Here is a 71,151-nt window from a genome sequence, read left to right on the forward strand (position 1 = left end):
GCTCTGTGTTCACAGGGATGGCCGGGCAGCACCTCAGGGGGAAGAAGGAAGAGCTCCAGCTCATCTGTGAGGGTGAGTGAGGGCAGCGGGCTGTCAGCGGGGGCTGGCGGGGGAGCTGCAAGCCCTGCCCCGGCTGCCGAGGGCTCTGCTCCCTGTGCGGACGAGGGGCGGTGTGGGCAGAGCACACAGAGACGTCAGGGCCACCTGGGGGATTCGTGGCCAGCAGCTTCGGGCTGATCCTGTTGGTCCCTGCTCCCTGCTGGCCATGGCTAGAGCCGGCTGGCACGGCCCTGGAACGGGGGTCTCCTCGGGTCCCCTCAGATCCGGGAACTGACCATGGCTCTGTTCCTCTCTCTTTCAGCCCTTGAAGGCATGGCAGATGACATCAGCGTCGCCGTCGGAAGCCTGGCAATTCAAACACTGTACGTCCTCCAGGCAGTAGAGAGAGCTCGATATTCCATCTTCGACAGCCTGCGTGATCAGCTCCACAGGGCATGGAGGACGCGGCCTCGTCTGTCAGGGCTCGGCTGGCTGCACTGCTGGAGCTCTGCAGAGAGCTGATCCCAGAAGCTCTGTCTGCTGGGGCCACCTGAGCCAGAAGCAATGTTTGATTTGTTCAACATTGTTCTTTCCTTATTTTCCTTTTTCCTTAGCATATAAATGTAGGATATGTTGTAATAGACAGACTCCCAAATCTTTCATTTGCTGCCCAGGGTCTGCAGAGCACAGGGGTAGAGGGGAAAACGGGTCCTTGTGCTCAGCAAGCGGCCCAGGCCAGCAGTGGGGAAGGGAAAAGTAGCCCCTTGGCCTTTGCTGGTTCTGCTGAAGCCTTTGTGCTGGCGACAGAGTAGCTGTGCAGGGCCGGAGCTGCGGGGATCCCTGTCAGACCGGTGCCTGGAGATGGCCACAAGCCCTCTCCCAGCCAGGAAGCGCCATCTGTGTCCTCCTGCCCGTGTGTTGCTGGCTGCACACCCGGGCAATGTGTAGATGCAATGATTTCTGTTGCACGTCCTGACCAGTATAAAGTAACGCCTTTGATTCTCTAACCCTGAATTTGCTGTTGGAGATGTTTCATTTTCACACAGTTTCAGTGACAAAGGGACCCCCCCGACTGAAGATGGGATCCTCAAAGCTCACCCCCCCTCCCAGATGGGAGGAGAAAACAGCCTTGGCCCTTTGCTGGAGGGGGGCACCCAGTAATCAGTGGAGGCTCCAAAATCAGCCCCCAGTCCCCTCCCCACTTCTAAAGACATAGAACACGTTTTCCCCCAGCCCTCCTGTATCCCCTCTCATTCCAAAATGCTCCCACACCCCCAAGATGCCCTGAAGCTCCCCCAGCCACTATAGTCCCTGCAAAGCCCCCCGAGAAATTGCCCCGGACCCCCTGATACGCCTTCCCACTTCCAAACACATAGAGCCAGTCATGACACAGCTCTCCAAAACCCTCCAACCTCCCCTTTCCCCAAATTCCCCCAGCACTTCCAGATCCTCCAGGCCCCTTGGCCCTGTAGCCTCTTGAAAATCCCACCAGCCCACCCTAGGATGCCCCGAGCCCCCCCTGCACCTCCAGACACGTAGAGCCAGTCATCCAGCAGTGCAGCTGCATGGCTGAGGGGGCTGCAGGGGCTGTTTTGGGGGTGCAGCTGCTGCCAGCCTCCCCTGCAAAGGCTGAAGCTCCGCAGGTCTTTGGTCAGGATGCCCTGGCCAGCTCCCACCTGAAGACCACCAGCGTGTCCCCTCAGGCCATGGCCGTGTGTGAGTGAAATTGCAGGGGGGCAGGGGGGAGAATAAGGGTTTGTTTGAGGTCAGGGAATGTGATATGGGGCTTGGGGGGGCTTTGGGGAAGTTATGGGCAGCTGGGGTGGGGTCTGGGGGAGTTACAGGCAGCTGCGGGGTTGAAACAGGGATTGGGAGGTCTCTGGGGCGTTTCCAGGGGCTGACAGGAGGGTTTGGGGGAGCTCTGGCGATGTTCCAGAAGTCTGGGGGACGTGACATGGGAGTTTGGGCTTTAAATCTGCCCTGGGTGAAGAACTTAATATTTATAATCCTGTTAGAAATGAACAGGCTTTTTGACACAATTAAATGGGGACAAAGTCTTCAAAGCAAAAAGAAACTTTGTTGCTATTTGGCACCAAAGGAGTACACAGAAGCTTGATGAGTTCAAGAGAGAAAAAGAGTTAATTTTATTTCTGACTTTGCAATATATAGAATTCTAAAAGTGGCAGTAGATTGGAGGATGAAATTGCCACTTCTGTAACCACACTGGTCAAACTAACAGTCTATTAATTTTCTCCTCCCACAAAGAAGAATGTAAAACAATCATTATTTGCATGAACAGTGCATGAGAACTTTAGTAGAAATATGTAAACATTATCAGAAGGCTAAGAAAGTTTTATGAGAACTTTAAAACTTTCAAAAGAACTATAAAAGAAAACTTAACACTTTTAAAAATGAGGGCAACAACTGTTCATTCATACCGATTCAGCCGAGCCGAATTTGCATGTCCCTCCCGAGAGCAGAACACACACACCTTCCAACAAAGTGGAAAATTTTCGGGCATTTCCCGGCTGGGGCAGTCCCTGTCCCCTTTCCCATTGGCTCGGTACTGGGGCACTTCCATTCTCTCCTGACCACCTGCTTTTCTGTCTACTCCCCCATCATCTGAATTCCTTTTTAGTCAGGGCTTCAACCCCGCCCCTCTCCAGCAACACCCAACAAACCAACCAGAACATATCCAAACCACAAACAACAACACATAGAACCAACAGCTTTCATTCTTTAGCTTAATAATCTTTTGGCTTCAGCAAAATGTCACCTCGTCTCTCACAACCCTATAAAGTCTTTGTTCTTCTTCCCTAAGTTCAGGAGTTTAGCATGGCCTTGGCTGAGGAGCAGTCCATGTCAATCAGTAAAGCTCACTAAAAATATCAATTGATTTAGCTAGTTGAAATGATCGTGGATCGTGTGTTTTATAGAGGGCACGTAATGAGGGGGACATGATGGGCAGATCGGGAAGTCCCGAGTACCTTCCAAGTAGCTCAGCCAAGGGGGAAAGGGAATGAAAGAAAATGCAGCCGGGAAAGAAGAAAAGAAGGCTACTTGATCCAAGTGATTGGGAGACTGCGTTGGACACACGCCTGATGCACGCTCTCCCTTTATGCCAATCAAGGGACTTTTACAGGACTCCTCTGTCTCCTTTCTGCACACCACCCTCTAGCCACGTAAATTTGACACTCTGAGAGCTGTCAGACCTTCACCAGAAGCTGTCAGACATTCACCAGGAGCTGTCAGACCTTCAAAGGAGCTCTCCGACCTTCAGCAGGAGCTGTCAGACCTTCACTAGGAGCTGTCACACCTTCACCTGGAGCTGTCACAGCTTCAGCAGGAGCTGTCAGACCTTCACCAAGACCTGTCCCACCTCCAGCAGGAGCTGTCACACCTTCACCAGGAGATGTCAGACCTTCACCAGAAGCTATCACACCTTCACCAGGAGCTCTCTGACCTTCAGGAGGAGCTATCAGACCTAAACAAGACCTGTCAGACCGACAGCAGGAGCTGTCAGAACTTCGGCAGGAGCTGTCTCAACTTCACTAGGAGTTGTCCCACCTTCACCAGGAGCTGTCACACCTTCAGCAGGAGCTGTCAGATTATCAGAAGGAGCTGTCAGACCTCCAGCAGGAGCTGTCACACCTTCAGCAGGAGCTGTCAAACATTCACCTGGAGATGTCACACTTTCACCAGGAGCTGTCACACCTTCAGCAGGAGCTGTGGAACATTCACCAGGAGGTGTCAGACCTTCAGCAGGAGCTGTCAGACCTTCACCAGGAGTTTTCACATGTTCACCAGGAGCCGTCAGAACTTCACCAGGAGCTGTCACACCTTCACCAGAAGCTGCCAGACCTTCAGAACGAGCTGTCACACTTTCAGCAGGACCTGTCACACCTTAACCAGGAGCTGTCACACCTTCACTAGGAGCTGTCACAAATTCAGCAGGAGCTGTCAGACCTTCAGTAGGAGCTGTCAGACCTTCAGCAGGAGTTGTCAGACCTTTGGCAGGAATGGTCAGAATTTAGGAGGAGCTGTCAGACCTTCACCAGGAGCTGTCACACCTTCACCAGAAGCTGCCAGACCTTCAAGAGGAGCTTTCAGTCTTTCACCAGGAGCTGTCACACCTTCAGAAAGAGCTGTCAGACCTTCAGCAGGAGCTGCCAGACCTTCAGTAGGAGCTGTCAGACCTTCACCAGGAGCTGTCAGACCACCAGGATGAGCCGTCACACCTTCAGAAGGAGCTGTCACAGCTTCAGCAAGAGCTGTCAGACCTCCAGCAGGAGCTGTCAGATTTTTACCAGAAGCTGTCCGACCTTCACTAGGAGGTTTCATAACTTCACCAGGAGCTGTCAGACCTTCACTAGGAGCTGTCACACCTTCACCAGGAAGTGTCACACCTTCAGCAGAAGCTGTCAGACCTTCACTAGGAGCTGTCAGACCTTTGGCAGGAGCTGAAAGACCTTAACCAGGCTCATACTGGGAGTGACTGGTCTCATACCGGGTGTAGCCACTCCCGAACTCAAGACTCCATGATGTCCCCCTAAGGCCCGCCACGGCTGATCTTTGGAGCCCTGCCAGCTCCAAATATCCCCCGCAAAAAACCCCAAACCCAGGCACCCCCCAGGATATTTGGGCCGAGCTCCCCCTCCCCGGACACCTGCGGGATGGGGGCGATGCTCCCGGGGTGCTGCGAGCTCAGGCAGCGCCAGGGCCACGCGATTCCTTCTCTCCTCTCCTCCGGCTGCTCCCTGCTGCCGCTGCGCCTCTTCCTCCCTCCCTCCTCCTCCTGCCCCGCTCCGGGATCCTGAACCATGAGGGGAAAGGAGCGAGGAAAGGGCGGAACCGTGAGGGGAAAGGGGGCGAGGAAAGAGCGGAACCGTGAGGGGAAAGGAGTGGGGCCAAGGGGACGCGCTGTCCTAAAAAAGCCCGGTTTGGTTTAAAATCACCCAAAAGGGCATCAAATGCAACCTACATCCACATGGTTCGGCCTGACATCAGCCAAATGGGATTAAAAGTATCCAAAGGGCTCTAAAATCCAAACAATGGGGTCTAAAATTGCCTCAAATGTTTTAAAAGACACATGAAATGGCTTAAAATCACCCTTAAATCCCTCAAATGAAGTTAAAATACACCCTGAAAGTACCTGCTTTGGCCTAAAATCACCTTAATGGCTTGGTTTGACCTAAAATTGCCCAAAGAAGCAAAAAAAAACTACTTAAATGGACCATAAATCACAAAAAAGGGACCTAAAATCATGCACACAAGATTAAGATTCACCCATATGGACCTAAAATCACCCAAAGGGATCTGAAATCCCCCCTAAACCCCACCAGATTCGGCCTCAAATCAGCCACAGGGGCTGAAAATCCACCTGAAAAGGCTCGGGATCCCCGCAAGGGATCTGAAGCCCACCCTAAACCTGCCCAGTGTGGCCCAAAATCCCCCAAAGGGGCCGAGCCCGAGATCAGCTCCGGGGTCGCTCCGGGACCTCCGCGTCCGCTCCGGGCAGTTTTGGCCGCGGCCCCGGACGGGCCTGGGCGGGACCGGGAGGGACCAGGGAGGGCTCCGGAGGGGTTTGGGCATCTGGGGCTTTTTTGGGCTTTGGGGAATTGTGTTGGGAGTTTACAGGGAATTGTTGGGGTTTTTGGGGAGAATTATTGGGTTTGGAGGCAGTTGGGGGATTTTGGGGAGTTTGGATTTTGAGGGGTTTTATTGGTGCTTTGAGGGGGAAGTTGTTTTCCTGGGGGTATTTGGGGCTAATTGAAATTTTTTCTGTTTTCTTTTGACTTTTGGAGGGTTTTACTGGGATTTTGTGGGGATTTTGTGGGATCCTCTGGAATTATTTCTGTGTTCTCTTGGAATGTTTAGGGGATTTGGAGGCATTTTATTGGAATTGTGGGGGCATTTAGTGGGATTCTTTGGGGATTTGGGTTTTTTAGGAATTTTAGCGGGGATTTTGCGTGGGTTTTGTGGGTTTTTTTGGGTGTTGCCAAGATTTCTTTGGGTCTCCTGAGGATTCTGTGGGGCTTGTTGTGGTTTTGGAGACATTTTTGGGGGGGGATTTGTGGGGTTTAATTGGGATTTTGTGGGCTTTTATTGGGATTCGAGGGTGTTCTAATGGGAATTTGTGAAATTTAATTGTGATTTCATGGGGTTTATTGAGACTTTCAGGGGTTTAAAGGAGACTTTGGTGCCTCTCAGCCCTTCCTTACACCCTGGGACAACTCCAAAGCCCCCCAAAATTCCACTAAAACACCCCAGAAATCCCCCCAGAATCCCAATAAAACCCTCCAAAACCCCAAAGAATCCAACAAAATCACAGTGAAACCCACTGTGAAAATTAAAAAAAAACTCCCAAAAATTTCAGTAAACCCCCCCAAAAAAACCCCACAAAACCCTAAAAAAATAATCGAAATCCTCAATTCCACAAAACCCTGCAAAGTCCCATAACCCCACAAAGCCAGTAATTCTCTCTAAAATCCAGTAATTCCCCCTAAGCTACCAACAAAATCCCCCAACGCCCAAAAATGCTGCCAAAATCCCCCCAAAATCCTTCCAGAGCCCCCAGACTCACCGGGGGCCGTCCTGGATCAGGGGGCACCAGCCAGTGGAACAGGAGCCACTTCAGGGGGCCCGCAGAGCTTTCTGGGGATCGGGCACCATGGGAGACCCCCCAAAAATGGGGGAGGGGAACCCCTGTGGTATCACCTCCCCTTAAACCCCCTTCCCCGGTTCAGGAATAGCCAAATTCAAGAAAATGTAAACCAGGCTTGACTTTCCAGATATTATTTTTGGCCGGGTTTAGCTGCACCCTCCAGGCTCAGGATCACCGGTGTATTTGCAGGTTTTGCTCTGCATCATCAGCCTGCCCAGACTCTGCTCGGTGTTTCACAAATGGAGAAGACAATGGATATTGTGCCAAGCTTCCTTGCAAACAGCAACACCTGCATCAGCATGACAGAAAAGAAGGAAAAAAAAAAAAAAGAAAATATTCACCGGTTAGAACAGAGCCAGTGTCCCACCATCTTCCCCTCCACTGTTATTATAGAGGCAAACCTGGGCCTAAAGCTTCCACCTCTCAGTTCCTGATGCTGTTTGACTTCAGCCTTGACTCCCCCTGATCCACCTGACTGCCGTCCAAGTGGGGCTGGGGATCCTCAGCCTGGAAAGAGGAGACACTGGGGAGGCCTCAGTGCAGCTCTGCAGGACTGGAAGGGTCCCACAGGAAAGACGGGGACAGTGTTCAGCCGGGCCCGTGGCAACAGGACAAGGGGGGATGGCTTTCAGCTGCAGGAGGCTGATTGAAGTTGGATCTGAGGGAGCTGCTCTTTTACACGGAGGCTGCTGAGGCACTGGCCCAGGCTGTGGATGCCCCATCCTTGGCAACAGGGCTGTGAGCAGCATGGGCTGGGGAAGATTGCTCAGCTCGGAACAAGATGCTCTTTAGATCCACTGTGATGTCACAGATGTGATGTTCCAGCAGGAACTTCCAGCGTCCAGCAAAGAGCACAACACAACCACTGGCCCTTGTGTCAGCCCACCCTGTGCCAGCCCTCGTGCCAGCTCACCCTTCACCATGTTCCCTGTCACTCTCCTCGTCACCTGCGCCCTGATACTCCCATCAGTCCTGAAAGCTCTCTGTTGCCTGGATTTTGTCATCCGTCCCTGCAGGATGCTCACATTTGTCCTGAGGAAGGTACAGTGCCATTCCATGGAGGTGGACACCCCCCAGCTGCCCGGCTGGGCTGGAGTTCTGTGGGGATGGGGTGGGACAGGGACCCCACTCTGAGGTGTTGCTACCTCTGCAGGCTGTCACCGAGAGAGAGGACGAGATGGAGGTGGACATGCAGGCTGATAGAGAGGAGGACATGGAAGTGGATGGAGAAGAGAGTGGAGACAATGCGATGGAGGTGGACATGGAGATTGATACAGAGGAGGAGATGGAAGTGGATGGAGAAGAGAGTGGAGAGGAAGAGATGGAGGTGGACATGCAGATGGATACAGAGGAGGAGATGGAAGTGGATGGAGAAGAGACTGGAGAGGAAGAGATGGAGGTGGACATGGAGATTGATACAGAGGAGGAGATGGAAGTGGATGGAGAAGAGACTGGAGAGGAAGAGATGGAGGTGGACATGCAGATGGATAGAGAGGAGGAGATGGAAGTGGATGGAGAAGAGACTGGTGAAGAAGAGATGGAGGTAGATGTGGAAGAGGAGATGGACGTGGAAATGGAAGAGTACCTTGAGGACATGGACATTGATGAGAAAGATGAGGAAGAGGCCATGATCTTGGGATGAAGAGCAATACCAGCAGCAGGACAGGCATGTGGTCCCCACAGGCAGAGCGGGTCCCCTGCTGCCAGGCTGGGACTGGGCTGGGTGGTCCCTGCTCAGGGATGTGGGACCCGGTGCATTGGGTTCTGGTGGCCATCCCCAGCCTGTGCTGCGCTTGCTGGGCCAGCCTGGGGGCACATGGAAGAGCCCTCTCTGCCTGATTGGAGTGACCGTGCCTCTTGCTTTTCCTCAAGGACCGATGGAGATCCCGGACAGAGATGCCACCCTTTTGTACATACCTTGTAGAGTTTGTTGTTGTCTTTAGGCTATAGGTTTTAGGGCTTCTTTTTGTCTTCTGTAAATACGTTTCATAGACTTTTGTTAGATATGTTCTTAGGTATATACGTTCCATAGATAGTTGTTGTTACAAATATTCTTACAATGTAAATGTGTTCTGTGTTTTCTTTGCTGTTTTTCTGAAAATAAACAAGCTTTATTTTTCACACCCCAGTTCTCTTTCCATTTGCTTCAGGCACAGGTAGCATTTGCAAAGTTGTGGTTTCCGCTTGCTCCAGGTTCTCAGGGCTGGAGGTCAGTGGGGGCGTTGGCACAGCCACAACCTTTTGTTTGGGGGCAATATTGGGAAGGGGGTGGGAGAGGGGGCACAGGGGGAGGTGGGACCCACTGAGGCTCCCCCAGGTCACCCCAGGACCCCCAGGCCCCGTCCCAGCCCCCCCAGTTCCCTCCACAGCCCCGGCTGAGGGGGGCTCAGCCCAGGAGCCGTCGTCGTTCGGGGCTCCCCCGAGGGCAGCCGCAAACGGGAGAGCTCCCGGCTCGGAGAGGCCCCAGCAGAGGAGGGGATCTTGTCCCTCCTCGAGGGCCCTGAAGGGTCTTCAGGCCCCTCTGAAGAGGAGTTTTTCTCTTTTTAGGGATGTTTGGGGGGACCTCACCCCTCCAAGGGTGTTTTTTCCTCCCCATTTTCAGGTGTTTGTGGGGCCACAGCCCCACAAGCCCCTTTTCAGGGGTGATCATGACAGCTTTAAGTGACATTTTTCTGGGGGACTCACTCCAAGCCACTGTAGGGGATGTTTTGCCCCCCAGGGTGGATTTTTGGGGTTTAAGGGCCCCCGCTCTGGTCGGGTCCCACTCTAACTCCCCTGAAGAGGCCAACACCACTCCTGCTGATTCCGGCAGCGGAGCCCTAGGAGGGTTGTGAGAGTTGAAATTTTTAAATTTCATTTTTATTCTATTTTATTTAAATTAAGATTTATTGATTTTTAGTTTTATTATAACTCGTTGAGAGGACAGCAAGGACATTCAAGGGCAGGAACATTTTTTCCTGGCTGGTGACTGGAATTTCAGACCCTGGCAGTGTGTGCAGAACCACACAGACTGGGATCAAACATGGGCTGGGATCACCTGGACTGAGATCCTATGGACTGGGACCATATGGAATGGGACCATAGGGATCAGGACGGTACACACTGGGATAAACTGGGTTGAGATTATATGGACTGGGACCACATGGACTGGGATTGCACAGACTGGGATCCCATGGACTGGGAAAAAGCATTGGCTACCATTGGCTACCATCCACATAGAAAGGTGGCCACCTCAAGTTGTCTTGATCCTTTTTGGGTGTCCCATCCCCCTCTTTCCCCCGCCTTCCCCATCGTTCCCCCAATCCCCGCTCCCCTCCCCCGTGTTTGGTTTTGGGGGTTCCAGGCCCCTCCTGCTCCGTGGGGGGGTCCCGATCCCTCTTTGGTTTAATTTGGGGCCCCCAACCCCTTCTCACCGCGACCCCCGCGGCCGGGGGGGCTCTCAGCACCACCAGTGCCACCAGTCCGGCCCCAGCTGCCCCCGCACGCCCCATCCCCATCCCCAGGGTCACCTCCCCCCTCCCCAAATTCCGCTCCCGGGGAGCGCTGGGCGCTGCGGGTCCGCCTGGCGACTGAGGAGTCATCGAGAACAAGCGCTCTGATTGGCTAGAAATGGCCCCGCGCAGTCTCTGATTGGCTAGCGCATTGAGAAGCGCTGTGATCTGCCTGGCAACCGATGAGCAGCGCTATCGCAGGCGCTGATTGGCTGAAAATCGCCGGCCCGGCAACTGAGTTGTCAGCAGCGCCGCGCGCTCTGATTGGCCAGGAGCTGTTTTGGGGTGGGGACGGGGGGAACTGGGGACCCCCAGGAGCCCCCCGGCTTTGGGGGTTTCCATCCCCCCTCGGCCCTCGGGGCGGCCCTGGGGCCACCCCAACACCCCCAAAGTGGGGAGGGTCCCCGGAGCCCTTTGGATCCCCCAAAAATGGGCTGGAAGCGGCAGGAGCCGCCCCACAAAGGGATTGAAGGGTCCGGTCCGGGAATGGGGGAGGCTCCGGGGATGGCTCCGATCCGGATCGGGGCGGGCTGGGATTGAGGGAGGGTCCGTTCAGCGACTGGGGAGGGGTCTGGGACTGGGTCAGGGGCTGGCATTGGGGAGGGTTTGGGAATTGGGGAGGGGTCTGGGATTGAGGGGATTGCTCCATCCCGGGATTGGGGCAGGGTCGCTCCCTGGGGGCGGGGTCCATTATTGGGTCAAGGTTTCTCCCCTTCCCGAGCCCAATCCCGTTCCTGATCCTGTTCCCGATCCCAATCTCATTCCCATTTCTGTTCCCGTTCCCGATCTCATTCCCGACCCCGATCCCACTCCCATTCCCGATCCCGATCCTGTTCTCAGTCCTGGTCCCGCCGCTGTTTCCAGTAAATGGCTCTGCTCTCAACCCCGACCCCAAACCCAGCGGGTCAAACACCCCAGATCCTGGGGTCAACTCCCCCCGACCCCAAATCCTGGGGGTTCAAACACTGGGGGGGTCAAACACCCTCAAACCCAAACTCTGGGATGTCAAGCCCCACCCCCAGCCCCGAACCCCAAATTTTAGGATCAAACCCTCCAAATCCCAGATCCTGGGGTGTCAAACACTCCCCAATTCCCAAACAATGGGGTTAAATCCCCCTGACCCCAAATCCTGGGGTTTGAAACATTTGGGGTGTCCAACACCCCCAATTCCCAAAATCTTGGCTCAAATCCCCCCAAATCCCAAATCCTGAGGTGTCAAACACCCCACACCCCCAAAGTTTGGGGTTAAAACCCCCAATCTCCAACTTCCTGGGGTTTGAAATATCTGGGGTGCCCAACCCACCTCCTCCCCAAAGTTTGGGCTCAAACACCCCAATACCCAAACTTTGGGGTCAAGGTCCCCCGATCCCAAACGTGGGGGTGTCAAATCCCCCTGATCCTCTCAACTTTGGGGTTAAATCCCCCTTAAATCCTGGGGTCAATGCCCAAATTCTGGGGTCAAAACCCCCTGACCCCAAATCCTGGAGTTTGAAACATCTGGGTTGTCCAAACGCCCTGATCCCAAAGTTTGGGGGTCAAACCACCCTGATCCTCAAATCCTGAGGTCAAAAACCCCAAATCCCAAACCCTGGTGTCAAACCCCCCCAAACCCCAAATTTTAGGATCAAACACCCCCAATTCCCAAAGCTTGGGGTCAAAATCCCCCAAACCCTTAGGCGTCAACCCCCCCCCCCCCCACCCCCTAAATTTTAAGATCAAACACCCCCAATCCCCAAAGTTTGGGGTCATGACCCCCCCAGTCCCCAATCCCCTCCCCCCAAACCCCCTCCAGCCTTGGGGGGCACAGTGGGGTTTGGGTTTATTTGGGATTTTTTTGGGGTTATTTGGGGTTTGTTTAGGTTTATTTGGGGTTTGTTTGGGGTTATTTGGGCAGCTCCAGGTGCAATGTCTGCAGAGACCCTGGGTCCAACGCTGGGGAAAAAAAGGGGATTGGGGTGGGAATTGGGGGATTCAGGATGGGGAAAGATCCTGGGTGGGAAAAGGGGATTTGGGGTTGAAAAAGAGATTTGGGGTGGGAGAAGGGGATTGGGGTGGGGAAAGGGGAATTGGGGTGGTAAAGAAGATTTGGCATGCACAAAGAAATATTTGGGGTGGAAAAGGGAGATTTTGGGATGGGAAAAGAGATTTGGGGACACACAAAGGATCTGGGGTGGAAAAAGGAGAATTTGTGGTGGGAAAATGAAATTTGGGTTGCACAAAGAAAGATTTGAGATCAAAAAAGGAGCTTTGGGATGAAAAGATATTTTGAGGTTGAAAAAAGGAAGATTTGGGACAAAAAAGGGAGGATTTGGGATAAACAAGGGAGGATTTAGGATAACAAAGGAGAACTTGAGATAAAAAAAGAAGGATTTGGGATAAAAAAAGGAGAATTAAGTACAAAAAAGGAGGATTTCGGATGAACTGAACTTACCTGGGGGAGTGGGGGCGTGCAGGGGGGTTTGGGGCAGGGTCAGGACCATTTTTGGGGCAGTTTTCTGGGATTTTGAAATATTTCGATGGGATTTGGGGGCAGGTCTATGGCATTTGGGGACAGTTTGATGGGATTTATGGTGTGTTGGGGTGGTTTTGAGGGATTTTCAGGTGTTTCTATGGGCTTTTGGGCTGGTCTGGAGGGTCTTTAGGGTGTTTCTATGGGATTTTGGGGCAGCTTGAAGGATTTGGGGCAGCTTTAGGGTATTCAGGGGCAATTTTGAGGGGTTTTGGGGTGGTTTGGTGGGATTTCAGGACATTTCTATGGGATTTTGGGGTGGTTTGGTGGGATTTTGGGTGTTTTGCGGCGGTTTTTGGGTATTTAGGGGTGGGTTTGATGCAGTTCTTTGTGATTTTTGGGTATTTCAGGCCCGTTTTTTTTTTAGTTTGGGGTTATTTTGGAGTTATTTTGGAATGTTCCCCCAGATACCTGGGAATGTTCCCCAGACACCTGGGAATGTTCCCCCAGAAACCTGGGAATGTTCCCCAGACACCTGGGAATGTTCCCCCAGAAACCTGGGAATGTTCCCCAAAAACCCAGGAATGTTCCCCGAGACACCCGGGAATGTTCCCCCAGAAACCTGGGAATGTTCCCCCCAAATCCAGAAATGCTCCCAAAAAAAAAAAAACCAATATCCTGAAATAGTCTCCCAGAAATTCAGAAATTTTCCCCAAAGAAATCCAGAAATGATGCTCCAAAAAATCCGGGAACATTCCCAACAAACTAGGAAATTCCTCCAGAAAATCGAGAATTATTCCCCCCCAAAGAATCCAAACCAAACCTCGTTCCCCATCCAGAAACATTCCCCAAAAAATCCAGAAATTCCCCCTTGAAAAAAATCCAGAAATCCCTCCCCAAAAACTAGTAACTCCCCCATCAAAACCTTAGAAATTCCCCCCTAAGAAGTCCAGTATTTCCTTCCCCCCCCTCAAATTTGGTATTTTCCCCCCAAAATCCAGAAATTCCCCTCTAAAAACCAGATATTCCCCCCAAAAATCCCGATATTTTCCCAAAACATCCAGCCCCAAGCCCCCCTCATCCTCTCTCCCCCCCGAGCCCCAAAATCCCCAAGTGCCCTAAAGCCCGGCCGGAATCCCCGGAATGCCCGGAATGCCGGGACTGCCCCAGACCTCACTGGCTGAGGAGCACGGAGAGCATCAGCTCCTGGGGCTGCTCAGGGAGCCCGGGCAGGAACAGGATGTGCTTCGGGGCTTCCCACAGCTGGGGGAAACGGGAGAAAAACCCCAAAATCAGCCCCAAAGCTGCCCCAATCAGGCCCAAAATCTGCCCAAAGTCACTCTGGATACACACCAAAAAAATCTGTCCAAAATCCCCCAAAATCCTAAAAAAAACACCCACAAAAATTGCCCAAAATCCCCAAAAAAACCAAAAAAATCACCCCAAAATCCCACAAAAGTCTTTCCCAAACCCCACAGAAACCCCACCTAAATCCAATAAAAATCTCCTCAAAATACTCACCAAAAATCCCATCAAAAATCCCACTAAAAAATTCACAACAAAATTCCACAAAAATCCCCTCAAATGCCCGCAAAACTTTCACAAAGAATCCTCAAAAATCCCACAAAATCCACCCAAAATTCCAGGTAAAGCCCCACCAAAATTCCACAAAAGTGCCCCAAAATCCCCCATAGAATCCTCCCACTAAAAATCCCCACAAGAATCGCCCCAAAGCCCACACAAATCCTTCAAAATCCCAACAAAAATCACACCCAAAATCCCCCCTAAATCCCACAGAAAAATCTCTCAAAAAGTCCCACTAAATCCCCGTGAAAATCCCACAGAATCCACACAGAAAAATCTGCACAAAAATCCCCCCAAAAATCTCCAAAGCACACAAAATCCACACATAACATCCCTCCAAATCACCCAAAATATCCCACAAAAATTTCCCCAGAAACCCCCCAAACTCCACCAAAAATCCACTCAAAAAATCTGCACCAAAATCCCACCAAACCCCTCTCAAATCCCCCAAAAATGCTCCCAAGTCCCTTCAAATCCCACCCAAAGTCTGAGAAAATCCAACCAAAAAATCCCTACAAAAACTTCCCTCAAAATCCCACCAAACCCCAACAAAATCTCACAAAATCCACCCCAAAAATCCCACAAAGATCACTCAAAAAAATTCCTGCAAAAATCCTCCAAAATCCTCCTCACAATCCCCAATAAACCCTCCCAAAAATTCCAGTGAAAACCTCCCATAAATATTCCGCCCATAAAATCCCATATGTCTGGACTCAAGGGCTCAGACGGGAATTGGTCCCTAATCCAAATCCCTTAAATCCCATTAAAATCCCATCAAATACCCAAAAAAATCTTATCAAACCTCATTAAAATCCCATAAGATTCCATTAAAATCCCTTAAGTTCTCACTAAAATCCCTTAAGTTCTCACTAAAATCCCATAAAACCTCTCTGAAATCCCACAAGTCCCCTCAGTCCCTCAGGTTTTGGGGTCACTTGTTGGGGAAGATGAAATAGGAAAACCTTATAAATATGATTGCCTGGCAAAAGATTTGGAAAATACAGACATTGAGATGAGAACTAGATTTGAAATAACAAACCTTGACTACTGAATAACTAGAAAATAATAGTATAGCCAGGCTGAAAGCAACCCCCCCTTCTGATTAAACAACGCCCTTTACCTGCAGATGGGTCCAAAGGTCAAATGGAATGCTCTGTCTCACCCCCAATGTATGGTTCATCCCACACCTGTGACCCTCCCCTGAAGTATCAGGTATCTGTGACCCCATTGGCCCAAGTCCTGCTCCAGCCCACCTTGAAGCCCCCTGATAAGGTGTGCCCGAGGGACCAGACTCTTTCTTGGACCTTCCCCTGGGACCCTCACCTGGAACCCTCGCTCTCTCCCTCTCCCTCTCTCCCTGGGCCTGCCACGAGTTGGGCCTGGCAACTCCAAGCAGGGCCTTTGACCCCTTTTAATAAACCACATCTTCCAAGACCTGACTTCAGAGAACTCTCATCCATCCAAACCGTCCTGGAGTCCCGCGCTCTCTGCAGAGATGAAGATGGTCAGAGTAACAAGAAGACAGAGTGGCAATGCTACAGATGCCCTGAGGAATTCAGTCCATGTTTGGCATCCTTTAAGGGAGATGAAAAAAATGAACTCTTGCTTTTTTCTTCACTGGCAATGGAACAAAGCTATTTAATTTTAGAACAAAGCCATCTCATGTCTTTCTTCTAAGGACAAGCAAAGGAAGGTTGGAAAGCCACAAATCCACAGGCAAAGCCATGGCTGTGTCACTGCTCATCACCAAGGAGTGGGGACAGGTGACAGGTCTGGAGTTGAATCCACCTCCACCATGCCAGATATATCCCCAGTGTGATGGCACCCTCAGGCTTGCTCCCTTGGCCAACATGATCCTAAAACTGCCAGAACAGGCAGCCAGGGGGGAGCTTTGCTCTGGTGCACCCTTGTCTTACTGCACACACATCAGTCAGTGAGGAATGACTTTGCACTTGAGTTCAGATTCCTGTTGAAACTCCTGCTTTGGACACAAACCCATGTAACTGTCTCCAGATGCAAGGGTCACAGCTGTACAGTCATGCTGCCAGATGTCTACCATGGCCAGTTACCAACCACTGATTGATTCTCTTAATTCAAGTGCCAGATCCCTCCTATTACAGCTCCTCTCCCCCTTGATGCCTTGCATCACAGCCAGCAGACTATCCTTCATCCTGAGGATCTAGGGTGCTCTTTGCCAGCTGCATCCAATCTTGCATCTATTCTTCATCTCCACTGCCACTACCAAATTACTGTGAGATAGCTCTTCATGCAGATGAAGGCTGAATGTTAATTAATAGTGTTAATATCTGCCAATGTGTTTCCTTATCATCTCCACCAAGCTCTTTTACCAAGACATAATCAGCCTGTTTTACTTCTATCCTGGCTCTGATCCTCTGTCTGCATCTCTTGTTACCAGCCAGTCCTTCTACATCAGGTAAGTCCAAAATCCCCAATAGAACAAAACCAACACTCTTTCTCAAAAAGATCATATTTCTCTCTTTGCATGAAATCAATCCAGCTATTTGCATCTAAAAGAGTGAAATGTTCTTTTTCTTCTAGAGTGACTTTTGAGCCAGTCCTGGATCTTAAACCACTATTAAAACCTATTATTTGGATTGTACTGCCCCAATGCACAAACCTCACCTTCTCCCACATTTCCCCCTGCCTGCTCTTTCATTTCTCTAGGCCATGTCCCAAAAACTTAGCTTTCTAACACAATCATATTATTCTTCTCCAACAGCAACTTCCATTTGCTGCCCCATCCCTGTATTTTCCAATCAACATCTCAGCACACAGTTTTCCAGCCTTATCCCCTCCCAGTTTTACTAGGTCTTCTCTCATTCTCCACTTCACATTGCCCCACAAAGAGAAAAGCTTCCTACCTGGTTAGAACACATTTCTACCCCAGTACTGGTTCTTCAGTGGTAGAAAACATTTCAGACCACAGCAGATTTTCTTTCAATTGAGATAGCTCAACATCAGCTTCTCAAAGCTTACCAACAACCAAGGCTCAGCTTCTCTGCTGCAAGAAACTCAGCAGACTACTTAAAGCTTCACAAACTTCTGCAAAAGACCCTCAGCTCTCTACACATCCCTCATATCCTTTCCTGGTCATTAATCACTCCTTCCACCTGAGAGGGCAGGAAATTGCAGACAGATGGGTCCCTTTCAAGGGCCTCTTGACACCCTGAGAGCTTCCCTCATCTTCCTTCAAACTGCCTTCTTCTGCTTCTCCCCATACCCTAAAATCAGTGCTCATCTCCTGTGTTTGTGCCCATCTGTATCTTCTTCAACCTTTATTTTTTTTCTTCCTTTCAAAGGTAAATTGTCTAAATCACAAAAACCTTTACTTGGCTGAATGGAGTGATCGCATAATCAATGGATCTGTAAACCCCGTGTTTCTGCTGCTCCTTATCGCCTGTTCACACCTTTAAAACAGCAGCAAACATCCACCCTACCTCCTCCCTGAGCGGGGCCACTGCAATCCCGTTATCTGACTCCTACATAAAGCACTCCAGAGCATTCCTTGAGACACCTTCTGCCTCCCAGAAGGTGTCTGGGATGGCTGAAACAGTTCTTTAAACCAGGAATCAAACACTTCTCTTTAAAGCATTTCAGTGCTTGATAGAGAAACATCGTACATCGATTGCAATTAACAGGGAGGAGACATCTCCTTGCTCCACACGAAAACGTTGTCAGCCATTAACACCTTCAGGAGGCTCTGCTTGAGTGGAAATAGTGCACCTTGGGATCTCGGCTATCAATCTGCTCAGCAGGGGAAGGGGTCAGAATGGTGAAAAAACAGCTATTTGGGCCTTCAAAACAGTTTCTCTTGCAAGTCATTCTCCCCTTGAGTTTCTGTTCTAGTTAACAAATGGTGAAGCTGCCACACTTCTGATTTTCCACAGAGCTATCCTCAGTAAAAGCTGTCATGTCAATGTTTCCAAGACATAGCCCTGGGGGCGGCGGGAGCGGGCTCGCCCGCTCCGACCCCGGGCTCGTCCTGCGGGGCAGCGGCGTCTCCCGTTCCCGAGCCTGCGCAGCCTGCTGGGCGTGCGGCGGCAGTGGGAGCCGCCGGAGCCGGGGCGCTGGCCGCTGTTCCGTCGGGCCCCGGCCCAGCAGGCGGGCAGCCCGCCCCGCTCCGCCCGGCGGGGGCGGTGCCCGCTGCGCGGCTCCGCGGCACGGCTCCGCCGCTCCTCGGGCCGTGCCGGGCTCCCTCGTGTCGGCCCGCGGTGCCGCGGCTCCGCACACCGCGTCTCTCTCTGCGCCCCATCCCTGCCCCGCGCCGGGGGCGGGGGGCGCCGCGCCGGGTCTGCGTTCCGCGCCGGCGCCTGTGTCCGCCGCGGTGCCCTCTGCCAGCGCTGCGGCGGGCGGCACCGCCGAGCTGCCGGCTGCTTCGGCCCCGCTCCCCCGCCTGCCGCGGGGGCTGAGGCTGCGGCGGGGCGCGGGGCTGTTTACCTTGAGCGCGGCTGCTGACGCGGCCGGCGGGAGGCCGGTGGGTTCCCGTGGCCGCGGACCCTCCCCGTCGGCTTTGTGGACCCTCCCCGCCTGCCAGGTGACCGTGCGTCCGAGGGACCGCGGGCGGTTTTGGCAGGAGGTCCTGGATAAGGCTGAGGAGATACGCGACTCTGCCTCCTCGCAGCGCCTGCAGGATCGCGGAGGAGGCTCCTCTGGCTCTGCTGATGCTGCGGGGAGCGTGGTGTCAAGTGATGCTGCGCTGCCCCGCAGTCTGGCGGCTGCTGCTGTCCCTGTGGAGCCCACGGGACGGGACACGGCAGGTGATGCGACCTTGCCAGGGGGTCCCCAGGCTTTCCCTGTGCTTAGGGGCGTTACTCACAGCACCCATCAGCCTTTATCGTTTAAGATGGTGAAAGAAATCCGTGACACTGTTGCCCTGCGTGGTGTCGGGTCTGCTGAAGTTATGCAGACGATCGGAATGCTCCTTGCTGAGATGCTGACACCTTCCGACATCCGTTCTGTGGCACATGCTCTTTTTGACTCTGTGCAGTTTGAGGTTTTTGAGGCCAAGTGGGCTCGTTTGGCGGCCAGCACAGTGCAAAGGAATGCTGTGCTCGGGCAGCAGGATCCCCTCGTGAGGATGACCTCATGCAACAAGCTCTGTGATGTCACAGCCCAATCTGTGACCTCACACAACCCATGCTGTGCTGTCACACAGCCCCTCTCTGACATCACAGCTGCTCTGTGCCTCCATGACACAGCCACAGAGGTGCTGCTGTCACAGATTGGGCTATGGCATCACAGAGTTTGTTGTGTGAGGTCATCAAGCAGCTAAGGCATGATAGAGGGGACAGTGTGACATCAGAGAGCAGGCTGTGACATCATGGCATGGCTGTATGACATCATAGAGCGGGCTGTGAGGTCAAAGTGTGTGCTGTGACATCACAGAGTGGCAGTATGACATCACAGGGAGGGTTTTGTGACATCAGAGAGTGGACTGTGACATCATAGAGTCGGGTATGAGGCCATAGAGCAGATTCTGCTGTCATGGAGGGTGGCTCTGTGACATCAGAGTGTGGGTTGTGACATCACCGGGTGGCTGTGTAACTTCATAGAGCAGGCTGTGACATCAAAGAACAAACAGTGAGATTGCAGGGTGACATGTCAGAGTCTTCTGTGACATCACAGAGCAGCTGTCTGACATCACAGGGTGACATCTCAGAGTTGTCTCTGTGACATCACAGGGGCTGTGTGACATCACAGGGGCTGTGTGAGGTCACTGGGGAGGTGACTCTGCCCCAGCCCCCCCTCCCAGTTCCCCCAGAGAAGTCCAACGCTGCTCGTGCACAGCGGGGTCCCCTGTCCCCCCGGGTCCCCCCGCCCCCGGCGCCGCAGCCTCCCCCAGAGGATGTTCCACGAGATCGAGCCCAGAGCCTGACACAGGGCCATGGGGGGCGGGACAGGGGACAGGGACCCCCCGGCAGCGTGCTCGTATTCCCCAGGGCCAGAGCCTGGCCCAGGGCTCCTTCACCCTGTTACCAACGAGGGCTTGAGAGCGCTGAAAAAATCCCCAGCAAGGGAGCAGCAAAAACCAGATTTAATATTGAGCAACAGCACCACAAAGTTCCTTGGCAAGAGTCACTCTGCTCCTGACTGGACACTTCAGGCACACCAAGGAAACAAAGCAACAACAAAACCAAACAGAATCCAGGCAATCAAACCAGAAATGAACCGAGAACTGTCCCTGTGTGAGTGTGAGACACAAGGAAATGAGGGCAAGGATAAAAGAAATACAGGCCCAAGAGCTTACAGAGCTCAAACTTAACAGGACTTAACTTATACCTTAAACTTAACTTCCACCTTCAACTTCACAATTTAGCAAAAGAACAGCACTTTACAGTATTTAAGCTAACTTATAACCTATGACTTTGCAATTTAACTGAGAAATAACATTTAACAATATTCAACTTGGCTTATATTTTAAACCTAACAACTTAGCAAAGAACAACTCTTAGCACAAATTAACTTAGCTTAGACCTTGTGATTTAACCCTACTGACAGGCCTGACTGGCTCAGCTCTCCAAGGCACTCAGACCCATCAGAGAGCAGCATTTCTGCCACATTTCCCGAGCACAGGCACTCCTGTGTGCACACAGACACAAAGAGTCAGTGCAAGGCACCTGTGAGAAATTCCCCTGAGGGCAGGGAAATGCTCCCTGCCGATGCTTTGGCATCTCCCCAGCAGGGGAAGGGTTGAGCCTGGAGGAGTGGGGGGATCGGCCCAGGCTCCCTCGTTGTTGGGGATCCCCGAGTGCAGCAAACGGGAGAGTTCCCGGCTCGGAGAGGCCCCACTCCGAGGGAGTCGCTGGCCCAGGAGAGCTCCAAGGGGCTCCTTTTGGAGCGCTGTCTGTAGGGCCCCAAGAGAGGGGCTTCAGTGCCAGCAATGTTTCATCCTGGCCGCACTTGGCATCCACAGCTTTCTTTGGCAGGGTGAGAACAGAGCTGTTGTGTCACTGAGGGAACAAAAACACTTCCCGGGGCTGCTCCTAAAGCAGCCAGGAGCTGGTTGGGCAGCAGCAGTGCCTGGAGCAGACAGTGTTTGTGATGAGCTCCAAGGAGCTGAGCCCAGGGGCTGTTGGCCAAGGCCGAGGCCCAGCGAGCATTTCTCAGCTGGCAGGGCGGCCGGAGAAGGTGGAGGCAGGGGAATAATTCACGCCCTCAGTGTGCTCCCAGTCGCTCCCAGTATTTCCATGTCCGTGCCCCAAGTGCTGCTCCCAGCCCTGATCCGTGGGGATGGGAATGTCCCGCTCCCTTGCCGGGGCAGGGTCACACCTGAGCCAGGTGTGCAGGGCAGGCCCTTGCCCTGACCCCCAGCACTGTCCCAGCTGCAGGATCTGCTTCCCACCGGCCTCTTCCTCCTGCGGCCCCGAGCCCAGCTTGGTGCTGAACAAAGGGGCTGGGCCGGGGCCATCCCCCGGCGGGGGCTGCACACCCCCCTGCCCCCTCCCCAAATTCCCTCTGGGGGAGCAGGAGCTGGGGCTGGAGCCCTGTGGGGAGGGACAAGGGGGTGACAATGGGATGGGGGGTGTCACACACGCTCTGGGGGGACACACACGGCCCCGGGGACCCCCCCATATCTTCTGCAGAGCCAGGACGATGAACCCCAACATGGAGCCACTGAGCTCTGGCAGTATCTTGAGGGTGGGGTCTGGTGGCAGCTTTGGGAGTCTGGGGGAGTCACAACCACCCAAAAATGCCCTCCCAGACCCACAGCCACTCCCAGACTCCTCCAACCACCCCACAGCTCCCAGCCAGGATCCCCCCCCCAACTACTCCCTGCAAGATAAATGACCCCAAGAACCACCAAAACCCGTTTCCATCTCCCCCAGGACCCACCCAAATTCTCTGCAAGCCACACAGCCCTGTCAGGGACCCAAATCTCCCTCATAGACCCTGCCAAGCGCCCTCCCAGCACCACAAATGCCCACAGGATTGACAGAAGCCCTTCCCAGTCCCCCCAGGAGCCCCTAAACGCCCACCTCCCATGGCACTGACCAGGAGAGGTTGGTGGACAGGAACATTTACAGCCAGGATCAGCTTGGGCACTTCAGCAGTGATTTGGGCACTTTGGGGGAACATCCCGGATAGGGAGACCCAGGCCAGGGACTGGGACAGACAATTAGAATTCTTGGAGAACAGGCGGGCTCAGGTGGACACCTTTTGCCGGCACACCTATGAGATTGTGGACATGTCCCCTGCCTTTGATAGCTTCAGAACACCCAAATCCTCCCAAATATTCTATTGAACCAACCCCAAATTCACCCCCAAATCCTGGTAAATGGTGCAGCTTTAGATCTCTTTGCTCAATCTCTTTATTTTCACCCCAGTTTTGGTTTTTAGACAGTGTGAGGAAAGAAATTATTGAAATGGAAAAGACCTCCAAGATCATGCAGCACTGCTTGATGCCACCAGAAGAAATAACTGGACAGAGCGGGTGAAATTTCTTTGGGGTGTAAAGTCAACAAATCGCTTTCTGCCAGTGAATTTCCAGTTTAGATCAGAGTCCTGATGGATGTTCCTGCCTCTTTGTTCATACAGGTGCCTATGGGGATCCAGGAGGACATGGAGACCACCTTCCAGGTGTCTTCTCAGCAGGGATCACTGGGAATGTGGGTCACCAGGGCTCTGACCAAAGTGGGTCCTCCCATGGGGGATGGAGTTGGAGCAGGGCACGAAGCTCTTCCCACAGCTGAGGCATTTGCAGGGCTTCCCTTACCGGTGCCTCCGTTGGTGTTGGGTCAAGGTAGAGCTCCTGGAGAAGCTCTTCCCACACTGGGGACACTCGTAGGGCCTCTCCCCAGTGTGGATGCGCTGGTGGGTGACGAGGTGGGACTTTTGTTTGAAGCCCTTCCCGCAGTTGGTGCAGCGGAAAGGCCTCTCCTCCGTGTGAATCCGCTGGTGCCTGAGGAGACTGGAGCTGGTCTGAAACCTCTTCTGACACTCGGGACACTCGTAGGGCCTCTCCCCAGTGTGTATGCCTTGGTGGGTGACGAGGGCAGAGCTGCAGCTGAAGCCTTTCCCACACTCCCCACACTCCTAGGGCCATTCCCCGGTGTGGATCATCTGACGCTGGATCAGGTGGGAGCTCTGCCTGAAGCTCTTCCCACACTCCAAGCACTTGTAGGGCTTCTCCCCATGGTGAACCTGCTCATGGCCCACCAGCTCCGAGCTCTGGCTGAAGCTCTGTCCAGCTTCCTGGCACAGGATGCCAGGGCTTTTTGGGCTCCCAGGGTCCCTTCTCTCCTCCTTCTCTGCTTTGGGCTGCAGGGGCTCCAAGGAGTCCCCCCTGCCCCTCTCCAGGCTGTTGAGGGTCCCGCCAATGACGGCGCTCCCCCCTCTCTGGGCTCCCCACTTTGGGCTCCTGGGGGACACAGGGCTCTGCTCCTCCAGGCTGCCTCTGCTGTCAGCTGCCACCGGGACCCCCCAGTGTCCCCCCAAGGGGCCTTTTCCACTCAGCTTTGCAGTTCTTCATTCTCCAAACATCCCCCCAAAAAACCCAACCCAGGGACCCCCCCAGGATATCTGGGCCGAGCTCCCCATCCCCGGTCACCCATGGGATGGGGGCTGATGGTCCCAGCGGGGCTGTGAATTCAGGAAGGGCTCAACCTCGTGGTTCCTTTTTCTTTTCCTGATCCTCCTTTGTCCCTCCTCTTCCTCTTCATCCCAGTCTTCCTCTTCCATCCCTCCTCCTCCTCCCTAAGCCCACCTCCTTCTCCTACTTCCATCCCTTCTGGCTCTCCTCCTCCATCCCTCTTCTTCCCTCCCTCCTCCTCCTCCCCCAGGAGCAGTGACACCCTCGGTGCCCCGTTCCCGCAGCCCTGACAGCCTGCGGCAGGAGCGGGGATGGAGCCGGGACAGGTCGGGATGGGCAGCGCGGGGCTCTCGGCTGCTCCCACCCGCTGGGGGCGAGGGGAACCCGGCCCGGGCAAAAGGAGAAGCAAACTGGGAAAACTGGGGGCTGCACATCCAAACTGGGCCTTGCTGGGGACCCTGCCAGGGGACTGCCAGCCCTTGGGGATCCTCTCGGGAGATCCGGGAGGGGGGAACGCAGAGAGGGCTGGGGGATCCCAGGAATAGCAGCACTGGGAGTGACTTTTTTATACTGGGATCGCACTCGGATCATACTGGGAGCAGCTGGGCCCATGCTGGGGCAGACTGCGGTCACACCGAGGGAGACTGGGATCATATTGGGATCATACTGGGATCACACTGGGACAGAGTAGGAGCCTGCAGCGGGCAATTGAGACCATGCTGGCGCAAATAGGATACACTGGGAGTGACTGGGATCATTCTGAGTTTGACTGGGAGCAACTGGGAGCAACTGGGATCATGCTATGAGCAAGTGGGAGGAACTGGGAGTCACTGGGTGCATGCTGGGGGTGACTAGAAACAACTGGGCTTTTACTGGGATCAACTGGGATCATGCTGGAGGTGACAGGGATCATATTGGCAGTGAGTGCAACTACACTGAGGCTGACTGGGAGTGGTTGTGAACAAATGGGATCATGCTGGAAGGAACTGGGAGTGACTGGGAGTATGCTGGAAGGAACACTGGGAGAGACTGGGAGAGACTGGGAGTGACTGGAACAAAAGTGAGGGTGAAAGGGAGCAACTGGAACCATGTGGGGCACAACTGGTTCATACTGGGAGTGACTGCGAGTACACTGGGCTCATCTCTGGACCATACTGGGAAGGACTGGACTAATATTGGGAGTGTCTGAGAGTGACTGGGAACACACCAGGCACATCATCCCCCATACTGGGTGTGATAGGGAGCAACTGGGAACACACTGGATGAAAGTGGGAGCAACAGGGACTATGCTGGGGGCAAATTGTATCATAATGGGGTATGACTGGCAGCAACTGGGCTCCTGCTGGGAGCAGCCCCTGGCGGCCCCGGGAGCCCCGCACCCCTTTCCCGGCCATGCCGCCCCTCCAGCCCCAGCACCCCCCATTGCCGGGGTGCCGGCACTGCCAGGGGTCCCCCCCTCTCGGGTTCCCCGCTGGGGCTTCTGGGGCTCTCCTCTCTCGGGGCTCCCGCTCAGGGCAGCCGCGGCTCTCCCGGGGCTCCCCAAAACCGGTGTCCCCCCGCCGGGGCTCTGCTGCCCTCACCGCCTACCGGGTCCCCCGGAAAACATCTCCCGGGGATCCACCGATGTCCCCCCGAGGGCCAGCTGCAGCTCGGCTTTGGAGCCCTACCAGCTCCAAACATCCCCCCAAAAAAACCCAAACCCAGGGAGCCCCGGGATATTTGGGCCGAGCTCCCCCTCCCCGGGCACCTGCGGGATGGGGGCGATGCTCCCAGGGTGCTGCGAGCTCAGGCAGCGCCAGGGCCACGCGATTCCTTCTCTCCTCTCCTCCGGCTGCTCCCTGCTGCCGCTGCGCCTCTTCCTCCCTCCCTCCTCCTCCTCCCCCGCTCCCGAAGCCCCCGCAGCCGCGGGAGGGGCGGGGATGGAGCCGGGACAGGTCGGAACGCAGAGAGGGCTGGGGGGGATGCCAGGAGTGGCAGTGCCTGGGCTGTCCTGGGATCATACTGGGAGCGGCTCCTGGGTGACCGAGTTCTACTGGGATCATACTGGGATCGTACTGGGAGTGAGGAGGAGCAGCGCGATGGCTCCAGCGCTGGAGCTGGGGGCGCTCCTGGGGCCCCGGGGGGGCAGCGAGAGGTGAGGGGGACCCCCGGCACCGGGACTCTTTGGTCGCCCATTCCGGAGCACCGAGGGGCCCCTGAACCCCCATTCCCGGGCACCACCATCCCCCCACACACCCCCATTCCTGGCCGGGATTCCACCCCGCACCCCCTTTATCCGGCACCGGCAACCCCCGCACCCCTTTCCCGGCCATGCCGCCTCTCCCGACCCCCAGAGCCCCCTTTTCTTTCACCCAGAGACCCCCTGGACCCCTATTCCTGCCTTTCCCAGCGCCCAGACCCTCCTTTCCTCAACACCGAGGACACCTGGGACCCCTATTCCCAGCCAGCCCGGGTTTTCCCACCTTTTGCAGGGAATGTGGACACCGGGGACCCTTAGAGTCCCCTTTCCTGACGATAGTGACACAATTATGCTCACCCAAAACTCCTCCTTGATCTCCCCTAAGCCCCCAGTGGGCATTCCTGGGAGTTCCCCTGTGTTCCCCCTTTCCCAGGACTTTGGGGGTCCCCCCGACCTGTCCGTGCACCCCCAGATTTCATCACAGCCCCCTGTGATGGTGGGGGTGGGGGCCGAGTGCTGGCGCCCCCCTGCCTGCAGCAGATCCAGCGGGGAGGGGAGTTTGGGGGGGTCCCGGAGCATTTGGGGTCCCCTGGGTTTTGGGGTGACCTCCGGGCCCCCCAGGATCTCCCTGAACACGCTGACGCTGCCCGTGCGTAGTGAGAAGGTTCATACCCGGCACGGGGTCCCAGCTCTGTCATCAGCATTGCCCATGAACCCCCAAACCCTCCCAAGAACCCCCAAACCCCCCTGGACACCCCGACCTCCCCGGGACCCCAAAATCATCCCTGGGCCCTCCAAAAACTCCCCAGGACCACAAAAACCCCACACAGACACCCCCCAAACCATCCCAGGACATCAAAATTCCCACAAGAGCTCCCAGCACCCCCAGATGCCCCTGAGAAGGTTCTTACATGGCAGAGGGTCCCCATCTCTGTCACCGGCAGGTACCCCAAACCAGCCTTGGGTTCCCCCTGGGATCGCCCGATCGCCCCCTTTGGGAATCCTGAAAACCCCCCTGGGAACCCCCAAAAATCCACCGGGACCGCAAAAACCCTGGATATAGATAAAACCCTCCCCAGGAATTCATCATGAAATTTATACCCAGCACGGGATCCCCATCACCATCATCGGCATCACCCGGGTACCCCCAGATCCTCTCGGGATCCTGTGCCTAATGCAAATGGAAAGAGAACTGGGGTGTGAAAAATAAAGCTTGTTTCTTTTCAGAAAAACAGCAATGAAAACACAGAACACATTTACATTGTAAGAATATTTGTAACAACAACTATCTATAGAACGTATATACCTAAGAACATATGTTATGGTTTGACGCTGGCGCGATGCCAGCACTCCCATGAAAATGCACTTTTTAAAATAATTGCTGTGAGATGTGATCAGGAACAGAGCAGAGCAGGCTCAAGCTTAATAACAAAGAAAAGAACTTTATTAAACTACTACTACTATAAAAACACAGACACTCAATCCTGGACGAAGACCTTCCAAAACACTCTTCCTCCTCCCAACTAATTCCCACCTAATTTCCAAATGGAACCACAGTGAGATACCACCCGGGATCCTGATCAAGTTGCCACCCTTCAGATATTCAAATACTCAATCTTTCAAGGGAGACAGGAGTCTCTCCTGTGCCACAGACCCCCCAGGAAACACAATTGCCACCCTTGTGTTTCCATGTCACACATGGCAACTGCCCAGAGAAAATCTGCCGTGGTGACACTCTCCTCTCCATGTCACAGTGCTCTCACCACCGTGCATGGACAGACTGCTCATAGGGCTCCTTTAAGGATGCTTTGCCATGGACCAAAAGAGACAACAGTTCAGTTTCTCATTGCGGGACTACAGTCCCCCCCATTTTCCCCTGGGGCTGAGGGTCCAAGAACAGAGGTCTTCTTCTCCTCTTCTTCTTCCTTGAAGATAGAGGGCTTCTCCACACTTTCTCCTCCAACTCTCCTCTGTTCTCTCTAATCCTCTGCTGGTAATCACTAATACAAGTCTCTTGGCTCACCAAACCACCCCCCTAAGTGCAGCTTCTGTCAGGAGAATTTGGTTCAGTCTATGGCTAACAAGAAAAGTCCAGCCACAAGCCACTCCATCATCTCCTTCCAACTCAAGAATTTCTTCTTCCATCATCTCGGATCCCAGACTGTCTCTCTTCTACTTCAAATCAAGGAGGAGTAATATTTTACAAAGCCTTCATTTCTCAGGAAAGGGTTAAAAGCTCAGACTCCCTGGACGGCTGATATCTCTGCCCAGCAGCCGATTCCCAAGGCCAAGGCTGGGTGCATTCCCCCACCCCTCCTTCTCCTCCGCGCCGGCAAAGTTACAGGTGCCGTCTGGACTCTCTGTCTCTTCCCTCTTGGCGAGGGAACGACAAAGACATCTCTGCTTCTCTCCACCCTTCTGTCCACAGGAGCTGGCTCGGTTCCAATCCTTCAGCCCCCTCGGCTCACCTCGACCAGACCACATGGCTTCCCCTCCCCCACCCAGCCCCATGGCTGGGCAGGGGAGATCTGCACTGCACCCTGACCGGAACCAAAGAGAGCGAGCTCTTGGGAGTTCCTGCTTTTAACCCCCTGTCTTCTCAGAGGCGTATCCACACCTTTAGTGGCCACTTTAGGTGCCAATATCCAAACTTGACTACTGATTGGTTTGACCCAACTTCCTGAAAGAATTCACTTCCATGTCAAACCACAACAGCATATCCAACAAAAGTCAATGAAACATATTTACAGAAGACAAAAAGAAGCCCTGAAACCTATGGCCTAAAGACAACAACAAACTCTACAACGTATGTACAAAAGGGTGGCGTCTCTGTCCGGGATCTCCATCGGTCCTTGAGGAAAAGCAAGAGGCACAGTCACTCCAATCAGGCAGAGAGGGCTCTTCCATGTGCCCCCAGGCTGGCCCAGCAAGCGCAGCACAGGCTGGGGATGGCCACCAGAACCCAATGCACCGGGTCCCACATCCCTGAGCAGGGACCACCCAGCCCAGTCCCAGCCTGGCAGCAGGGGACCCGCTCTGCCTGTGGGGACCACATGCCTGTCCTGCTGCTGGTATTGCTCTTCATCCCAAGATCATGGCCTCTTCCTCATCTTTTTCATCAATGTCCATGTCCTCAAGGTACTCTTCCATTTCCACGTCCATCTCCTCTTCCACATCTACCTCCATCTCTTCCTCTCCAGTCTCTTCTTCATCCACTTCCATATCCTCCTCCGTATCCATCTGCATGTCCACCTCCATCTCTTCCTCTCCACTCTCTTCTCCATCCACTTCCATCTTCTCCTCTGTATCCATCTCCATGTCTACTTCCATTGCATCGTCTCCACTCTCTTCTCCATCCACTTCCATCTTCTCCTCTCTATCAGCCTGCATGTCCACCTCCATCTCGTCCTCTCTCTCGGTGACAGCCTGCAGAGATAGCAACACCTCAGAGTGGGGTCCCTGTCCCACCCCATCCCCACAGAACTCCAGCCCAGCCGGGCAGCCGGGGGGTGTCCACCTCCATGGAATGGCACCGTACCTTCCTCAGGACAAATGTGAGCATCCTGCAGGGACGGATGACAAAATCCAGGCAACAGAGAGCTTTCAGGACTGATGGGAGTATCAGGGTGCAGGTGACGAGAAGGGTGACAGGGAGCATGGTGAAGGGTGAGCTGGCACGAGGGCTGGCACAGGGTGGGCTGACACAAGGGCCAGTGGTTGTGTTGTGCTCTTTGCTGGACGCTGGAAGTTCCATCTGGAACATCACATCTGTGACATCACAGTGGATCTAAAGAGCTTCTTGTTCCGAGCTGAGCAATCTTCCCCAGCCCATGCTGCTCACAGCCCTGTTGCCAAGGATGGGGCATCCACAGCCTGGGCCAGTGCCTCAGCAGCCTCCGTGTAAAAGAGCAGCTTCCTCAGATCCAACTTCAATCAGCCTCCTGCAGTTGAAAGCCATCCCCCCTTGTCCTGTTGCCACGGGCTCGGCTGAACACTGTCCCCGTCTTTCCTGTGGGACCCTTCCAGTCCTGCAGAGCTGCAGTGAGGCCTCCCCAGTGTCTCCTCTTTCCAGGCTGAGCATCCCCAGCCCCACTTGGACGGCAGTCAGGTAGATCAGGGGGAGTCAAGGCTGAAGTCAAACAGCATCAGGAACTGAGAGGTGGAAGCTTTAGGCCCAGTGTTTCCTCTATAATAACAGTGGAGGGAAGATGGTGGGACACTGGCTCTGTTCTAACCGATGAATATTTTCTTTTTTTTTTTTTCTTCTTTTCTGTCATGCTGATGCAGGTGTTGCTGTTTGCAAGGAAGCTTGGCACAATATCCATTGTCTTCTCCATTTGTGAAACACCGAGCAGAGTCTGGGCAGGCTGATGATGCAGAGCAAAACCTGCAAATACACCGGTGATCCTGAGACTGGAGGATGCAGCTTAACCCGGCCAAAAATAATTTCTGGAAAGTCAAGCCTGGTTTACATTTTCTTGAGTTTGGCTATGCCAACTTCACCAGTCATTCATAAAAAAGCAAACATAAAGCTCAAACCAAAACAGACAAAAACCCAATCAAACAAACCCACGCAAACCAATCAAACAAATAGATAAAAAAACCTAATAAAACCAAAGAGAATGAGGAGTTAGTATTAGTTGTGAGGATATCACAGCAGGCAAATGGCTGCTTCCCACAGGATCACCATGAAAAGCCACATATAACAGCTGCTCCAAGATGTAGCCAACAGGAGAACTGTAAAAGTGATACATGGCCACTTTGGGGGCAGCTCCACATTAAGGTGAAGGATGAGCACACAGTGGTACAGATCCAGCATTCCCCACCCTCCAGGCTGCTGTGTGCTCCTGATGATGCAACTGAGAGCTTGGATAGCAGCAATGACAAACCTGCCTCTGGAATCAAAGTAGCCCCTCCTTTCTCCCCTGAACAATCAGCAAATTCTTGGTTCACTGATGCCTCTGCCAAACGAGAGGGGAAGGTGTGGAGATACAGGGCAGCAGCCCCCCACATTTCCTCTGGTGAACTAGTTATTACTGGGGGAGAAAGCAGTGCTCAGGCCGGGGAGCTGATAGCAGTTTGGAGTGTTTCCCAGCGTGTGGCACAGAATACCTCTCTTGTCCGTATCTACTCTGACTCCTCTGCTGTGCACCAAATGATCCTAACAATCCAGCACATTACCCTGGCCAACCTGTTCTGCTGGACCTCCCTTACTCTAGGGCTAGTACCACTTGTGCTAACACCCCCTCTGAATAAATATGCATGGGAAGCCTCTGGTGCTCTAGGGAAAGAGCATCGGATCAATACATGCTGGATAATTCCATCATTCTAACTTTTCTGCCTCTCGGGGGCAGGATTCTGTTGTGTTTACTTTTATGGAAGAACTCAGAGGGACATGCAGACCACCTAAACCATGATAAAACTGGTGATACTTTTCTGCATCCTGCCACAACCCCATGGCCAGAAACCAGCTTAGTGGTCTGAAATAATTGTGGTAGCATGCAGAAAAAAAGTGAAAGGATCTTTTGAAGCACAAAAAGGTTTGTACGCACCCAAGCGTACAGGACTGGCACAATTTCACATTAACACAAACTCTAGAAGAATTTTGGCTTTGGTCTAAAAATACTGAATGGCTTTTTTTTTTTTTTTTTTTTTAAGTTTAAAGTATTGATTTAAATCCTGGGGAGAACTTGATGTTAATGTTGTGACACCTACCACCCAACCACCAGTTACGCTTGGCCTGAAAATTTTTGGAATTGGATCATACATAATCAGGAAAACAGGTCAACAACAAATATTCTTTAATCCAGCGTGGTCTCTCAAACAAGTAAAATTGCTGATGCAAAAAAATGTCTCAGAAATTCAGCCAGCTTGTTCACCTTTTTTGTAAACTTCTTTTCAGGGTTGGACGACCTGGTTGCGACAGCGGAACCCTTCTAAAAGACGGATGCTAAGAGACATAAACGGTGCTGTGGGAACAGGATTGGGAATTCTAAATAGCATTGATTCAGAAGTATTAATGAACACATTGGCTGCCACCACTAGATTTGACCAAATTCCAACAACCACTGCAGTCGTCCTTACTGGCCTTGGGAAGACATCAGCGCTTGCTATCAAACATATTACCAAGTTGGGAGGAAGCAAGCGTAAATGATCACAAATTGGTAATTGATGCACTCGGTGCCACACAAAAGAACGTTTCTTTAGCTCTCAGCTGTATCCAGGCTCAATTAGGGATGCAGTCGGTTGCTGCCTCGATTATAAGAGAAGGTGAAGAAGGCACTTTTCCTACTGAGATTCGGAAAATAGTTTGGGACAGTGCCGCTGATTTTGAAAAGGAATTCCAATCCCGGTGGAACCTAGTGAACTTTACCTATGACCCCATCACAAACATAGCCACAGCTTTGGTGTTAACCGTACGTGATACCTCAAGTGCATTTGGTATTCCCCATCATTGCACTAGGACTGGGACATATATGGAGCCACTGGGACTGTGCTGGGGGCAACTGGGACCACGCTGGGGGCAACTGGGGACAAGGGTGAGTGACTGGGGCCCTGCTGGGAGAGACTGGGATCATACTGGACTCATACTGGGATCTTACTGGGAGTGACTGGGACTATTCTAGGGGCAGCTGGGAGAACTGGGAAAACACTGGATGGCACTGGGAACAACGGGAACAGTGCTGGGGGCAAATTGTATCATAACGGGGAATGACTGTCAGCAACTGGGCTCCTGCTGGGAGCAGCCCCTGGCGGCCCCGGGAGCCCCGCACCCCTTTCCCGGCCATGCCGCCCCTCCAGCCCCAGCACCCCCCATTGCCGGGGTGCCGGCACTGCCAGGGGTCCCCCCCTCTCGGGGTCCCCGCTGGGGCTTCTGGGGCTCTCCTCTCTCTGGGCTCCCGCTCAGGGCAGCCGCGGCTCTCCCGGGGCTCCCCAAAACCGGTGTCCCCCCACCGGGGCTCTGCTGCCCTCACCGCCCACCGGGTCCCCCAGAAAACACCTCCCGGGGATCCACCGATGTCCCCCCGAGGGCCAGCTGTGGCTCGGCTTTGGAGCCCTACCAGCTCCAAACATCCCACCCAAAAAAAACCCCAAACCCAGGCACCCCCAGGATATTTGGGCCGAGCTCCCCCTCCCTGGGCACCTGCGGGATGGGGGCGATGCTCCCGGGGTGCTGCGAGCTCAGGCAGCGCCAGGGCCACGCGATTCCTTCTCTCCTCTCCTCCGGCTGCTCCCTGCTGCCGCTGCGCCTCTTCCTCCCTCCCTCCTCCTCCTCCCCCGCTCCAGGATCCTGAACCGTGAGGGGAAAGGGGGCGAGGAAAGGGCGGAACCGTGAGGGGAAAGGAGCGGGGCCAAGGGGACGCGCTGTCCTAAAAAAGCCCGGTTTGACCCAAAATCACCCAAAAGGGCATCAAATGCAGCCTACATCCACATGGTTCAGCCTGACATCAAACAAATGGGATTAAAAGTATCCAGAGGGCTCTAAAATCCAACCCAAGGGGCTTAAAACTGCCCCAAGTGTTTTATAGCCCTCAAGAAATGGCTTAACATCACCTGTAAATCTTTCAAATGTGACTAAAATCCACCCTGAAAGTATCTGGTCCAGCCTAAAATCATCCAAAGGTATCTAAAATCACCAAAATGTCCCTGACACCAACACAAGAAGACCTAAAATCACCCTAAAAAGGCTTGGTTCAACCTAAAATTGCCCAAAGCAGCAAAAAACCCTACTTAAATGCACCCAAAATACCCAAAAAAGGGACCTAAAATCACCCACACAGGATTAGGATTCACCCATATGGGCCCAGTTTTTCCTAAACTCACCCAAATGGGCCCCAGCCCCACCCACATGGGCCTAAAATCACCCAAAGGGGTCTGAAATCCCCCCTAAACCCCACCAGATTCGGCCTCAAATCAGCCACAGGGGCTGAAAATCCACCCAAAAAGGCTCGGGATCCCCGCAAGGGATCTGAAGCCCACCCTAAACCTGCCCGGTTCGGCCCAAAATCCTCCAAAGGGGCCGAGCCCGAGGCCGAGCCCGGGATCGGCTCCGGGGTCGCTCCGGGACCTCCGCCTCCGCTCCGGGCAGTTTTGGCCGCGGCCCCGGACGGGCCTGGGCGGGACCGGGAGGGACCAGGGAGGGCTCGGGAGGGGTTTGGGCATCTGGGGCTTTTTTGGGCTTTGGGGAATTGTGTTGGGAGTTTATGGGGAATTGTTGGGGTTTTTGGGGAGAATTATTGGGTGTGGAGGCAGTTGGGGGATTTTGGGGAGTTTGGATTTTGAGGGGTTTTCTTGGTGCTTTGAGTGAGAAGTTGTTTTCCTGGGGGTATTTGGGGGTTAATTGATTTTTTTTGTGTTTTCTTTAGAATTTTGGAAGGTTTTACTGGGATTTTGTGGGGATTTTGTGGGATCCTCTGGAATTATTTCTGGGTTTTATTGGGATTTTTAGGGGATTTGGAGGCATTTTATTGGAATTGTTGGGGCATTTAGTGGGATTCTTTGGGGAATTGGGTTTGTTAGGAATTTTAGTGGGGATTTGGGGGGGTTTTGTAGGTTTTTTTTAGGTTGTTGTCGAGATTTCTTTGGTCTCGTGAGTATTTTGTGGGGCTTGTTGTGGTTTTGGAGACATTATTGGCGGGGATTTGTGGGGTTTAATTGGGATTTTTTGAGCTTTTATTGGGATTCGAGAGTGTTCTAATGGGAATTTGTGAAATTTAATTGCGATTTCATGGGGTTTATTGGGACTTTCAGGGGTTTAAAGGAGACTTTGGTGCCTCTCAGCTCTTCCCCACACCCTGGGACAACTCCAAAGCCCCCCAAAATTCCAGTAAAACCCCCCAAAATCCCCCAAAAATCCCAATTAAAAACTCCTAAACACCAAAGAATCCCACAAAATCCCAATGGAACCCACCAAAAAAAAAAAAACAAAAACAAAAACAAAAAAAACCTGCCCAAAAATTTCAATAAACCCCCCAAAAAATAACCACCCCAAAACCCTAAAAAAATCCCTAAAATCCAAAATCCTCAAAACCCACAAAACCCCCATAACCCCACAAACCCAGTAATTCTCTCCAAAATCCAATAATTCCCCCTAATCTCCCAACAAAATTCCCCAAAGCCCATACATGCCACCAAAATCCCCCCAAAATCCCCCCAGAGCCCCCAGACTCACCGGGGGCCGTCCTGGATCAGGGGGCACCAGCCGGTGGAACAGGAGCCACCTCAGGGGGCCCGCAGAGCTTTTTGGGGAGGGGGCACCATGGGAAACCTCCCAAAAATGGGGGAGGGGAACCCCTGTGGTACCCCCTCCCCAGAAAGCCCTCTCCCCCGGTTCAGGAATAGCCAAACTCAAGAAAATGTAAAACAGGCTTGACTTTCCAGAAATTATTTTTGGCCGGGTTTAGCTGCACCCTCCAGGCTCAGGATCACCGGTGTATTTGCAGGTTTTGCTCTGCATCATCAGCCTGCCCAGACTCTGCTCAGTGTTTCACAAATGGAGAAGACAATGGATATTGTGCCAAGCTTCCTTGCAAACAGCAACACCTGCATCAGCATGACAGAAAAGAAGGGAAAAAAAAAAAAAAAAGAAAATATTCAGCGGTTAGAACAGAGCCAGTGTCCCACCATCTTCCCCTCCACTGTTATTACAGAGGCAAACCTGGGCCTAAAGCTTCCACCTCTCAGTTCCTGATGCTGTTTGACTTCAGCCTTGACTCCCCCTGATCTACCTGACTGCCGTCCAAGTGGGGCTGGGGATGCTCAGCCTGGAAAGAGGAGACACTGGGGAGGCCTCCCTGCAGCTCTGCAGGACTGGAAGGGTCCCACAGGAAAGACGGGGACAGTGTTCAGCCGAGCCCGTGGCAACAGGACAAGGGGGGATGGCTTTCAACTGCAGGAGGCTGATTGAAGTTGGATCTGAGGGAGCTGCTCTTTTACACGGAGGCTGCTGAGGCACTGGCCCAGGCTGTGGATGCCCCATCCTTGGCAACAGGGCTGTGAGCAGCATGGGCTGGGGAAGATTGCTCAGCTTGGGACAAGATGCTCTTTAGATCCACTGTGATGTCACAGGTGTGATGTTCCAGATGGAACTTCCAGCGTCCAGCAAAGAGCACAACACAACCACTGGCCCTTGTGTCAGCCCACCCTGTGCCAGCCCTCGTGCCAGCTCACCCTTCACCATGTTCCCTGTCACTCTCCTCGTCACCTGCGCCCTGATACTCCCATCAGTCCTGAAAGCTCTCTGTTGCCTGGATTTTGTCATCCGTCCCTGCAGGATGCTCACATTTGTCCTGAGGAAGGTACGGTGCCATTCCATGGAGGTGGACACCCCCCGGCTGCCTGGCTGGGCTGGAGTTCTGTGGGGATGGGGTGGGACAGGGACCCCACTCTGAGGTGTTGCTACCTCTGCAGGCTGTCACCGAGAGAGAGGACGAGATGGAGGTGGACATGCAGGCTGATACAGAGGAGGAGATGGAAGTGGATGGAGAAGAGAGTGGAGAGGAAGAGATGGAGGTGGACATGCAGATGGATACAGAGGAGGAGATGGAAGTGGATGGAGAAGAGAGTGGAGAGGAAGAGATGGAGGTGGACATGCAGATGGATACGGAGGAGGAGATGGAAGTGGATGAAGAAGAGACTGGAGAGGAAGAGATGGAGGTAGATGTGGAAGAGGAGATGGACGTGGAAATGGAAGAGTACCTTGAGGATATGGACATTGATGAGAAAGATGAGGAAGAGGCCATGATCTTGGGATGAAGACCAATACCAGCAGCAGGACAGGCATGTGGTCCCCACAGGCAGAGCGGGTCCCCTGCTGCCAGGCTGGGACTGGGCTGGGTGGTCCCTGCTCAGGGATGTGGGACCCAGTGCATTGGGTTCTGGTGGCCATCCCCAGCCTGTGCTGCGCTTGCTGGGCCAGCCTGGGGGCACATGGAAGAGCCCTCTCTGCCTGATTGGAGTGACTGTGCCTCTTGCTTTTCCTCAAGGACCGATGGAGATCCCGGACAGAGACGCCACCCTTTTGTACATACGTTGTAGAGTTTGTTGTTGTCTTTAGGCCATAGGTTTCAGGGCTTCTTTTTGTCTTCTGTAAATATGTTTCATTGACTTTTGTTGGATATGCTGTTGTGGTTTGACATGGAAGTGAATTCTTTCAGGAAGTTGGGTCAAACCAATCAGTAGTCAAGTTTGGATATTGGCACCTAAAGTGGCCACTAAAGGTGTGGATACGCCTCTGAGAAGACAGGGGGTTAAAAGCAGGAACTCCCAAGAGCTCGCTCTCTTTGGTTCCGGTCAGGGTGCAGTGCAGATCTCCCCTGCCCAGCCATGGGGCTGGGTGGGGGAGGGGAAGCCATGTGGCCTGGTCGAGGTGAGCTGAGGGGTAGAAGGACTGGAACCGAGCCAGCTCCTGTGGACAGAAGGGTGGAGAGAAGCAGAGATGCCTTTGTCGTTCCCCCCGCCAAGAGGGAAGAGACAGAGAGTCCAGACGGCACCTGTAACTTTGTCGGCGCGGAGAAGGAGGGGTGGGGGAAGGTGCCCAGCCTTGGCCTTGGGAATCGGCTGCTGGGCAGAGATATCAGCCGTCCAGGGAGTCTGAGCTTTTAACCCTTTCCTGAGAAATGAAGGCTTTGTAAAATATTAGTCCTCCTTGATTTGAAGTAGAAGAGAGACAGTCTGGGATCCGAGATGATGGAAGAAGAAATTCTTGAGTTGGAAGGAGATGATGGAGTGGCTTGTGGCTGGACTTTTCTTGTTAGCCATAGACTGAACCAAATTCTCCTGACAGAAGCTGCACTTAGGGGGGTGGTTTGGTGAGCCAAGAGATTGTATTAGTGATTACCAGCAGAGGATTAGAGAGAACAGAGGAGAGTTGGAGGAGAAAGTGTGGAGACGCCCTCTATCTTCAAGGAAGAAGAAGAGGAGAAGAAGACCTCTGTTCTTGGACCCTCAGCCCCAGGGGAAAATGGGGGGGACTGTAGTCCCGCAATGAGAAACTGAACTGTTGTCTCTTTTGGTCCATGGCAAAGCATCCTTAAAGGAGCCCTATGAGCAGTCTGTCCATGCACGGTGGTGAGAGCACTGTGACATGGAGAGGAGAGTTTCACCACGGCAGATTTTCTCTGGGCAGTTGCCATGTGTGACATGGAAACACAAGGGTGGCAATTGTGTTTCCTGGGGGGTCTGTGGCACAGGAGAGACTCCTGTCTCCCTTGAAAGACTGAGTATTTGAATATCTGAAGGGTGGCAACTTGATCAGGATCCCGGGTGGTGTCTCACTGTGGTTCCATTTGGAAATTAGGTGGGAATTAGTTGGGAGGAGGAAGAGTGTTTTGGAAGGTCTTCGTCCAGGATTGAGTGTCTGTGTTTTTATAGTAGTAGTAGTTTAATAAAGTTCTTTTCTTTGTTATTAAGCTTGAGCCTGCTCTGCTCTGTTCCTGATCACATCTCACAGCAATTATTTTAAAAAGTGCATTTTCATGGGAGTGCTGGCATCGCGCTAGCGTCAAACCATAACATATGTTCTTAGGTATATACGTTCTATAGATAGTTGTTGTTACAAATATTCTTACAATGTAAATGTGTTCTGTGTTTTCATTGCTGTTTTTCTGAAAAGAAACAAACTTTATTTTTCACACCCCAGTTCTCTTTCCATTTGCTTCAGGCACAGGTAGCATTAGCAAAGTTGTGGTTTCCGCTTGCTCCAGGTTCCCAGGGCTGGAGTTCGGTGGGGGAGCTGGCTCAGCCACAACCATGTGCTGCTACCCAAACCAGGGTAAGCTGGACCACATGGTGTCGCTTAACGAGGTTTCTAGAGCAGCACACAAAAATTAGGTTCCTCAAGAACTGTTATTCCCTTTTCCTCTCGATGCCCTCGTGCTGCAGGTTGGGCACCAAAATCTTTCTTGGTTTGAAATGACAGGTGTCTGCTAAGGAAGGCAGGAGCCTTCCTGGAAATGGAAAATGTAAACCCCCTCCCTCCAAATTATTATAATTTTGAAATTAAAAGGCTCTCAGGCAAAGATATGGGAATAGGTATAACAGTTCTTTGCTAGGAAAATTTAAAAGATAACTGCAATAATACAAACAAACAAAAAAACCCAAACTGCTGACAGAGTCAGAACACGACCTGACACCCTGTGGGTCAGGGTGTTGGGAGCAGCACCCCCAAACCCAGCTGGGAGAGCGGAGATTTGGGGGGAACAATGGGAAGGGGGTGGGAGAGGGGGCACAGGGGGAGGTGGGACCCACTGAGGCTCCCCCAGGTCACCCCAGGACCCCCAGGCCCCGTCCCAGCCTCCCCAGTTCCCTCCACAGCCCCGGCTGAGGGGGGCTCAGCCCAGGAGCCGCCGTCGTTCGGGGCTCCCCCGAGGGCAGCCGCCAACGGGAGAGCTCCCAGCTCGGAGAGGCCCCAGCAGAGGAGGGGATCTTGTCCCTCCTCGAGGGCCCTGAAGGGTCTTCAGGCCCCTCTGAAGAGGAGTTTTTCTCTTTTTAGGGATGTTTGGGGGGACCTCACCCCTCCAAGGGTGTTTTTTCCTCCCCATTTTCAGGTGTTTGTGGGGCCACAGCCCCACAAGCCCCTTTTCAGGGGTGATCATGACGGCTTAAAGTGACATTTTTCTGGGGGACTCACTCCAAGCCGCTGTAGGGGATGTTTTGCCCCCCAGGGTGGATTTTTGGGGTTTAAGGGCCCCCGCTCTGGTCGGGTCCCACTCTAACTCCCCTGAAGAGGCCAACACCACTCCTGCTGATTCTGGCAGCGGAGCCCGGGGAGGGTTGGGAGTCCTGGGAGGATTTAGGTGTACCTGAGAAGGTTTGGGGGTCCCAGGAGGGTTTGGGAGTCCCGAGAGGATCTGGGGGTACCCGGGTGATGCCGATGATGGTGATGGGGAGCCCGTGCTGGGTATAAATTTCATGATGAATTCCTGGGGGGGTTTTGTCTGTCTCCAGGGTTTTTTGGGTCCTGGTGGATTTTTGGGGGGATCCCAGGGGGGTTTTAGGGATTCCCAAAGGGGGGGATTGGGCAATCCCAGTGGGAACCCAAGGCTGGTTTGGGGTACCTGCCGGTTACAGAGATGGGGACCCCCTGCCAGGTATGAACCTTCTCAGGGGGGTCTGGGGCGTGCTGGGAGGTCTTGTGGGAATTTTGATGCCCTGGGAGGGTTTGGGGGGTGTCTGTGTGGGGATTTTGCGGTCTTGGGGAGTTTTTGGAGGGCCCAGGGATGGTTTTCGTGTCCCGGGGAGGTCGGGGTGTCCCGGGGGGTTTGGGGGTTCCCGGGAGGGTTTGGGGGTTCCTGGGCGATGCCGGTGAATGAGCTGGGACCCCGTGCCGGGTATGAACCTTCTCACTGCGCACGGGCAGCGTCAGCGTGTTCAGGGAGATCCTGGGGGGCCTGGGGGTCATCCCAAAACCCAAAGGACCCCAAATGCTCAGCTACCCCCCCAAACTCCCCTCCCCGCTGGATCTGCTGCAGGCAGGGGGGCGCCAGCACTCGGCCCCCACCCCTCACGATCACAGGGGGCTGTGGAAGAAATCTGGGGGTGCACGGACAGGTCGGGGGGACCCCCAAAATCCTGGGAAAGGGGGAAAACAGGGGAACTCCCAGGAATGCCCACTGGGGGCTTAGGGGAGATCCAGGAGGCATTTGGGCGAGCTTAATTGTGTCACTATCGTCAGGAAAGGGGACTCTAAGGGTCCCCGGTGTCCACATTCCCTGCAAAAGGTGGGAAAACCCGGGCTGGCTGGGAATAGGGGTCCCGGATGTCCTCGGTGTTGAGGAAAGGAGGGTCTGGGCGCCGGGAAAGGCAGGAATAGGGGTCCAGCGGGTCTCTGGGTGAAGGAAAAGTGTGCTCTGGGGGCTGGAGGGGCGGCATGGCCGGGAAAGGGGTGTGGGGGTTGCCGGTGCCGGATAAGGGGGTGCGGTGTGGAATCGCGGCCGGGAATGGGGGTGCGGGGAATGGCGGCGCCCGGGAATGGGGGTTCAGGGGCCCCTCGGTGCTCCGGAATGGGCGACCAAAGAGTCCCGGTGCCGGGGGTCCCCCTCACCTCTCGCTGCCCCCCCGGGGCCCCAGGAGCGCCCCCAGCCCCAGCGCTGGAGCCATCGCGCTGCTCCTCCTCACTCCCAGTACGATCCCAGTATGATCCCAGTAGAACTCGGTCACCCAGGAGCCGCTCCCAGTATGATCCCAGTACAGCCCAGGCACTGCCACTCCTGGCATCCCCCCCAGCCCTTTCTGCGTTCCGACCTGTCCCGGCTCCATCCCCGCCCCTCCCACGGCTGCGGGGGCTTCGGGAACAGGGGAGGAGGAGGAGGGAGGGAGGAAGAGGCGCAGCGGCAGCAGGGAGCAGCCGGCGGAGAGGAGAGAAGGAATCGCGTGGCCCTGGCGCTGCCTGAGCTCGCAGCACCCCGGGAGCATCGCCCCCATCCCGCAGGTGCCCGGGGAGGGGGAGCTCGGCCCAAATATCCCGGGGCTCCCTGGGTTTGGGGTTTTTGGGAGGGATGTTTGGAGCTGGTAGGGCTCCAAAGCCGAGCTGCAGCTGGCCCTCGGGGGGACATCGGTGGATCCCCGGGAGGTGTTTTCCGGGGGTCCCGTTGGGCGGTGAGGGCAGCAGAGCCCTGTCGGGGGGACACCGGTTTTGGGGAGCCCCGGGTGAGCCGCGGCTGCCCTGAGCGGGAGCCCAGAGAGAGGAGAGCCCCAGAAGCCCCAGCGGGGACCCCGAGAGGGGGGGACCCCTGGCAGTGCCGGCACCCCGGCAATGGGGGGTGCTGGGGCTGGAGGGGCGGCATGGCCGGGAAAGGGGTGCGGGGCTCCCGGGGCCGCCAGGGGCTGCTCCCAGCAGGAGCCCAGTTACTGACAGTCATTCCCCGTTATGATACAATTTGCACGAGCACAGTCCTTGTTGCTCCCACTTTCATCCAGTGTGTTCCCAGTTGCTCCCTATCACACCCAGTATGGGGGATGATGTGCCTGGTGTGTTCCCAGTCACTCTCAGACACTCCCAGTATTAGTACAGTCCTTTCAGTATGGTCCAGAGATGAGCCCAGTGTGCTCCCAGTCCCTGCCAGTATGAACCAGTTGTGCCCCACATGGTTCCAGTTGCTCCCTTTCACCCTCACTTTTGTTCCAGTCTCTCCCAGTCTCTCCCAGTGTTCCTTCCAGCATACTCCCAGTCACTCCCAGTTCCTTCCAGCATGATCCCATTTGTTCACAACCACTCCCAGTCAGCCTCAGTGTAGTTGCACTCACTGCCAATATGATCCCTGTCACCTCCAGCATGATCCCAATTGATCCCAGTATAAGCCCAGTTGTTTCCAGTCACCCCCAGCAAGCACCCAGTGACTCCCAGTTCCTCCCACTTGCTCATAGCATGATCCCAGTTGCTCACAGTTGCTCCCAGTCAAACTCAGAATGATCCCAGTCACTCCCAGTGTATCCTATTTGCGCCAGCATGGTCTCAATTGCCCGCTGCAGGCTCCTACTCTGTCCCAGTGTGATCCCAGTATGATCCCAATATGATCCCAGTCTCCCTCAGTGTGAGCGCAGTCTGCCCCAGCATGGGCCCAGCTGCTCCCAGTATGATCCCAGTATGATCCCAGTATAAAAAAGTCACTCCCAGTGCTGCCATTCCTGGGATCCCCCAGCCCTCTCTGCGTTCCCCCCTCCCGGATCTCCCGAGAGGAGCCCCAAGGGCTGGCAGTCCCCTGGCAGGGTCCCCAGCAAGGCCCAGTTTGGATGTGCAGCCCCCAGTTTTCCCAGTTTGCCTCTCCTTTTGCCTGGGCCGGGTTCCCCCCATCCCCAGCGGGTGGGAGCAGCCGAGAGCCCCGCGCTGCCCATCCCGACCTGTCCCGGCTCCATCCCCGCTCCTGCCGCGGGCTGCCAGGACTGCGGGAACGGGGCACTGAGGGTGTCGCTGCTCCTGGGGAAGGAGGAGGAGGGAGGGAAGAGGAGGCATGGGACGAAGAGGAAGAGGAGGGACAAATGAGGATCAGGGAAAGAAAAAGGAACCATGAGGTGGAGCCCTCCCTGAATTCGCAGGCCCCCTGGGACCATCACCCCCTCATCCCATGGGTGACCAGGGATAGGGAGCTCGGCCCAGATATCCTGGGGGGGTCCCTGGGTTGGGTTTTTTGGGGGGATGTTTGGAGAATGAAGAACTGCAAAGCCAAGCGGAAAAGGCCCCTTGGGGGGACACTGGGGGACACCGGTGGCAGCTGACAGCAGAGGCAGCCTGGAGGAGCAGAGCCCTGTGTCCCCCAGGAGCCCAAAGTTGGGAGCTCAGAGAGGGGGGAGCGCCGTCATTGGCGGGACCCTCAACAGCCTGGAGAGGGGCAGGGGGGACTCCTTGGAGCCCCTGCAGCCCAAAGCAGAGAAGGAGGAGAGAAGGGACCCTGGGAGCCCAAAAAGCCCTGGCATCCTGTGCCAGGAAGGCGGACAGAGCTTCAGCCAGAGCTCGGAGCTGGTGGGCCATGAGCAGGTTCACCATGGGGAGAAGCCCTACAAGTGCTTGGAGTGTGGGAAGAGCTTCAGGCAGAGCTCCCAGCTGATCCAGCACCAGATGATCCACACCAGGGAATGGCCCTAGGAGTGTGGGGAGTGTGGGAAGGGCTTCAGCTTCAGCTCCCACCTCGTCACCCACAAAGGCATGCACACTGGGGAGAGGCCCTACGAGTGTCCCGAGTGTCAGAAGAGGTTTCAGACCAGCTCCAGTCTCCTCAGGCACCAGCGGATTCACACGAGGAGAGGCCTTTCCGCTGCCCCAACTGTGGGAAGGGCTTCAAACAAAAGTCCCACCTCGTCACCCACCAGCGCATCCACACTGGGGAGAGGCCCTACGAGTGTCCCCAGTGTGGGAAGAGCTTCTCCAGGAGCTCTACCTTGACCCAACACCAACGGAGGCATCGGTAGGGGAAATCCTGCAAATGCCTCAGCTGTGGGAAGAGCTTTGTGCCCTGCTCCAACTCCATCCCTCATGGGAGGACCCACTTTGGTCAGAGCCCTGGTGACCCACATTCCCAGTGATCCCTGCTGAGAAGACACCTGGAAGGTGGTCTCCACATCCTCCTGGATCCCCATAGGCACCTGGATGAACACAGGGGCAGGAACATCCATCAGGACTCTGATCTAAACTGGAGATTCATTGGGAGGAAGTGATCTCTTGACTTCACACCCCAAAAAATCTCACCCGCTCTGTCCAGTTATTTCTTCTGGTGGCATCAAGCAGTGCTGCATGATCTTGGAGGTCTTTTCCATTTCAATAATTTCTTTCCTCACCCTGTCTAAACAACCAAAACTGGGGTGAAAATAAAGAAATTGAGCAAAGAGATCTAAAGCTGCACCATTTACCAGGATTTGGGGGTGAATTTGGGGTTGGTTCAAGAGAATATTTGGGAGGATTTGGGTGTTCTGAAGCTATCAAAGGCAGGGGACATGTCCACAATCTCATAGGTGTGCCGGCAAAAGGTGTCCACCTGAGCCCGCCTGTTCTCCAAGAATTCTAATTGTCTGTCCCAGTCCCTGGCCTGGGTCTCCCTATCCGGGATGTTCCCCCAAAGTGCCCAAATCACTGCTGAAGTGCCCGAGCTGATCCTGGCTGTAAATGTTCCTGTCCACCAACCTCTCCTGGTCAGTGCCATGGGAGGTGGGAGTTTAGGGGCTCCTGGGGGGACTGGGAAGGGCTTCTGTCAATCCTGTGGGCATTTGTGGTGCTGGGAGGGGGCTTGGCAGGGTCTATGAGGGAGATTTGGGTCCCTGACAGGGCTGTGTGGCTTGCAGAGAATTTGGGTGGGTCCTGGGGGAGATGGAAACGGGTTTTGGTGGTTCTTGGGGTCATTTATCTTGCAGGGAGTAGTTGGGGGGGGGGGGGGTCCTGGCTGGGAGCTGTGGGGTGGTTGGAGGAGTCTGGGAGTGGCTGTGGGGCTGGGAGGGCGTTTTTGGGTGGTTGTGACTCCCCCAGACTCCCAAAGCTGCCACCAGACCCCACCCCCCAAGATACTGCCAGAGCTCAGTGGCTCCATGCTGGGGTTCATCGTCCTGGCTCTGCAGAAGATATGGGGGGGTCCCCGGGGCCGTGTGTGTCCCCCCAGAGCGTGTGTGACACCCCCCATCCCATTGTCACCCCCTTGTCCCTCCCCACAGGGCTCCAGCCCCAGCTCCTGCTCCCCCAGAGGGAATTTGGGGAGGGGGCAGGGGGGTGTGCAGCCCCCGCCGGGGAATGGCCCCGGCCCAGCCCCTTTGTTCAGCACCAAGCTGGGCTCGGGGCCGCAGGAGGAAGAGGCCGGTGGGAAGCAGATCCTGCAGCTGGGACAGTGCTGGGGGTCAGGGCAAGGGCCTGCCCTGCACACTTGGCTCAGGTGTGACCCTGCCCCGGCAAGGGAGCGGGACATTCCCATCCCCAGGGATCAGGGCTGGGAGCAGCACTTGGGGCACGGACATGGAAATACTGGGAGCGACTGGGAGCACACTGAGGGCGTGAATTATTCCCCTGCCTCCACCTTCTCCGGCCGCCCTGCCAGCTGAGAAATGCTCGCTGGGCTTTGGCCTTGGCCAACAGCCCCTGGGCTCAGCTCACTTGAGACCACATCTCTCGGGACAGCGCCTCCCTAGGGTCGGAAAAGAACCCCTGCTGCCTCGCCCACAAGAACAGCCTTTCAAAATCACTCCAGGAGACGGAATCACGTTTCCTCTCCAGGACATCCCTCCAGAGATCCAACATCAGAGATTCCATCCCGAAACCCATAGAGGTTTCCATCACTAACACAGCAGGCAAAACGCCAAAGAGGAGGGGGGGTGAGCACACTCTGACCCGATCTAAGCTGTAGTACGCTCCGGCGGCTCCCAGATGTCACCAGAGGACACCGGGAAAAAAAATGACGCACCACATCTTTGGTCACCATGAAGAGACTAATTTATTTCCTCTGGCTCCAATCATTTATAGTTCTCAAAAGGTGCCAGTGGATTGGAGGGAGAACATGCCAACTCTCCAACGACACTGGACAAACTACCAGTACAGCAAATTTCTCCGCCTCTATGAAAGAATGTAAAACAATAGGTTGTTTACAGAAAGTTGAGTGAGAAAGTTCTCTACAAGGATGAAAACTCAGAAGGCTTTAGAAAATCTTAAAAAATCAGGGTGACAGGTTATAGCTTTCCATCTTCCTAATACGGTACTTTGTAATAGAAAATGGGTTTCTCCCTTTCCTCCTGACTTCAGATAAAATGTCTGTATTTCCCTAATGTGGCGACCACAGTGAAGTCAGTCCAGAGGGAGAAGCAAGGAGATCAGAAGTCCTTAATTCATTCTGGAGGGGTTAGAGACCTATTGAGTTGTGACACAGCTTTACGTATGAAGGGCTGCAAGCCAGCATTGGCCTTGGACAATCTCACATCCTCTGGGCCTTTCATACCACAGCCGAGTGAATACAACGCTCGCATTGTGCAGAGCTCCAGCGAGGGGAATGAAACTGCCCCATTAAAGACTTCTTTCTCTGGAAAATGCTATTGTAGCTTGGCCAGAGCATTTTGTAGGTTCATATTGATTTTCCTTTGATTCCAAGGCTCCTGAGAAATAGCCCTCAACAAGCCCAAATCATGAAAGTTTAAATGCAACATTTTTTGTTTTGAATCAGGCAACATTTTTGGAACGGATTTCTGATTCTTATATTCTACATTTTAAAATGATCCCGTGATACAAAAACCTTGATTCAGTGTGCTGGACACCTGAGATGGCATTACTTCTGGCTGCTGCTTCACAGAGTAAGGGCCTCCTGTGGGAAACGTGTCCTGCCTGATGTCCAGGTATGGGAATTGCACAGCATCTCAAACTGTTTTTATGGGAATTGCACAGCATCTCAAACTGTTTAGGTAACTGCTGTTATCTTAAAAGCTGTGTGTACTGGATCCTGTTCATCCAGATGCAAAGCTGCATTCAGGTTTGCATTTCCAAGGAGGAAAAAAATTAAGACTGACACAAGGTGCTTTTTTTCCTCAATTATTTTTTTCTACCTGGCCAGCAAACAAAAAAAATCAATGACTCCCTCAGCTCTAATTGACATTTCTGTGTTAAATGAAAATGGACCTTGATTCCAATTCAAATGGCAGCACTGGGTGATAAAGTAAGTATTTTGGAATTTTCAATGCATATAAAAGTTGATGCAGTAAAATGATTTTTGAGCCACTTGGAATTTTTTTTGGCTATATCTTAAATCAAACAACAGTTAATGTAAGACCCCTTAATCCCTAATTCTCAGTGCTGGTAACACAATAACACTTTTACTCAGTACTGTACTTTCTCTCCTTGGGGAACATGAAAGAAAAGTACTTTCAGAAGGAGCAGGATATTTTAGGATGTGTCCTAAAATGTAATTTCTTCCTTTCAGAGGGTGTGTAAGAACTTAATTTAACCTCCCATCGTGTCCCTCAGTGGAGGAGTGTTCTCTTGTGAGTGCACACTGGCTGTTGGAGCTGCCTCTGGACTCCCCTGTGCTGCCATGCGGGGCACATGCTCAGGGCAGCCGTGCTGAGGTGCCCCTGATGTGGGGTGAGGGGGGAGCAGGGGCTTGAGGAAACAGGTGGAGATTTAGATGGAAGAAGGGGGGAAGTTCAGAAAATTTCATTGCCTGCCTTTCTCTATCCTTCCCATATCTCCTATCTCCATTGCACCTGGCACTCTCTCGGGATGAAGTAGTTGAGGAGAAATGTGGAGTCTGTGCCTTTTCCACTCACATAAATCAGTATTGATCTAAGCCAAGAACTGCTTTGAGGCAAGCAGAAGAAGAATCCATCTCTATTCCTTTTTGACACTGAGGTATTGAAAGGCCAGACAGAAAGAGTAATTTCTGAGAAATCCTGCATTTGGCAAGGTGAATTTTGGTGTGAAACAAACCTTTATGAGCAAGTAGGGGAAAGAAATCCTTTGAGAAATTTTATGAGGAGCAGAGAATATTGTACAAAAGAATCAGCATCTCATTACAAAATGTCATTCAGGAAACCTGCACTTAATCCTTCATATAGAGATCATTTTGTTAAATTAAGGACATATGTGGAGATTGTTGCTGGAGAGAGTTCAAAGAAGAGAAGAGATGTCTGTAATTTTGGGTTTCTGCTTAAATATATGGTATTGTGTAGTTGATGTCTGAACTGGGATGACACAAGACAAATTAAATTTTAACTCATTAGTAAATTTTCCTGCTAACAAGCTACTCGGATGATCCAGAAATACATGATGCAGTAGCAGCTGCTAGGAGATGAAAATATTTCATTGTAGCAATACATGGTATAATGAAGGATGGGGAATGAATGCAGTAGTGCAATAAGGACAGAAGAAGATGGATGACACATAAATATTCACCCTCTGTGTTGAGTTTACACAGGACAGATGACGTCAGTAAACTGAAAACACCACTGAGACACATAAGTCATGAAATACTAATATTAGAGCCACTTGGGGAAAGAAAGTTGTCAGGGGGAAGAAAGTTGTCAGAAGAATTTTCTGTTAGAAAATACAGTTAGTCAAAATCAGAAAGTTTCTTGGAGATATGTCATTTTCAGTGACATTTTCTACACTAAAATATCAACCAAAATTGTCTGCATTCTGACAGTGTCAAAGGCTGTGATGAGAAACCTTGCCAACTGACTTGCTTTGGCACCAAGATAATGACAACATGGTGGACACATATTCTATACCAAATGTAGAACAAGAAGTGTAAAAGTTCCTTGTTCCTCTGTCCTCTTTGACCCTCACTTCTGGTAATGGGCCCTGTGTATTCCTGGGCCCTGTCTGTTCAAAGTGGTATTTTTCTGTCCTGGAGAGATTTGGGTTCCATGTCTCTCCTCTTTGCTGAGTCTCCTCAGTTGCATGGAGGGCATTACCGTAGGATTTTTGCTGAGGTTCTTGGGGTACTGAAGGTGCTGCAGGGAGGCAAGTGTGCCTCAAAGGCACAAATGTTTTCCTTTCAGAACCAATTATGGGGATTTTATCACTGATAATCATTGAAGTGTCCAAAGTGACATCTCTCTATATGTTTGAAATTAATGTTTAATGTTCTGACATTATAGAGAGGAAATGCTTTAGTGTTATTGACTATCAGGTGAAAAATATTTACTGATACTCATGGGAAATTTAATGATCTTGTCTTTCCCTCTTGGGACTGAAACCAAGCCTGTCTGAATTCCTCAGAACAGAAATGCTGGCTTCTGACACATTTAGATGGAGAATGTAGCTAGGAAAGTGGTTTTAAAATTAATCTTGGCAATATTTTGCCATAAGATGATCTTCATTGGCTGCTGTAAAGGTACGGTGAAGGGAACTTGAATATCAGATACTGCTTTTTGTTCCTGAAACGGTCTTAGCTTTTACTGAGGATAGCTCTGTGGAAATTCAAAAGTGTGGCAGCTTCACCATTTGTTAACTAGAACAGAAACTCAAGGGGAGAATGAATTGCAAGAGAAACTGTTTTGAAGGCCCAAATAGCTGTTTTTTCACCACTCTGACCCCTTCCCCTGCTGAGCAGATTGATAGCCGAGATCACAAGGTGCACTATTTCCACTCGAGCAGAGCCTCCTGAAGGTGTTAATGGCTGACAACGTTTTCGTGTGGAGCAAGGAGATGTCTCCTCCCTGTTAATTGCAATCGATGTACGATGTTTCTCTATCAAGCACTGAAATGCTTTAAAGAGAAGTGTTTGATTCCTGGTTTAAAGAACTGTTTCAGCCATGACCTGGGAGGCAGAAGGTGTCTCAAGGAATGCTCTGGAGTGCTTTATGTAGGAGTCAGATAACGGGATTGCAGTGGCCCCGCTCAGGGAGGAGGTAGGGTGGATGTTTGCTGCTGTTTTAAAGGTGTGAACAGGCGATAAGGAGCAGCAGAAACACGGGGTTTACAGATCCATTGATTATGCGATCACTCCATTCAGCCAAGTAAAGGTTTTTGTGATTTAGACAATTAACTTTTGAAAGGAAGAAAAAAAAAAAAGGATGAAGAAGATACAGATGGGCACAAACGCAGGAGATGAGCATTGATTTTAGGGTATGGGGAGAAGCAGAAGAAGGCAATTTGAAGGAAGATGAGGGAAGCTCTCAGGGTGTCAAGAGGCCCTTGAAAGGGACCCATCTGTCTGCAATTTCCTGCCCTCTCAGGTGGAAGGAGTGATTAATGACCAGGAAAGGATATGAGGGATGTGTAGAGAGCTGAGGGTCTTTTGTAGAAGTTTGTGAAGCTTTAAGTAGTCTGCTGAGTTTCTTGCAGCAGAGAAGCTGAGCCTTGGTTGTTGGTAAGCTTTGAGAAGCTGATGTTGAGCTATCTCAATTGAAAGAAAATCTGCTGTGGTCTGAAATGTTTTCTACCACTGAAGAACCAGTACTGGGGTAGAAATGTGTTCTAACCAGGTAGGAAGCTTTTCTCTTTGTGGGGCAATGTGAAGTGGAGAATGAGAGAAGACCTAGTAAAACTGGGAGGGGATAAGGCTGGAAAACTGTGTGCTGAGAAGTTGATTGGAAAATACAGGGATGGGGCAGCAAATGGAAGTTGCTGTTGGAGAAGAATAATATGATTGTGTTAGAAAGCTAAGTTTTTGGGACATGGCCTAGAGAAATGAAAGAGCAGGCAGGGGGAAATGTGGGAGAAGGTGAGGTTTGTGCATTGGGGCAGTACAATCCAAATAATAGGTTTTAATAGTGGTTTAAGATCCAGGACTGGCTAAAAAGTCACTCTAGAAGGAAAAGAATATTTCACTCTTTTAGATGCAGATAGCTGGATTGATTTCATGCAAAGAGAGAAACATGATCTTTTTGAGAAAGAATGTTGGTTTTGTTCTATTGGAGATTTTGGACTTACCTGATGTAGAAGGACTGGCTGGTAACAAGAGATGCAGACAGAGGATCAGAGCCAGGATAGAAGTAAAACAGCCTGATTATGTCTTGGTAAAAGAGCTTGGTGGAGATGATAAGGAAACACACTGGCAGATATTAACACTATTAATTAACATTCAGCCTTCATCTGCATGAAGAGCTATCTCACAGTAATTTGGTAGTGGCAATGGAGATGAAGAATAGATGCAAGATTGGATGCAGCTGGCAAAGAGCACCCTAGATCCTCAGGATGAAGGATAGTCTGCTGGCTGTGATGCAAGGCATCAAGGGGGAGAGGAGCTGTAATAGGAGGGATCTGGCACTTGAATGAAGAGAATCAATCAGTGGTTGGTAACTGGCCATGGTAGACATCTGGCAGCATGACTGTACAGCTGTGACCCTTGCATCTGGAGACAGTTACATGGGTTTGTGTCCAAAGCAGGAGTTTCAACAGGAATCTGAACTCGAGTGCAAAGTCATTCCTCACTGACTGATGTGTGTGCAGTAAGTCAACGGTGCACCAGAGCAAAGCTCCCCCCTGGCTGCCTGTTCTGGCAGTTTTAGGATCATGTTGGCCAAGGGAGCAAGCCTGAGAGTGCCATCACGCTGGGGATATATCTGGCATGGTGGAGGTGGATTCAACTCCAGACCTGTCACCTGTCCCCACTCCTTGGTGATGAGCAGTGACACAGCCATGGCTTTGCCTGTGGATTTGTGGCTTTCCAACCTTCCTTTGCTTGTCCTTAGAAGAAAGACATGAGATGGCTTTGTTCTAAAATTAAATAGCTTTGTTCCATTGCCAGTGAAGAAAAAAGCAAGAGTTGATTTTTTTTCATCTCCCTTAGAGGATGCCAAACATGGACTGAATTCCTCAGGGCATCTGTAGCACTGCCACTCTGTCTTCTTGTTACTCTGACCATCTTCATCACCACATTTGATGTGCAAATGTGGAAAGCAAGGCTTGGGTTTATAATGGCTAATTGCTGATTCTTTTTAACTGCTCTGCTCTATTGGAAATGGGAAAACATGTTGGTGAGTTGTTTTTTTTTTCCTTCCTGAGCTGCTCACAAAGTGGAGTGAGACAGATACCTCCTGGTCATACACCTCACAGAATGGTGGAGCAAATGTAAAAAGAGCTGTACATAGTGACTAGGGCAAAGGAAATCAGCTCAAGCTGCTTCTTGGGACTGTCCTTATTAGTTTGAGGGTTGTCTGGACTCTGATGCTAATGGTGCACAATGTTTTGGGCAGCAGAGAGGATGCTTGGAAGAAAGGGCACAATCATACACACACTTGATTGGACTTGTATCTCTAGGGGAGTTCAGGGGAGATATTGAAGGGAGATGCCCAACTTCTAAAAAATGGAAGAGTTTAGGCCAGCTGGATTAAGATACATTAGTGTTCCCAACCAATGACAGGACCAGTCTTGCTGGCACCTGCTCCCCAGTTATTTCTGATTCAGTGAGATGAAAAAAAAATCAGGTGATAGGGAAACCTGTAGGTTATCTTTTGTCATAACTAGTATTAACTATTACTGATCAAAGAAAGATGATGTAACTAACCCATTTTGCACCATAGTATACCCATTAACAACCCATTTTGTATCATCCATGTGAATGTAAGTGCTAAAAATGAAACTAGCCACAGCCCCAGGGACATAGGTCTGAAAAAATTAATCTTTAACAACAAAATGGAGAAGGAGTAGAAGTAAGCATGGGAATCAATTTTTGAGAAGGATTTGCTAGCATCAATATGTTATAGACACAGCTCTGGCAGAAGCACAGCTGTCCAGCTTTCAAGGTCTGCCTGCTGCAGCACCAGGCAGAGGGACCTGCAGGGAATGTGCCCTTTGTAGCAAGGGACTCAAATTACACTAATTATTCCTGTTTCTTGAAAGGGCTAATTAGCTCAAGAGTTGTGCAGAAGGGCTACCTGCCTTCCAGGGGCCTCCTCAGGCCCCTTGGTTTCACCTGAGGCCATTTGGACATAATGGCTAATTGAAGCAGAGTGGGTTCAGATACCTGTGTATCATGGAGCTTTGCCCCTAGCAATTGTCAGCTTTCAGAAAAAGAACAAACAACGAGTAATTGGCTTCACTTTTTTACAGACTGATTGTTCTAAGGGACCTAAGCAGAGCGGTTTCTTTAAATTCAGGATGGACAGGTGCATCTGCCAGTTACTTCTCACCTAAGAGAAGTATCCAGCAAGCACTTGTCTTTGCTCATATTGCATATTTTTGAGTAATTAATTTGGCATTAAATTTTTGGTGGTTGTGTTCTGCATACTGGTATATGTTTTCTTGGGAAAAGCAAAACCCATATTGCCTGTTTAGGTAGTCAAATCAGAAAGTTTGACTGTGTGGCTGAGGAAGAATTGCTGTGGTGGACTCTTCCTCGTGGATAACTCTTCTTGAGTCTGCTGCCATTGCTGTCTGCATCCTTACCATGTCACGACATTGCAGTTTGATAATGCATGTGATTGTGAAAGTGGAAAAGTGTGACCTTGAGAAGGATGCAGAAGGAGAGGGAAAGAAATATGGAGTTGAGGGGACAATAAAGAATTGTGAGTAAATATGAATCTTCAAAACGACACATTTTCTGCCTTGAGATTTTGTATGCATGTGCACCGTCCATCTACATCTAGCTGGTCTTGTTTTCGGTTTGTTTTTTTGGGGGGTATTTTTTTGTGTTGTTTTATGTTTTTTTGGGTGGGTTTTTTTGTTTTGGTCTGTTTTTTTTTTCTGTCTTATGGGCTTCAGATAGTTATTCTCAAGAGAAATAACACTGGTTGGAAACAAAATTGGTGGTCCTTGAGCTCCAGGACTGATGAGTAGTGAATAGTTGTTTCATTCCATGTTTTTGTTACATTATTTTTAATCTCTTAAAACCTTACTTTGTGCTTTAAATGACAGGGGAAAAAATCAGTTATTTGGGCTGTTGTTTTCCTGTAGCTTCTGATTTGGTGTATTAACCAGAGGAAAAAAGGTTATGTTGTGCAAAACACTAAAAAAAAAAAAAAAAAGATGAACCTATTTCTTATGTATAGTTGAATTAGGACAAATACAAATATTTTGATGAATGGAAACAGATAAGAGCTCAGTCCTTTGATAAAGATATGCTGATTTGAAACTTTTAAATTTCTGATATTAAAAAAATGTGGAATTGTAGAAAAGTAGAGCTGGAAGACATCATGAGAGCTTATACTGCTGATTTCTTCCCTGTGGCAAGAGCAACTCAACCTGAACTATTTTGGACAGAAATGTATCCAGCCTATGCTTCAGAAGGTCTGGCCTACTGAGAATAGAAAATTTCAGGAACCTGTTCTCACACATCATTGCTATTGCTGTCAGGAACTTTTCTCTTAATACTCAGTTTGCATTTTCTTTGTAGGTACTGCAGGTTTTGATTCCTCTCCTGCCCATGACAAACCTGAAAAGAAATTTGTTCCCTTTTTGAAACAGCCCTGCTCAAACCCGACCTAGATGGGATTAGGATAATATATTAGGATGATTTAAAGCATTTGAAACAATTCTAAATTCCTTTTTTTTTGCGGGCTGAATACTCAGCTTTAAGAAGATGCAGTGTAGGAAAGAAAAGAGAAGCACCAAGAACTGAGCAGGCTTATACAGCTCAACAAAGCCAAAAGCAGAGAAGAGCCTTCTTAACTGCAGATTTGATTCCTGGTTTGGTACACAGACCATCTTCCTTACCTAAGAAGTACTGAGCTTCTCACAAGGGACACTTGTCATTTAAAGCAGCATAATTTAGAGACATTGGTCAGTTTTGAATCCAGCTGCTTGTGGTTCTGTGTGAGCCGGTTTCCGTGAGATTGGATCAAGACTCTTTGCAGTATCTCTGGTAGATGGGATATGCACAGGGGCACACGGTTTATATATGGTCAAGAGAAGCACTGAAAAGAGATGCTGCGAAAACCCTAAAAGCTGTCTCTGAAATTCAATCGTTTTTTACTGCATAATTAAGCACTTTTGCTGACACATCCTCCCTTATGATTCCCTTTAAGTTGGAGCATCTGGCCGGGTGTTGCACAAGAGCCCAGTTTTCTTCTCCCTATACAACGGAGTTTTGATTAATTAATCATGGCTTCTGTTTGAATAATACATTAAAGATGCACTTGAATGTTCTAGGACAAAAGTAAAATTAAAAAAAGAATGCACACAAAGGGAAATACTGCTCTGTCTTGTGAAATGACACGTTCTCTTCAAATGGCAGGACTGTTCTAAATGTGTTACTGGTCAGGCTGTATTTCTTTTCCTGCTTGTTTCTTTTCATGTCCATTTCACATGGTGATAGTCACTTGCCTCAGCAGGCTTTTAAGTCACCAAAATGTTGAATTTTAACGTGATATGGAAGAATGCTACAGTTAGGACAAATATGCTTTTTGAGACAATACTTTGCTATATTAAAAACCAAGGAATTATGAAGCTTTCATATTGTTGGCTGCTGTCCATTTTTATTTATGACTTCACAAGAGCAGTTTCGTGCTGATATGACCAGAGCAAGTTGAGTAGTTGTACTTCTACAAATTTCACTATGGTTTCAGCTCTTGGTCTGAGATTTTTTTTTGAAAATACGGAGGGTTGGACTAAGCTTGCCTTCATGCAATTTGAGCTTTTTGGAGTTGCTCAGTGTTTCCAGTGCATGCTGCTGAAGCAGCATGCTGATGTTGGATCATGCATGTTCAGTGTGTCTGGTAAATAGAGCTCTTTGCAATCCTGTTCTATTGACACTTTTTAAAGAGGTCTTAGTAGCAGTGACAGAAGAGATAAGGTGGTGCTGTGTGTTGAAGTGAGAGCCAGGGCCTGGCTAGCTCTTACTGCTGAAGAGCTGGGGTGTGAGAGGAGACCACTGCTGAAATCCTGGCTGTGCAAAGCTAAGGCAGCTTCTGTCCCTGGCCTAAAGAGACAAAGTGCTGCCTTTTCCCTAGATGAAGGACCATGGGGAAATCAAGATTTCATGCAATTGTTTCTGTGTCTCTCAAGTGGTGATAGCAGTAAAGCACAGGGTGCACCTGCAGCCTCATTTGGGTCTGCCTTCCTAGGTGACTGAGCAGGAGAGCTTTCCAGTCTTTATATGCTGTCAGATGTGACACTTGGCCAAAAGCCCCTACTCTGAAAATGCAACAAAGTGAAGCCCATATGACTGCTGAGATCTCACTAGATGGAGCAGGGAAGCACTGCTGGATGTTATCCATGGAGGCTCTTTCAAGAGCTTTTCTCCCCTTCTGCCCCCTTTAATCCATTTTCAAGCCTAGCAATGCCTCATGTTTACCCAGCAGGCTCACATGAAAAGGTCACTTCTATTTCTTTGACCTTTTTCAGCTCAGTAAACATCGGCAGCTGGAAATCCTTTCTGTAGACATGTCAGCTGCAGCGAAATGGTGTTGCAGGTAGTGACATGCATACAGAGCATCTCTGACCTCTGATGTTGTTTTCCCATCAACACAGAAGTTTTCCCAACATTTTAGTCCTTGTGACACCAATTGCTCTCAGGGAGCTTGTGGAAGGGTTTCCTTTCCCTTTTCCCTTGGCATTGTTTGGGTGCTCTCCTTATTTTGAAATGAGATAGTAAATATTTGCAATCTTGAATTTGTAGATGTGCTGGTTATCATTAATGTGTGGTCATGGGTTTTATATCCCTCAGGTGTTAGTACCAGTTTGTTGGGATAGGAGGAAATTTTTTTCCTGACAGTTTCTTTCCTAAATTTTTCTCTGAACTGGGAGACCATGTCTAAGACCTGGATGAACTAGTTTTGGTGAGGATGAAGGGGAAGGAGAACAGCAACCTACGGGCTGAATCTCTAATTGTGACCTTATACCCAACATCCACCAGAACCAACTGCTGAATTTAATGCCCCTGCTGTGGAAACACAGACACAGTGTGAGCACCATGAGTAGAGCTTTGTCCTGCTTTGGTTTAAGAAGTTAGGTTCTAGTAGCTCTAGTCCAGCTTTGGATGTTCTTTCTAAAACAGAAGTTAAACTACAACGTGTCTCTCCAATGCCAACCTTAAGCCATGGCCAGGTATTACCATCAGTCTCTGCTGCAAATCCTGGAGAGTCTCATCAGCCAGAAGGCTCATGGGAAGTGATGAAAAGCAAGTTGTCATGTTGTGTTCAAATTAAAAGTGCTTTTGGGTGGAGCGTTAGCTACACAATTCCCATGAGGCAGGTGATGTTTTTCTGCACATCCTGTGCAAAGCTGAACCTCATTTAATACCTTTGATTTCTGATGAACATGACTGTCTTTACTGACTGAATTATATCCAGCATTCCATCTGCAGAGTGTTTTTCATCTTCTGGAATATAGTAAAGAATTTGTTTTCATAAATTTGGATAAAATTTTGACAAATTGTACAGCTGGATTAGTGCCGCTCAAAAACTAGGACTGTTTTTGGGAAGTTTCTGCTCTGTGTCAAATTAATGATCTGTTACAAAACTTTCAAAAAGCACAGTAACTGTAAAAATAATTTCTGGGTAATGATAGGAACGCCACTGGGTACTCTCTAAATCCTTTTGTCCCTTGTTAATACCTCATTTTGATTGTTGCAGTTTTAATGCTTGGATTAGGACAGTGACATGTTCTGATCATTTCTGTTGAATGCATGAACATCTGGATTTGTTGTGTTTTAGTGTTGTTTGCTGTTGGCTAGGGATGAAAGCAGAGATCAGATGGTTTGAAGTTGACTTTTTTTTGTTTTTCAAAGTTGCCTTTGTTCATAAGCAGCAATCCAGGAGCTGAGCAATGGTTCTAATTGTGACTGACAAGCCATGATGGAAGGAGGAAAATGGGAGTGATGATCCATTGGCTGTGCTAGCTCAGCAGTGAGAGAAAAAAATCTGAAAATTGCTCCTTAAAATTGTCCATGCTTTGCCTAAAGGAGAGATGAGGTTGCAAAAAGAAAGTACTTTAATATGCATTGAGCAGTCTTGAGTATGCCATGTGCAGATTCGAGACCTGCTGCTTGCCCAGAAAATAAAAAGTATTTGGCACCTGCAGCCTGGTGACCCACGAAGGGGGGCATGGTCTCTCTGGCCTATGCCAGCTTAAAGGGGTAAAAAGTGAACCCCCTGTGCCCATGGATTACTGGAACCTGAGCAGAAGCCAACGCCCCATTAACAGGTCACAGTTGATAGGTTTACCCCCTTGTCGCTTCCCTCTGTTTTGAATATTTTGGGATTTCATACAGTAACTTGATGGCTATTACCTTGTGCCATTAAACAGTAATGTCAAGGAAAGGATGTTCCATGGGGTGTATTTAATGATTGGAATATTGTTTCATGCAGTGTGCTGCATGCAGCTGGCTGAGCGTTCCTTTAAATAGTTCCCACATCTCTCATGTTTGTTGGAGGGACTGTGCTGCCAGCTCTGAAGAATGGAGAGATTAATCTCTGCTACACTTGCTCTGGACAAATACCTTTTTAAAGTAAAACACCTCTTCTGTGTTTAAAAGTAGGGAAGAAAAAACGTCTGTACTGTAAAAACTAGTGCCTGAGCTCCTGCTAGGAGGTGATGCAACTTGCAAACGGTGAGCCAGGAAATGTCTTAAATGTTTCTTTATAGACTTTTCCCTCTAGGAGTGCCTCACCAATTTCCTGGTCATGTCCACATGACCAGGTTTCATTCCTGAAGTTTAGCTTAATTTCCAAGAGATGAATTCCGCCTTAGTGAATAACAACCTACCTGTACATAAAATAATTGCAATTAAAAATGAGGCTGAAGGGGGGAAGATGCAAGTGTACCATCTCCCTGAACCTTGAAGCTGGGGTTTGGTGCCAGAGTCCTGGATGGTGCAGTGTGGTGTCTGCACACTCGAGTGCCACTCACTCCTCACCAAGGATTTGTCTTCTGTACTCTCTCTGGTAAAAGTCACATTGGTCTCAGGCTTGGGTTTTTTTCCTTCTTGTGCTTGGGGAGATTCGAACTTAACATTGACTAATGTGTGTTTGCTTCAGCTTACTCAGGAAATTCTTAGCACCTGGAGGATATTCAGTCTAGTGTTGACAAAAGCCCTCTTTCCACTCTGCATGTGGCATTGCACCATCCCCTGCTGAAATGACACAGGGTAATGCTGCTGCTAAGAGAGACAGGAGTGCACCATGTTCCCAATACAGCAAGCAGAGAACCTGGGGGAAGAACAGAATAAACATGCTGGTGCTGTTACATAGGGATGATTTTTGTCTGCTTAGGCCCTGTAGAAACAAAGGGAGGAATTTGCAGAGGTAAATAGCAATGATCTCGGTGGGAATATGGCCAGGGCATCAGGATTACCATTAATGAAAAAATGCAGTAGGAGTGATCTTTAATGCTTCTTGGGATTGGGGCACTAGCTTGGCTTTACATCTGATCTGAAAGGTAACAATTCCTGAAGCACAGCACAAGATGGCTTGGTTCAGCACTGGATGAAAAAATGATGCCGTTATTTTGTAAATAAAAATTTAAAAATTCTGCTGGCTGTCCTTACACTGCAGGGTACTGGAAGGAAACACCAAGTGAAGTACTGCCATGCCTTTTTGGACGTGTTCCATCCCAGCTGGCAGCTGGACATGCACGGTGCCTTTGCTCTGTCCTGCTCTTGCAGTTGCACTGTGTTCTTATGGACATGTTTCTAAATACCACAACGTGTCTGAAGCTGGTCACCCTTGTCCTTGCAGGTGTGCCCAGTGGCTGTAGTGACTCTCCTGTCATTATTGTAAACACAAATTTGCTCCTCCCGTCCGTGGGTTAGAGATGTACCAGTTCCATGATACTGGAATCACGCTCTTCAAAGTTTGCCACCCTCTCTGGGGAAAACCAAACTTGCTGAGCAGTTCATTTTCACACAGGGAGGTTCCCAGTTATTATCCCTAAGGTAACGTTTAGAAGAGCCTCAGCATCTCGGAGTATTGGGCTGCAAAACCTCAAACCTCGTCCATTGAAAGCTTCCTTGGACCTGATCAATTCATTTGTAGCCACTCTGACCATGAATATAAATGTTGCTCACCTGATTAGCCTGTTTTATAGCACTTCAAAAGCCTTGATAAGACGGGTCAATGGAATAAATACCTAATGAGCGCTGAGACTCCTTCCTTGCAAATGAATAAATAAAGTATAGCACAAACTCTAGGTAATGCTTTCAATCAATCAGCAGAAATCCTTCTTTGGCTGCAAAGATGAAGCCTGAGATGATAAAATGGAGTTGCTTTGGATGTGCTACATTGAATATGTTATTTTTTTCTCCCTCACAGTAATAAGGACAAACACAAGTCTCTTCTCTTCCAGCTTAAATGCAGTTTGCTGGCAGTTTCACATCCTCTTCTAGTCTTTAGTACTTGCAGCATTGCTATTTTAGTATTTTACAGGAGTGTGGTCTGCTGGTACTGAGTTTACTGGTTTATATTGCTTTTAACAGGTACAGTCAGTGGTGGGTAGGTTGGGACTGCAGAATGGAAAGCTTTTCTTTTTGGGTGATTCTGTTGCCATTCCTTAACTCTCACGCCCCCACAGCCACCCACTCACACAGAGATCTTGTTGGTACTAGCAGTTTGGTTGTGGAATGCAGATTTAGAGCCATAATAAAACATGACAGCAGAGGATGCTGTCTTGATAATTGCTGTAGGAAAATACTTGTGAGAATGCTGGAACTCCTAAAGAAGGGGGCACTTTAATGTTCATCCCTCTGATCTCTTCTTTATTGTGGCTAAGAAAGACCAACATGGTGCAGGTACTCTAGAAGCAAAAAAAGTGTTCTCAGCATGGTTCATGATGGCTGATGGTCCACACTGCCTTTGGTCCCTCGTTTTGACCTTTCCTGGGCACTGCACTGTGCATTGACACATTTGGTTCTTTCTCAGCAGCTCAGGTTTACGGATGATCTACTGAAATCCTGTGCGTGTTACGATGAAACCACACAAAAAGTGGCTGTGCCCATTCCTGCTGGGGGTGTGAAAGATCTGCTGAATTGATCTAGGACTCTAACAGTGAGAATAAAAGCACTTGCTTTTAAGCAGAGTGATTTATATCCCATGCTTGATTTGATTCTGTTTCTCTAAACCCTTATTTCAGTAGCAGAGTTAACAGACTGGCTGGGTCCAGTTGTAACAATAACAAAACTGGGGAAGATTTTAAACAGATCTCAGGTCAGAGTGCAGCCTCAGCCTGTTCCCCTGTAGCCACCTGTGCACTCAGAGTGGCAAAGGCAGCAGTGAAAACACTGCACTTCTACTGAATGTGATTGAATCAGATCTTTGTGAAATCCCTGGATTTTTTTGCTGCCTAATAATGACTGTGAACCGCTTGTTCTTCATAAGCACAGAGTTTAGCCCTTTTCTCTCATCTTCAGATCTTACTGAAAATTCACTTTCAACATCCTTCTTCTTTGGCTAGGTTTAGCATAATTTAACAATCTTTTTTCCTCCTTTTTCAGGTATAGGAGCCTTTTAAAGGTAGCAGGTATTGTCTCGAGTTTTCCTCAGCATCATAATATATGGATATGAATGTCAGGTTCTTCAAATCTTAGAACCTATGTGTAACTTCAGTAGTAAAATTGCAAATCTTTTTTATGACACCTTTTAGGTAATTCCATGAGTAATCCAACCTTCAGCAATATGACTAATTAAAGAATGAAGCAGCAGACTTCCAAGCTGGAAGAAAGTATTCATATTTTCCTGGCTTTTTCTAAAAAGAATAGTTTTTGTCTGGCAACTCCCATGGTTTCTCAAGTTAATTAAGGTTTTGACAAATTGTTCTAAATCTCTCCACACCAGAAAAACAAAAAAGTTTTATCTTTAAAACTACAAAAAAATTATCACTGCAGTGCTGGCAGGGAAATGAATTGTTTCAGATGGGAAAATTATTTTTTTTTCCATGAACATGGAAAGGAGGGATGTCAGTGGGGTTTGCATTGATTTAACAAGTCTTTTTTCACACACAAGTATAGATTTATATAAATGTTTTTGCATGCATGTACACATGTGCACAAGTGTCTAGACAAGTTAGCAATTGCAGGTCAAGAGTGAAGCATATCTGTCTCTAGGAAAATTATTAATGTATAGGTTGGCTTGGGTTATTCACTGCACTGAAAATAGTAGTAGGAAAAATGTTCTTTTTTTGAAAAAAAAGTGTTGTTTGTTTGTATGTGTGTTTTGCCCTTTTCCTGGGAAACCATCCTGGTTAATAGCCTGCCTTTAGATGGGATGAAACCTAAGCACAGCAATGTTCTTTGGCTAACAGAAAATGTAAAGGGAAAACAAAACCCTGTCACATTGGTTGTAATCTAATGCTGAAGTTGATTCTGTTTCCAGTGCAACAGCTGCTCTCTCTTCTGGCAGAAGCTGTACCTTTAGGCAGCCTTTCCTCTGGCTGGGACAATCTACTTGTCTGGGTGCAAAGACTGTCACTGTTTGTCTTGACTGTTCTGATGCTATCCTTAACAGGCTTTGAAATGACCATGCCAATCTTTAAGAAAGCAGCAGAGACCGAAAACCTAGTTTCTAAAGAGTTTCTTTTCATGCATTGGTGTCTTTTTTGTTTAGTTTTGTCCCAAAATGGTTTATCTGAATACTCTGGCATGGGTTCAGGGATGTTTACAGATATTTATTTCTAGTAAATAAGCAGGTCACCAGAAGATGTTGTGGTCTGCCCTTGCCAGCTGATACCCAGCAGCTCAGCGTGGGCAACTGATCTGACAACAGCAAAGCAGGGTTGCTCCTACAGTAGTTAGGAACTAAAATGCTAGTAAACACTTGGGAATAATTTGCATCAAAAGTCTGAAGAACTGAACATCTTGGGGGCAGAATAAGTAAGGAAAAGGCCAACTTGATTAAAGCCTCCCTGATGTGACTCAGTCTGATGTCTGACAGTAGGCAGACCTGCACTGGGACACCTACTGAAAGGGTTAATGAACTGTAGCATTTCTTGCTGGAGGGTGAGTTGATAGCTTAAGGACTTGTGTACCTGTGATGCCCATGCTAATAAATCAGGTTTGAGCTGCCGTTGCAGTTTTCTCTGCTGTCCTTGGAAGAGGCTGTCATACAGATGCTTGGGAGGGAGCATAATGTTTTATGACTACAACACCTGCAGTCCTCTCGTGGAAGGAGTCCCCAGGAGATCCTAACCCTACAAAGCTAATGTTGCTGAGCCACTGATAATATCAAGCTGCCAAGCTGAGTTACATGGATTGCTGTGGCAAGTGCCTGGCTGATTAATTTTAATTTAATGTAAACAGAAATGGTGTCAAGGATATATTATGTAACCAAGGGATGTCTTTACACAGGAAGGCATTAGTGGTGGACTGATGAGCTGAGATAGTGTGACCACCACATATCCCTTGCTCACATCTGACACAATTGCTGAGGTAAGGAAATGGAAAGTAGTGATAAAAGGATGTGAGGTGGGGCTCCTGAGGCTGATGGAAAAAGCTTGGTGGCAGAGTCAGCACAGCAGGCTCTGACTTCTTCTAGTGATTCTGGAGAGCACTGTGGGCTTTTTTTATTCCACCCAGCCCTATAAAAAATTTTAGTGCCCTCCACTTTAACCCATGAAGGAGTTGAGACAGGCTGAAGGGAAGTGGAGACTGTGAAGGGAACAGGGTGGCAAGCATGGTATGAAACCAGGTGATCTTTAAAGTCCCTTCCAACCCAACTGTTCTTTGTGTTTATGGGAGTTAATTCTCCTGAATTAACCCATCAGCTAACTTATTTCCTTTAAGCCCAGGGTGCAGAGAGAAACAATTAGGTGCAGGTTTATACTGCTGATGAAATCAGCTAACAAAGTGCTTCTATTGCTGTGGTAAGGAAACTGGGCTTATTTATGATGTACCCTGTCCCTCCCTCTGCCCCCCTGAAAAGCAAAAAATCCGAATATATATGTAAATTAGGTGAATCTCTTAAGCTTCTGTCAGGTTGCCAGTTCAAGCCTCCTTACTGCAGGCCAGTCCACAAACTTTGGTTTTTGCCTTTTAGGCTGTGCATACACAGTTAATCACCTTACAGCCAATTAAAGATTCCAGGTTGCAGTAGGTCATTAGATATAGATTTTTTTAAGTAGGTCGTTCCTCTTTTTTTCTTTCTCCAGAACATTCTGAGGGGGAAACTCTGCTGTGAATATTCATGAGAATACTTAAAGTAGGCAAGTGAGGAGATGGACATATTAGTTATATTTGAGGAAGAAACAGTAGCCTTGCTTTTATCATATGGACTTCTGGTAATTTGCCTACTGGACTGAAAGAATTTAGTTAGGTGGGTTATAGGATGAAAAGGATGGCTGCTGGCTAGGGTTATGGGCGCTCTGTTCTGTGCCATGCACCTTGTTTGACCTGGGCAAATCATTCTCCTTTAGTTTTCCCACTTGTGCTGAATGGGGGTAGTAATTACCCACTTCACTGAGGAGGGCATGTGGCTGAAATTAATTAATGTTTATAATGTACTTGGTTTTCCCGATGAGGTTTGTAGCCACGTTGCTGAGTACAGTCATTTCTGGGTTTTGGCTTGTGTGTGTGCGTGTGGGGTGCAAAGATTGGCTCCAGCAGAAAGGGTAGTAAAATACAGTCTTAAGAATAAAATTTCTTGGCACTTATATAAATGCAATTAATTCCTAAAGATTTTAAAGCATGAATACAGCTGGTGCTGGCTTTCCTACTGCAATGTCACTGCTCTGTGGAAAGCAAGAAGGTAAATAACAAGGCAGAAGGCTTCTGGTATTTTTTAATGGGAGCCAGAAAAAATACTGGACCTCAAGGATAGCCCTTGGAGAAAAGAATTCTTTAGGACACTGAACATAGCTCGCCTGAAATCTTGTGGGCTTGTGAAAAATAAAATCACTGTTACTTCTGGGAAGAAACTGAAATCCTGATCGAGCCTTAATTGCTTATTTTACAGTATGGTAGTAAGTGGAAGATGTTATCAATCATATCAATAGATAGAGAATAAATACTTAACACAGGGCAGACAGAGAAATACTCCCGGTGTCCTGGGTTTCCACATCATCCCTTCCTCCTTTCTTCATGATACACAATTCACAAAGTTCAATTGTGACATTTGGGTCTTGGCCAGTCCTTTTCTGTAGGGTATTTAGTGTTACACTCAGCAGCCAAAACTAACATATTGGCATTGTCAGCCTTTATTTCACAGTATCAATTTTTAATTCTATCTGAAAAAATGTATAATCATGTTATATTTTTTATATAACTGTTATTAATGACAATAATAATAATGTTATATTTCACTTGCACAAATGAACCTGAGCCCAAGATTTAAACCTTCCTCTGTCCCTCCATGTGGGAGCATTCCAAAACCAATTCTTCCTTCTGTTGGTGCTGTTTCCAATGTGCCATTAAGAAAATTCTCCCTCATCTTCCCAAACCCACAAGTTCTTTTCCTTCTTCCATATGCAATTTTGGGATGCATTTGAAGACATCCAGGGGTTCAGCCTCTATTAACCGAGTGCCCCACGTCTCACAGGGTGCTCTGACCTCAGCCCACTCCAGAGGCAGGGAACTCCAGGGAAGGGCTTCCCATCTGGGAATTTCTGATGGGACTGATTCCTCACATTTACATTTAAAAAGTGACATTTTGTTGTGATCTGGCCAGACTGTGCCAGTTTTGTTTCCCCAGTGGGCAGGGTCAGCACCAAAGACACAGACACCAACTGAAGGACTCAGTGTCATTGACTGTAGCTCAAAGCAGCAAAGAATCACAAAAGGAGCAGCTCAGCAATGCACCCAGCCAGCAGCACCAGAGATTGCAGCAGTGATTAAGAAAGATCCAGCCCCAGTTACCCTCAGGCTTTACCATGCCCCAGATCCACACTGCAGCTGGGGAAGCTGTCACAGCCAAGGGCTGCAGAGCCACTCCTGGACACTGGGAATTCCTGCAGGTGCCTCCAGCCACAGGTGGGGCTCCAGCCTCGCTGGGAGAGGGCCCAGCTCTGACAGTGCTGAATGAACAAACTGACAGCGCTTCTGGTGCGGGAACATCTGGCTTCATCCTCCTCCTGGGTTCCTCCCAAAGCCTGGCCAGGGCCCAAGAGGAACCAAGGGAGGTGACTTTGACCATTCAGCCCCAGACAAGGCCAGATGTCAGATTTCATGGCCTTGTCTGGCTTCTAAACACAGAAAGGTCAATCCATGTTTCACTAATGAGTGGATACATCTATCACAGCGCTAATGACCATGCATATTTCATTAGTGAGCAGATACAAAGATAACCTTTGGTTGGAAGGTTCATCCAGAGGCCACCTTTGGCTCAGGGCCTCACTCAGGGCTGTTGTCCAGGCCTTGGCACTTCACGGACGTGGTTTAGTGCTGGGCTCGACACTGCTGGGTGACCGGCTGGACTGGATGAGCTCAGAGGTCTTTTCCAACAGAAAGGATTCTGTGATTCCATGATTCCATCTGCTGCATTCAGCCAGGTCCATGTTAGCAGCATTCATTTGCTCACAGTGTCTCCTCAGGCCCAGCTCTTGAGGCCTGAGGCTTCAGCTCCTTCAGCTCCTGGTGCTCAGCCGCTCGTGCTGAACGAGACACTCGGAGAGAAGAGCACAGTCCATCCAATTCCTTCTGGGACACGGAGAGGGGAGGCTGTGCAAACAGGAGCAGTGTTTGGTGTGGCCTCCTCTCTGCCCTGCACGCCTTTCAGCGCTTTGAAGCAGCCAAGAGCTTTCTCCAAGAGTGCAATGGAGCAGCTGTTCCTGCTGCCGGGTCTGGCTCTCTCCAGTCTCTGACCTTGCCTGCTTTTGTCCCTCTTGCTGTGCCCTCTGCTCCCCCAGGGCTCGGTGGCTGCTGCCCAGGACTGTGGGACTGGCACAGATCCCGTGGTGGAGACCCTCCTTTCTGTGCCCTTGGAGCTGCCTGGGCACAGCAGCCTTTTCCATCTGGAAGCTCCCCATGGACAGGGAGTCCCCAGCCCCGCTCCTTGCACAAGCTCCAGGAGCCCAGGGCTGCCATCTCAAGTCCCTGCTGGCCCTGGGGGCTCCCAGGTGGGCACAAGTGGGGCAGCACAGCCAGCAGGGAGCCTGTGAGTCTCTTCCAGCCCTGTCTGCTCTGAGTTTGGGCCTTGGAGCCTCAGGTGGCCAAAGGCAGCTGCTGCTGGTCCCTGTGTGTGCCCGTGTTCAGCGGTGCTGCTCCATCAGTCTGTGCCCAGCAACGGGGAAAAGCCTCAGCCCTGCAGGGCCAGGAGCTGCCGGGCTCTGCCTGAGCAGCTCAGCCAGAGGGAAGGGAGCTGCTCCCCACGGGAACCAGGAGCAAAGGGCTGGAGCACCTCGCTCTGGGGCAGAGCCCAACTTCTGTGAGGGAGTAACAGAGTTATTCACGTGCACTGGTGTGTCAGCACTGCAGGTGCTGTGCCTGCAAACACATTCGGGATGTGCAAAAGAATTCTGCAACTCTTGGCTGGATCAGGATGTCAGCAGTGCTGAACTCCAGCTTAGTCCAAAGCAAACACTTGACACCTCTTCTCATATCTGCTAGATTTTTTACCGCAGGGTATCCAGAGAAAATTAAACAGAGGAGTAAATATTTTCATTGTTTATCAGAAATGTATCTTATTTTGCTGTAAATCTTATTTTTGCTGAAAAATCTGATTTTTGCTGAAAAATCTTACCTATTTTACATGATGTGTTATCTACTTAAAAAGAAATAGAAAAAAATTTTAAAAATGAGAAAAATATGAAAGAGAAAACAAAAAGAAACAAATGTGTAATGAAATCTTCTGTAACTTTGTATTTAAGAGGTAACTGATCTTTTTAAAAGGAGAACTCATTTACTTTGTGCCTGTTCTGATGGCCTGGATCCATCTTACTGACTGACCCCAGCATTCTTTTTTTAAAGACACTGGGTTTTGTTTCCAATATTAAGATTTATTTTTTTAAATTGTTGTTGAAGCAATAGGAGGATGAGAGATGGATTGTGCACGACTGTGTCTTGAGAACAAAAACATTGCAGTTTGAAACTTGGACCTAAAGTAATTAAAATGAAACTTAGAAATCCCAGTGCATTGTGTGACAGCAGCTTTTCCTATAGGATGTGCAGCATCACAAAGACTTCATCAGTGGGGTTGGGAGTGCTTGGAGCTTTGTCCTGTGCCACTCTGGGATGCCATGAACCAGGACTTCACCTGCCACCAGCCCAGGTCACCCTCTGCCACCGCAGCTCCTTGGACCTTGTGTCCCCAAAGCAGACACAAAGTGTTTCTGCTGCTCCCCCTTTGCACAAACCCACAGAGAGCTGGGATTTTTCCAAGTCTCGTCTCTCCATTGGGCCATATTCCCAAAGAACCAGCAGCACATCCTGATGAATACGGCAAGTTACGTGGATGGTTGTCAGCTCCACTTCCTGCCTAGAAATCCTGAAACTGCTTCTAAATGCTGCTCCTTCAGCTCCTGGACACCTTCTCACACAGAGCTGGGAAAAAAAATCCCCTGGCCACCAGCTAAAAGGTGAGTTATGCCAAAGTTGGAGTACTGTGGGAAATCTCTGTCCCTCCCTGTCCTTTTAATGTATCTGTACATGGGGGTGTGCCTGGATGTGTCTTGTGCACAAAGGAAGGAGCGTGCAAGCAACGGGACTGACACTTTCAGTGTCCATGCTATTCCATACCCATGGGTACAGAGACATTATGGAAACCCTGGCACAGACAGGGCCTTCTGTCCATGGGTAGAGACATCTTAGAGCCCCTGGCACACACAGAGCCTTCTGTCCATGGATACAGAGACATCCAAGAGCCCCTGGCACACACAGAGCCTTCTGTCCATGGGTACAGAGACATCCAAGAGCCCCTGGCACACACAGAGCCTTCTGTCCACGGGTACAGAGACATCTTAGAGCCCCTGGCACACACAGAGCCTTCTGTCCATGGATACAGAGACATCCAAGAGCCCCTGGCACACACAGAGCCTTCTGTCCATGGGTACAGAGACATCCAAGAGCCCCTGGCACACACAGGCCTGGCAGCACAGGCTGCTTTCCCCACAGGCTGCAGGAGATGAGAACACAACATTTGCCAACACTGACTGAAAGCCACAGCTCCGGGTGCTCCCCGTGAACCCCAGCTCTGGGACCACTGTCTGCCCCAAGCTTCAGGGGCTGCAGTGGGAGCCCGGCTGGGCTCTGCCCTGGGGCCATCCTGCAGGGACAGCTGCAAACAGGGAGCATTCCCTTGCCACAAAGAGCCAAGCCATGGCTGCAGGGCAGCTGCTCCAGCCTGGAGTGCACTGCTGAGTGCTGTGCTCTGGGGCTGGGGCTCCCCGCACAGGGGACTGGACTGGTGTGCCACAGGAGACAGAGAAGCTGCAGCTTCAGCATAACTGAGGTGGGTGCGTGGGCTGGGCAGAGTGGGGAGGCTCAAGGGGATTCACAGAGCTCATCCTGCTGCAAGGACGAGGAAAAGGGAGTGGGAACTCAGCAGTGAGGACAGCTGAGGGCAGAAGAGGAGCTCTGAATGACACTAAAATCCCACTGGAGCTCTGAGACATTGCTGCTCCTCAGCCAGTGACAGGATGAGTCCCTAAGCCTGGGGCTCGGCCTTCCTCATGGTGAGGGGCACCAAGGAAGGCAACAGTGTGATGGAGACTGCCATGGGCTGGGAACTCACTGGGGGACAAGAGGGAGCAGTTGGGAAGTAAAAGGCAGGTGGGGGAGAGAACAGTTCAGAGAAGGGCTGAGCTACAGCTTGAGCAAGCTGTAAAATGTCATTTGGGGTCATCCCAGATTGATTTCATTTCAGAAGCTATTGAACAAGTTTAATTTTTGGGTGGTGTCATGTTTGCCCTTGAAGGTGTACACTCTGCAAACTTGAGCTGTGTTGCTGAAATGCTCCAGCAGGTCTGTGCTGCAGGTCACCCCATTTCTTCTTTGGCTGATTGCGGCCCGGTGCTGAGCTCCAGCAGAGCCCTGGCAGAGCCCAGAGCAGCCTCAGCACCCGCAGAGCCCGGCTGCAAGGAGAGAAACCAGAAAGCGCCCGTCAGCTGAAGGCTCCTGTCCCCTTGTCCCAGCCACCCGCAGTGCCCAGGCCATGCTGGCCGTGCCCAGAGCTGTGCCCAGAGCTGCCCATCCCTGCTGCCTTTGGGAGCAGAGCAGGAGGGCAGGACATGTGCCCAGCCTGCAGCCGGCCACGGCACATCCAGCCCTCAGCAGCTGCCCAGAGCAGGATGCTCCTGTGCTCGCTGCCATCTCCCCAAAGCTCTGATCCCACCATGCCAAGCAGACGGGACCCACCTCACGCCATCCCTCGCTGGAAGAAAAGCTGGTCCCAAACGATGTCCTCATCCTTCTCCAAGGGCACGGCCCATCCACGCCACAGCTGCTCCCAAGCACTTCCCCATCCAGACTGGACCCCACCTGGAATGCTTCCTCTAGAAAAACACACAACAAATTATTGAAAATAGCTTACAGACAAAAAGGGGAACAAGAAAAAAGGTCAAAAATCTTATCTCTGTCAGGGGCTAAGGAAGGCCCAACCCCTGCAGGCCAGGGAAAAACCCACCCACAGGTGAGGGAAGCCCAGGCTGTCTCCCTTCCCCCCTACACTGCCCCCCAAAATAACGGTGACCCCAAAGCAAACAGGGGCAGTGGAGCAGCCCAAGCCCTTCCTTGCCTGCAAAGCACAGCAGCCCCTGCACAGGTTCTGGAGTCCCACCTCTGCTCCCACCATGGGGGTTTCTTTGTGTCGGGCTAGCTGCCCCAGCCCCAGCCCCAGCCCGGGGCACGGTGGGTGCTGGGGCTGTTGGCAGGGCCAGGAGCCCACTCCCATTTCATCAGCACCCCAGCCCATCCCCCTAGCCCTGCCAAAAGCAGCCTGGCAGCCGACTGAAGGATCAGCTACATCTGCCCCAGCAATGGGGGAACCTTTGGTTCCCGGCCAGGCTGTGCAATGCCCAAATCTGGGAGCATCCCCCTGCGTGTGGACTCACCTGCAAATTCCCTGTGGAGCCTGGCTTTGGAGAAGGTGTCAGAATCAAAGTCCATCATCCTCAGCTGCCGGTGGCCAGGTGGAAGAAGAGGTTGTCATTTTTGATGTCGTCCTCACTGTCCCCAGCAGCAGCAGCCCCACCTGGTACAGCTTCTCCAGGGGCTTCTTCTCCTTCCCTGGGGTGAGCCCAGGCTGTCAAGGTTCTGCCCAGGGCCCCAGCTGTCAGGGAACCAGGACAAGCAAAACCAGCTCAGATGGTGGCCACCAGTGCTGGGCAGAGCAGCTCAGCTCCAGCACAAGGGCTGCGTGTTCCCATCTGATGCCCCCTGGGCAGTGACACAGGCAGGACAAAACCAGTCTGGTTGGCTTTGCCACTGATTGCCAGGACAAGTGTGGAGCTGTTACCTGCCAGGCCCCTGGATCCAACTGTGCACGTGGATCTCTCCCATCTTC

This window comes from Anomalospiza imberbis, unplaced genomic scaffold, assembly GCF_031753505.1.
Source record: "Anomalospiza imberbis isolate Cuckoo-Finch-1a 21T00152 unplaced genomic scaffold, ASM3175350v1 scaffold_59, whole genome shotgun sequence".
Classification (NCBI taxonomy): Eukaryota; Metazoa; Chordata; class Aves; order Passeriformes; family Viduidae; genus Anomalospiza; species Anomalospiza imberbis.